General features: G+C 39.5%; 2 protein-coding genes across 4 annotated transcripts; one reads left to right on the forward strand and one right to left on the reverse strand.

The window, feature by feature from the left end:
* Positions 1-1,726: 1,726 nt before the first annotated feature.
* On the reverse strand, positions 1,727-19,672 carry LOC125380055 (antiviral innate immune response receptor RIG-I-like). Its single transcript, XM_048396193.1, has 16 exons — positions 19,407-19,672; positions 17,358-17,501; positions 15,511-15,669; positions 14,546-14,731; positions 13,526-13,603; positions 12,984-13,151; positions 12,166-12,425; positions 11,454-11,641; positions 10,517-10,712; positions 9,636-9,810; positions 9,130-9,234; positions 8,541-8,713; positions 8,200-8,341; positions 7,573-7,812; positions 7,301-7,468; positions 1,727-3,063 (listed from the first exon to the last, which is right to left on the reverse strand). Exons 1-16 carry the CDS (start codon positions 19,543-19,545, stop codon positions 2,453-2,455), a joined length of 3,132 nt encoding a protein of 1,043 aa, XP_048252150.1. The 5' UTR covers positions 19,546-19,672; the 3' UTR covers positions 1,727-2,452.
* Positions 19,673-20,087: 415 nt separating this feature from the next.
* Positions 20,088-31,308, forward strand: LOC125380056. Of its 3 annotated transcripts, none has more exons than XM_048396196.1 (5): positions 20,088-20,144; positions 23,949-24,114; positions 25,614-25,757; positions 26,683-26,841; positions 29,782-31,308. In XM_048396196.1, exons 2-5 carry the CDS (start codon positions 23,973-23,975, stop codon positions 29,976-29,978), a joined length of 642 nt encoding a protein of 213 aa, XP_048252153.1. In that variant the 5' UTR covers positions 20,088-20,144; positions 23,949-23,972; the 3' UTR covers positions 29,979-31,308. The 3 variants fall into 3 exon arrangements, with proteins under 3 accessions (XP_048252153.1, XP_048252151.1, XP_048252152.1); XM_048396194.1 differs by lacking the exon at positions 20,088-20,144 and adding an exon at positions 23,632-23,739 and having other exon boundaries at positions 29,782-31,307; XM_048396195.1 differs by lacking the exon at positions 20,088-20,144 and adding an exon at positions 23,634-23,739 and having other exon boundaries at positions 23,936-24,114.
* The last annotated feature ends 22,243 nt before the right edge of the window (positions 31,309-53,551 follow it).

Consider the following 53,551-nt stretch of genomic DNA (forward strand, 5'->3'; position numbering starts at 1 on the left):
AATCTAGACACTCCATATCTTAACTAAGCTTTCATAGAATTACAAGTGATGTGACGTTCGTTATAGTTAATGCTTACTTGGTAATGATATCAGGAACAGTGCAACTCTTGTTACACTCATCAGCGGAAACGATTTATGTTTGAGGCAAACACATGGATCTCTTTGTAGACATTATGCGATAGTTGATGGGTGAGAGGGTGAATGGGAACAGTATTTCAGCTATATCGTGGTGTGTCGACGGCATATCGGAGGAGAGTCCAAAGGGACGAAGATCTACCACTTTCTTGAAAAGCACAGGCACGGCCATGAAGCTGACAGAATTAAGACGATAAGACAGACTTTTACACAGAGACAAATAGTTTGGAGTTTTTTGCACACTTGTTGATGTTATTTGGACATGGAAGAAACGTCCATATTTCATACCTTATGGCGCGACTGTCCAACTCAGTGTACACTTTTCAACCATCTGCTTCTCTAAATCCTCATACTTCACAATCACACATCAATAACGTTATAATTGTATAAATAAATATTTTAAAAGCATCTTTTGTGGTATCGTGTTAGGAAAGTGTGTTCAGTTTAGCACCTCCTTAAACAGTATTTCAGTTAAATCACGGCTTACGTGGCAGCTTGATGCAGGAGGAAATCCAAAAGTGTTGTATATCTTTGATGTGTACCACTCTGGTGAAACCCACGAACACAGACATAGGTCCTACTGAACCAAAGAAAGATCAGTGAAAATCTGGGTTTCGAACCAACGGTGAGTGTCAAGGTAGCGCGACTCTGCACAGCGAATTGCGGCGCCTAAGACCACTGGACCATAAGTTAAGGTATTTCTAAAGGTACGGAAATTGTATAACAGTGGGCGGTGGGGGAAGCCTACTTGTTAAAGCGTTCGATGGTCACATCAAAGACCCGGGTTCGATTCCCCTGATTGGTACAATGTGGGAAGCCCGTTTCTAGTGTCCCCCGTCGTGATATTGCTGGACTACTGCTAAAAGCAGCGAAAAACTATATTCACTCACTCTCGTACACAGTATCGCAGTAACACATTGATAACAAAATGTTGGTTTAAAAGATAGATCTACTCGAATATCTGATATACCGTTCCCGGTGACTGAAAAAACATATAATTCACTCCCTTATGACATTAACTTTCTGATAACAGAGAAGTCGTATGAATAGATATATAATAGATCAACTCGGTATGTGAAATATGTGACATTAGTTTTTAATCGCGTGGTCTGTTTTGTGTTGCAAAACAGCATATTTCAAGTCCGCTTGCTGCAGTTGATAATGTAATTTCCTCCAGTAAACCTGACTACAGGCGAATTTAGCAAGTATTGGAACAATTCGAGTTCATATCTTTTTAAACTTCAGAAATACTGAATATCTAGATCTATATCAAGTCTTATACTGAATTACCGTTACAAGAGATGTAAAATTACCCCCATAAACTGCTGGGCAAAACAAAGTATATACTCATGTTTGATTGTTGTCGTTTTATACGGAAATAATAGTTGTGTTTTGAACTTTAGGTTGCAGAGTTTCAGCTACTGTTTTCAGCCTAGTAACGTTTTGATAACGGTTTTAAAGTTTTGGACAAATCAAATTTTAAGTGTACACTTTTAATGCCGGAAGTTTAACAGAACCTCACTCATAGCATTAACATACATATACCTCAATGGCCTGACTAATATATCTCATATAAAAAAAAAAGAGAATATATTTTCAAAGAAGATTTATATTTGAAACCCATCTATAAAAAACGTTCAAGCAAGGGCGAACCCTATAAAAGACAATGTATATCTAGTCCACGAAATCATCACTTAAAAGCACTCCTTCCAACCGAATAGCACTTACATTACATAAAGTGCAAACAAAATGTAAATAACCACTCATTAAGACATTGTAATGAAGTACACATGATAAAGTTTGCCTGGAAACGTCTACGTATACACTTTACAAATAGCTTAACTATTGTTTAAAATCATATGATGTAACAAAACTGTAAAAAAACATAGAACAGTGGTTAGATGTAATTAACCCATAATAAAAAATACCACTGACACAACTAATAGTCAATTGTCATCACATACTCTATTGTCAATGATATACACATTTTAACTTGTCATTGTAGTGTTAAATGGAATAAAGATGAGGTCCTATGAGAGTTATTATCACTTTAGTACTATACTACTCCTGAACAACGGATATTTCTACACATGAACCCCCGGGTTCCGAGTTCATCGCATATTTGGAAATAATGTAATGCAAATTCTGCCCTTTTTAATGGAACAAAAATGTATCTGACATAGCTTTAGGCTAGTACCCAGGTCTTTTGCGACAGGAAGTTGAAAATAGAAAAGAAAGTTTCTTTCAATTATGAAACACTCTGTCATGATGAAATAACAAATTCATCCTGCATCACCCTTCCAAATTAACCTCCCATCTAGGGTTTGTATTGCGTAACATCCTCATCCGTTAAGTCGGGACACTTGAAATGGACTTTTCTCCATTTTTTAAAGCGATAGGATATTTTGCTGGAATTGTACGTCATGAAGTTGTTGATCGATATACATACAAACTTGGCCTCCTTGTACATCACACCACTGCCCCATCTAGCTTTACATCGTTTACAATAAACAGCACTAACTTTCTTCACATGATCAAATACATCCTTTCCTTCAGGTGTCTGTTCGTCAACTAACTTCCAGACATTTGGAGTTATAACAAGGCGATGGGAATTTGCAACCACTCTGATATCGCTTGACAAGAAGGCAAATACATCGCATTTATAACAATGAAGGCTATATACCTCGTCAGTGAAAGGCTGCTTTGCTTCTTTGATTCTTTCTGTTTCCCTGGACACCTTGTCCTCTTTCTGGAACATTTCAATTTGTTCACCAAATGCTACCGGATCTTCCTGAATTTGTTTCTGTAGAATATTCACTGCTTCATTCATGACCGATTCCAGACGCATGTTGCTCTGTTCCTTCTTTGCAACGTCGTCTTTGCTGGTGAGTGTGACGTATGTTCCATCTGGAACACGTGATGCTCTTCCTGTGGAGGAATAAAAGAAGTGTGTTTGGGACTTTGAATGAGCGTAGCTTTGAAAATAACTTACATATTTCCGGAAAGCAATGTTTATGTTTGTGTGCATATAAGCTTTTAATAGACGAAAGCCCAAAGTGATGAAGGCGTTCGACGTGTACCACTTTTGTGAAACCCAAAATTACTGGCATGGATCTTATCAATATTAAGGATCAACTTCATCACACCTCGCTTTGTTGTTTACACAAATATTACATAAAGTCCATGTTCAACATGCTTGGTGTAGTGTTATTATTGTACCGTTACATACGACAAAGAACAACAATGAACCTGGCTGCTACGTACACTGGGGTATTTCACTACTGAATACAATACGAAAAATATTTACTTCTATGCAAACAATGTAGAATTCTGATATTATTGAGGAAAACCAGGGTGCGCGTATTTTAGGGAACAAAAGTCTTTAACAGATACTTAATCTCATCAATTAGAAGCTATTATTCAAAAACACATCATTCGTAGGCAGTGATCGAAATAAGTGCCTGCCCATTGGCACGTGACAGGTAGATCTCTCGTGTCGAGCCCGTAGTTTTAAATTTATATGGGTACTTATGTCCTGCACTAAATTTACATGTCGATTTATTTGTCTCAATAAGCTGTATGTTTAGGAGTATGAGCATGTCCTGCAGCTTCTAAAGTATGCGGGTCTTGATGGGCGCCAAACCTTTTTATATTTCAAACACTGGTCGGAGTGAATTTTTACTGCGCTTTCTTAGATTTTAAGAGAGTATGTGACATGATTAACATGTTGTGTTGTCCCCTTTTGGATAGATATACTCTTAAAAAAACAATAACTTGACATAGTCTTTCAAAATTTAAGATAAAAACTATGTTTGAAAATAGGACACAGAAACCATAATTGAAAAACCGTTTGAGGATCAATGTACACACTGTTCAAAACATTATTCGTGTCGCACAGACAGACGTACGTACACAATAGAGTTTATGTCACAGGGGTACAGGAAATGTCAGTTTCGGTAGTGACCACCACGGGCATCAATTACCGCTTGACACCGACGACCCATAGATGCAATCAAGTTGTGAATAACATGCTGTGGAATGTGCTGTCATTCATGCTGAAGTGCCACAAGAAGCGTCGGAAGTGTTTGGGGTGGTGGACTCCTTCTGTGCACGCGTCGATCCAACTCGTCTCATAGATGCTCAATCAGAGACAAATCTGGTGACCGCGCTGGCCAAGGTAATGTCTGGATGTTGTTGTGTTGTAAAAACACGTTCAATAAGCGGTCAAGCATTTTCTTGCCCACCGTGGACGTTGAAGTGAGGCAGAACGTAAGGCTGTAGGATCAATGCTCTGTAACGCACGCCTGTCAATGTACCTGTCACATGCACGAGAGGGGTCCTACCACCGTGATGAATTCCGGATCATACCATGACACTCCCGCCGCCAAATGGGACAACCCGCTGCACACAGTTGCGGGCGTAACGTTCACCCCGACGTCTGTAGACACGTGTGCGCCCATAAGCACGTGTGAGTAGAAAACGGGACTCATCCCGCACATTTCTCCATCTTGCACGTGCCCATCTCACCCTCTGTTGACACCGATGCAGACCGTCTGCCAGATGACGTGGGGCCAATACATGACGTCGAACAGGTCTTCATGCAAAGAGTCCGGCCTCCCTCAATCTGTTGTGTACTGTTTGATCTGAAATTCTGCAAAGCCCAGGGATCTGTGTGGTTGTAGACGTTGCTGTGGTTGTGTGTTCTCATTGGTGTTCTCATTCGCAGCCGGATGTATCGATCTTGTGCTGGCATTGTCACCCTTGGTCACCGTAACCAACTATGTAGGTGTTGTTGCACCGGGTCCATAATTCGGAGATTGCCCGTCGGGATACGCCAAGGTGCCTGGCCACATCTTGCTAAGTTGCTCCAGCTTGTAATCTGGCAATGGCGTTGTGACGTTGAGCTGTTATCAGTCTTGGCATTCTGTCACCGCGTTTACTGTCGTTATGAAGTCTGTATGAATGCCCGTTGATGTGTTTTTTTATACCCCATGCATAAACGAAGGATCCTGTGCTGCACGTTTTTTTCAGCCGGTTGCGTTTGGATAAATTTGTATAATTGATCCCCAAACGCTACGTTTATGTGGTTTCTATGTGTTTCCGTGAATTATGGAACCATCATCCTTCTGTTTGACTAATTGTAATCACATTTCATTTATTGATTTAGGATATTTTGAGAAAAGATGTTTTACGTCTGTGTCAAGTTTCTGTTTTTTTAAGAGAATACCTTGGATTCAAGATACCACGTATAACTTATATGGAAAACAAAGCTTTGCAGTGATGGCTGAACAAGCCATGAACACACTCTTCCCGATATAACCACTTGTTAGAACATATGATATAGCGGATGAGATGCTTTTAAGATAGTAGTTCTTTTGAGAGATAAGACAAGTTTGCAGGAGCTATTGTCTATATCTGTGAAATCTTGAAATCTCCATATATCAGCACCGAAAGTCATAACAGGTAAAACCTTTGCATACAATATGTGAAAACAAATATCATCTGGGAGAGTAGGTAATTTACCCAAAGATTGCTGTAACATCTGAACTATATTCAATGCGTGATATGCTAAAAGTCTGTGAGTTAAAAGCCACGATCCCGATGAAGATAATTGAACACCCAAAGGTGTAAGGTTTAAGTTCTCTACTTCAAACTGTTCATAATTTCATGGTTTACCGCCATTTCGGCAAATTGTTACTTTACTTCTTTAAGTATCAATTGTTATCTTCCATTTATCACAAGATGCTTGAATGTATTTAGGCAGTTTTGGAACACAACATGAATTATATCCATGAGACAATGTCATCAGCAAATAATTGAATGAAGATTTCCCCAAATCCCAGGGTTACGCCTTGCGGGCCATCATACTCTAAAACGTCTAGGACATCAATTCTATAAATACAAAACAAAAATTATTGGCATCCCCATGTTACCCCAGAGTGACATACGTGAGAAATGTCATCTGGTAGTGAGGTCAGTCTAAATCCTCTGCCTTCACACATACACACACACACACATACACACGCACGCACGCGCACACACACACACACACACACACACACACACACACACACACACACACACACACATATATATCAATCCAAAGTTTAAATAACACCCCATTTCGATGAACAGAATCGACCGCAGCTTTTCAGCCAAAAACGCAGTAAGCATTCTACCTCTCTTCAGGGACAGGCATTCATTTAAAATAGAATCAATACTGAAAATGTTATCAACAGTCTGAAATCCCTTTCGAAAACCGCATGTTCTCAATCAATAACGTTTTCTTGATTGAACCATAAAATTAGTCTTTTGCAAATGATCGTTGCAAGTATCTTACCCACAACATCCACAAATGTAATTGGTCCGTAATTGAAGGCATATCAGTCTTACCTTTCTTAAACACGGGAAGAATTAGCACAATAGGGCCATTGGTAGGGGTAAATATATGTCGGCAGTATTGTGTTATATCATTTTAGTAACATCCCAATGCAAACAGGAGGAGCATATTTAAAGAATTCAATTGGTATTCCATCAGCCCCGGATGCCTTTGAAAATTCCATACATTCAATTGCTTAATCGATTTCATATAAAACAATGTCCTTGTCTAACACACTTTCAACGGTGTGTGCTGTTAACTGTTCACTAAGCGAGACAACAAAGTCATCAACGAAGGAAAACAATTCGGCAAATTCAATACATTCACTACTTGAAATAAGTTTTCAAAATGATTCATCCAATCTTGAACATGTATATGTGAATGTGCTTTTAAAAATTACACAATTACCAGAATAAAAACTACATCGTTTTAAGTTAAATAATACTACAATTCTGCACCAAATTTTACTTTCTGACTCCGACTCATGATCAAGTAAAGCAAATGTGACTATCAACCAGAATAATGTGGGAGGAAAGCCCGAAGTGATGCAGGTCGCAGACGTTTACCACTTCGGTGAAACCCACGAGCACGGGTATGGTGCTGACAAACCTAGAAACATAATCGGGGCGAACCGGGATTCGAACCCACAATCATAGGTTTCTGGCGTGCCCAAGGGACGCAACTCTGCACAGCGAATCGCGGCGCCTTAGACGACTGGGCCACCCGTGCCCCCTCTTGATCTAAGAAAGAAACATTGTTATGATATGTACAGAAAACGGAACTTACCTCTTGCCTGTATCATTCCTATCTCGTTTGACACATACTCGTATCTGATGACCCTGCTACACTTTGCAACATCCATCCCCTCCTCTGCCACTGATGTAGCTACTGCAATACGACTCGTGCCCCACTTGAAATTCCTCACAGCCTCCAACTGCTGATTGCGTGTCATGCCTGGGAACAAAACGATTTATATTCGTATACAATACAGATACACAAACATACACTCTTTTAATTTACAAAGCACTTCATCTGATCAACGAATTTACTTGTTATACCTCCTTGGTCCGTTGTGGCTCCACATCCAGTGACAACAACGGGAGACAACTTTCTCATTCCAGGATCTTCCAACATCCATTGCACTAGTGCTCGTGCTAGGTCACGCGTTTTCACAAGGACAAGGATTCTAGAGTCCTTCTTCTTCTTGATCTGATCCACCATGAGGGATCTAAGCACTATCAGCTTAGGGTTCACGTTACTATCAGGTGCAGATTCGGCTTTTAGCTTCTCACGGTTATCTGCACACAGATTTAATGTTATGGTAAAGTTAATGGAGCAAGGTCCGGTAAAAGTAAAGCGTACATGTATGTTTCACAAAGCGATCTTAACGCTACGACTGTAAGACCGAGTCTTCAACATGTCATTACATTAGAAGTTCAACTTTGATCGGTGTCTGATACATGGGAACGTCGCTTTGAACAATATTTCAGATACACCACGGCGTATCAGCCCGGCGTGGTGCAGGTCTTTGATGTAAAATATTTAACACATACGTATACACAAGAATGGGGCATCTGGGTTGTGGAAGTCAATCACAATTCTATTGTCTTTTAAGAATATATGTTTATTTAAACAAGCCAGAAGTGTCCATATCATTTTATTGTTCTCAACACGCATGTAGTTACCAGTATACAGCGAGAAGAGCCAATCGTCAGTGGATGTTCTAAACTGCCTCGCAGGATATATGGTGCTCATTTGAGTCACAACATAGTTAATGGCATCGTGTGCACGGCAATCCACGTTGAGGGTCAGTGCTTTGTTATAGACCTGCGAACATTTAGTCATTTATTCGAGTACCAACAAACAGCTGGTTATGCCATTTTTTTCATGTCTTTACAGGTATATTATGAAAAAAAGGTGTAAATGAACATAAACAATGTACAAAAAAAAAAAAATAGGCTTCTCATCAGTTTACGTATGGTTGCAAAAATGTCCAATAACATGCTTACATGACATTTGTACTTACACTGAGGTGTTTTACACACGTCAAGAAGAACCTTCTAAGCGTCGGATCCTTTATCCTGAGGAACTTGTCACTGTACAGCTTGCCGAGCCACTGTGTGTACCAGCATGTTCCCTTCGCCAGGCACGGGATTACCTCCTTGGCTATGTTCTTGATGTGATTCAGTTTATCAGTCGCTAATGCAACAGAAAAGTGCGTGACGTTAATGTAACAAAGATTTGATTCTACAACATGGTTTTAGACGGGGGGCACACTCGCCTTTACACATTGTAAAGTGGGAGTGTAATCCGAGCCAATGCTTTCAAAAGTACTCCACCATCCACGGCTTGGATCAAGAAGCACGGGAGACATTATTTCTTGACAATAATCCATGATACCCCCTTTGAAAAAACGATTATAATGACATTCAAAAATTGTTATTTGGAAACTTCCTTGAACTTTGTGTTATAATCGTTACCAAACACAGTAGAGCAAGTTACAAGTGGTATATGGAGTAGTTCGATCATTCAATGTCATTTGCTGCCAAGAAACACGATTGTGCCCTCATTGAGCAATGGGTGTGATAGAAATAAGAATGTTTATACAGGCTTACATTTGCCGTGTTCTTCTATAATTCTTTCCTCAATGGGTCCCATGATTTTCGCAACTATGCAGTCTTTAAATTGGTCAGATGTCCTTTCCTTTGCCATTTCAATCGCTGAAAGAGAAAGAATAATAAATCGACAATATGAAAGGTGGTATGAGAGTGAGTGAGTGAGTGGTTTTACGCCGCTTTTAGCACTATTCCAGCAATATCCCGGCGGGTGACACCAGAAATGGGCTTCACACATCGTACCCATGTTGGGAATCGAACCCGGGTCTTCGGCGTGACGAGCGAATGCTTTAACCACTAGGCAAGCCGACCGCCCCTGGGTGGTATGAGAACTTGACACATGAACATTAGGTATTCAACTTTACCATTAATATCTACCAAAATATATGAAAACCACCTTATCGGTTGGATTCCGGATTCTGAAACATCTATTTCAACTGCGTTCATCCTTGACTAACCTCATCCGTTGTTCGTAATATTCAATATGTCACTTGAAAGGGTCATACCACTCTCCACATGATTCGCATACTCTGCAAGACTGTCTTTATGTTCTCGAACAGTAACGATCCCTCCCTTGGCATCCATGTTTGCACACAGATGTATGATGTGTGCCAGAGCTCCTTTAGCTCCATCACCCTCCTTCATCTTCCCCACCCCGACCGATGCTGTGAGGCCCACGACCTGCAGGAATAAGGAGAGCTTTCTTTTGGACCAAATATCACTTATGCCTTAGGAAACGTTCATGTCGACGGAGGACAGATGCTGTCCAGGGTGCCGTTGCAAACAGTGATCTTAGCATACCTTAACATAGACAGTCTATGGTTGTTTTGTGCAACGGCACCGATCTCAGCAGCTGGGATAACTGCTTTCAGCATCATGTTTTTTCCAATTTCCAATTTGTTGAATCTAAAACGCGACTAACATTTCATCCATACATTTCCGAAAAGTGTCAGTCGACACTTTATTCTCGTTGTGTCATGATGCACAAATGATTTATTCGATAGCACGGGGATTCCCACCGGATGTCATCAACTTGATATTGTATTTTCAACAGATTGGACATAAGTGCGTTGCTTCAACACTGCCTTGAACAGCTTGATGTGGGAGGAAAGCCAAAAGTGATGCTGGTTTTACCACTAACGTAGAAACATATTGTGGGAATCAGAATTCGAATCCACGATCATAGGTTAACTGCAAGCCTAAGGGAGGCAAATTTGCACAGCCAAAATACGGCGTCTTAATTAAGTGACAAAAATTATTAATACTGCTACTTCAATATTCCAGATATGGCACTGCGGGGGCCACTAACGAAACTCACTGAACCCATGTGGGGAATCGAACCCAAACACTCATACAATCTAAAAATATTATTAATAAGATGAATTACCTGTGGTAGCTTCATATTTGTGTCAGAGGACTGTTTCATTCCCATGTAATGAATCATTATTTTGTTTGTTGGGTGTTTCTCACGGATGTGATGACACTCGTCGAAGATGATGAGGCTGAAGACACAGAGAGATTCCAGGGTCTTGTTCTCCAGGGCATCAACGATGATCTGCGGCGTCATAACAAGCAGGTCACTTCTACAAAGAAGATACAAGGTGAATAGTTTCTGGCGAGGGTATTTCGACATTATTATTATCACGTGAGACGAATAGTATATGTTACCTACATGTATATTCTGGGAAAATGTAGAAATATGAACGCTTTCCGACTATTAAGGATGACATAAGCTCAATCTATTGTGGTAACGACGTCCCAGGCAACAGTCTATGATCTAATCTTAGATTAACCAAGAGCGTTATCTCCTAAACTTGACGATCAAACCACTGTACTGATACACGTCCGTTAGAGACGGTTAAGCAGCGCAAGTTTTATATGAGCTCAATCATCCGCATCTTTGTCAATCAAACTACTAAATATAACTAAAACTTTACATTCACTTCCAATGGTTTTAGAACTCCATCGACCTTAAAAGCTTTATTTAGATAGCACATTCCGCGGCATCTATCTAAGATGTAAGTAAACCACATCTATATTAAGAGCTCGATCTATCAGTGGTATATAAACTATTTTTAGAACTCTACTTCATATATACCAAGAGATCAATCCAAAATATTTCTCAAAATCTCAATTCCAGATCTGAATAGCGTCACTAAAACTACACAATATATTAGTTGAAATCGTAGGTAACCACGTGTACTTGTGATATATTTACTTATGTCACTTATTATGAGAACTGATAAGGAGCTGACAAGGGATCATATTCAGAATGAATCTGGGCTTCGAACCCATCACATCAAAGACCAATGAGAGATACCTACTGCGCTAACAGCTCCTTGGTGGTGACCGCACTCGTGTATTTTGTTTCCCCAACAATCTTCGTAGTTTTGTACTTGGAATCAAGATGACCTTGGCATAACTCATGCTGCTGGTCTACTAAGGTCACCTCATTGGCGAAAAATGCAATTTTGCTGGGCAACCCTTTTCCTTTCATTTTAGTTAGATGTTCCTGCAATAACGCAGAGCATATGAGAGAATAAAACATGGGATACACAATACTCCGGTTCCACATAGGAAGGAACATAAAGAAAAGACAAGAAATGTCTTCAGGGATATTTGAATTTCAAATAAATTTGCACGTCCTTGTACATATGCAAAATATATGACAATGAACAACCATGAAACTGAATATGTATGTTTTAAGCCTTTCTTCAACAGAACGGTGTCTATATTATTCACAAAACGAAAGCAACCCATCAAACCTTCCGTATATTGTTTGAACCCTCATGATGTCTATCATCATAAATATGCTCTCTCGGTTTAGTACCAACCTTTAGAGATTGAGATAAATATTTCAAATGCAGCCCACCTCTAAAACAGAGGGTCTCGTGCCCCTTGGTACCTTGATACCCCACCCGGGGGATAATGGATGTCAAGTTTCATCAGTAAAACAAATAATTCATATATCAAGGTATGTAAAATGAGATATCATTATGAGGGAAATTATGTAGGCATTTTACACAGACACCCTACCTGCATTATTCTCAAGGCCACCACCGTCTTGCCGCAGCCAGTGGGTGCTACGATGATAACGCTGTCCCCGCCGGCAGCTGCCCTCACCAACTCATCCTGGTAGGGTCTGTTCTCAAGGCTCTGAATCTTGTCGCGTGCAGCCAACATTTCGGGAGTCATACTTAATTCATCTATATCGAACTCCAAAAGTGTATTGTCTTCGCAGCTTGAACCAGTCCCTGTGCTCACGTCGTCACGGATATCATGCCGATCTGGCTGAGCTACAATACACAGTGAATAGTGAATGTTGTTTTGCTTTATCGCCGCTTTGTACGGTCATGTGAATGCACGCCAGCTTAATGTGTGAGTGGATTTTGCAACAGGGGGCGAGTCTACTGCAGGTCATTGCATGGGTATGATGCTGACAAACCAAGAATCCTGAAATCTGGGATTCGAACCCACGATTATACGATACGTGCATGTCTAAAGAACTGCTGATAAAGGGTTCCTATCCTGAATAAGTACATGCATCCCATGCGACCATGGGTCTATAGTTACTGTATAATAATTTTAGAACATTGGTATATATTATTTTGAGATACTTAATAGCAGATTCAATATCAACCACTAAACTTGAGTTATATAATATCCAACAGTGTCAGTTTCTTTGAAAATATAAAATGTCACACATTCGAAATTTTATGTGAAAGATGTTCAATAAATACATTGGGAATTCTTCTTTTAAACAACCATATACTGCATGTAGTTCACATCATGACGTTGTGTACAATTTCAGTTTTCATAAGATAGTTACTTTCAATTAAAATGATATGACGCACTTTTCATTGAAGACTCCCTCCACTTGTTGACGCTCTCGGGATCACTGTAAGCACTTTTCAACCTGTCATATACGTTAATGTTCATATTCCCGCCTGATCCAGGGATGCTGAGGTTATTTTCTGGGGCCGGGTCATTAACGCCACTGTCACTATATCCATCGCCAGAAGCTGTTGTGAGGTAGGGAAATAGCACATCACATATCTATTCTGACTTTGAATGCATTGTAAACATTTTAAGTCTGCCAACTCATTATACATGATGTATAATGGTCTAACAATTAATAAGTAACCGAATTACAAAATAAGTTTCGCACATGGGCTATGTAGCCGACGTCTATGCTGGAAATGAGTGACAGATCATGGAGTATGGTCTCTCTTTAAGTGCGACCATATGAGAGGGGGTCTGTTATACATTGTAGAGTCGAAAGTGTGCTCGTACACTGATTCCTACATGGCGCCGTAGTCGGTACTGATTGGTCAAAACTGTGCACATTAATTTGATATATATGTGATATATTCAGGGGCTACATGTAACCATTTACCAGTGACTACATTCATTCTAACTGTGCCATCAACTTCGTCTACAGACATATCGCCGCTGTAGACCTCATTTTGACTTTCTGTAACAAAACATAAGAAAATGAATACCTCGAGGCATTGACATTTTGGATAAAAACATATTATATCTTTACATCTTAATAAAATACCTTTAATTTCATTTGGAGCACAAGCGTAAAATGGCCGAATTATAATTAAACTCTCATAGTTTCCACATTTTCTGTCTATAAATCGTTTAAACATGATTGTGATTTTTTTACTGATTCATTGCATATATACATAACATCTGCCAAAGTTATCTCTGATCTGTATGACCACAGGGGTCATAAAATGAATTTGTCCAGGGGAACAATGGAATGGTTCAACTTTATCCGACACAAGCTGCTTTTCTAAGTATTTTAGAACGTGTATGAAAAAAAGTAAATAAATAAAAAAATCATTTTTAAAATATGACTGAATTCGAAAAATATGAAAAGTTAATAGGATATTTACATAATTTCTTCAAATCCAAACACTCCTTAAAGTTTACGAGCTCAAAACAAAACCGTAGATTAAGGGCCTAATACGACTTGAACGTACTGAACATACTACTTTTCATGATCATGAGCTAACCGTTCCATAATACAATGAAAACCATGTGTATCTACGACACTGCGGGGTAATGTACTAGCATTCACACTGTTTATGAGTTTATCAGAGTAACGAAACTACAAATCATAAAAAACAAGACCGACTGGTGCACTGACGAGAATCATTATCAATCAACAGGAACACACTTTTCCACCAAGGTTCCTGCCTATTTCAAAAATAATAAAGTCCCTAATGAATAATAATCACAGCTCAACTATCGAATGCCAAATATGAAGTCAGGGCGTTAAGAACTGGGAATCAGAAAATGATTGTTGATATACGTGAATTAAATAGCTAATTTTGCAAACGTTGTCAGAGGTTAGCATGTAACTGTATCTGCTTTTCCATTTGAGCTGCAAACTCGGTCAGGCTACCTTCAGTTGAGTCTCCATGGATCCAGTCAAACAGCTCCTGGTACCCGTGGTCCTCTAGCAGCTGGAGGAACAGCTTGAACCAGTTCTCCTTCCGGCGAGGCAGAACCACCAGGACCAGCCACCTGGCAGCAGGGATCTTCCCAGTGTTTTTAGCCAAGCTTTGGAGCAATTGACTGTCTTCGTCGTCTACATAATAGATGATGATAATCTACAGCATCTGTGTTCTGGTTACTGGCTACAGTTATACATCAACCACTAATTGAACGTTTTCACTGATTCGCTGCTTTCACAAGCTAAAGCATCCTTTACACATGATATTACCGAAACATCATTCACACACGGCACACATATAACTGGGATATCAAAATTATGTCCGATTCTCGTTCTGATCCATTCACCAATGGGATTGAAACCAAGGCCGTTTGAGTGACAAATGGAAGCTTTATCCCATAGGAAGAAGAAGGTCGAAGGTCGTACAGAATCTTCAACATTCAGTGAAATGTGAATAAAAACGCCAATGCCTAATGTGGTCGAAATCGAATACATCTTATATGCAGTGAAACATTGACAGGTGGCTTAGAAAGATTTTTGTAGATTCCATTTGTTGATTATGGATTTCCTCTGTTTTGCCCAGCTCATATTACAGATTAAATTAAACGTAGCCATAGGGTTTTATAAAAGATGTTCACAGTTCCTCTGCTTTCGAAATATCAGTAAATATGAAAATGGTAATACGTCAAGGAACTTCCCAGTAAAACATTACATTCAACTCGGAACACATAAACCCATTCGATGTCACTTAATATAAAACGTCAACGCCAGCGAATAATTAATCTGGATTATCTGCCCGTTCCATTGGCAAAACATTTGTGAAAATTACAAATACAAGACGGCAAGCATACCCCGTCCCACAGGCAGCATTTATTACTCACACAATTTGCATGGAAAAGTCAGTGAATACCTACCCAACCAATCATCCTCCAAGAGTTTTGGAAACATTACGTTGAAATCTATCTCTTTACTGATGTCCTCGGAGAAGAACTGGATAAGTCTAAGCTGCTCCTTGTGAGTTTCTCCATCAAGAGTACTCTCTCCTCTAAGCACTTTGGCTATGGAGTCATACTCTAAACACATATACATTTCTTATTTAATTACTTATCAAATACTACCACATCTTGACGGGGAACTTCGCCAAAGGGATTCTAACCTAGGGTGATCGAGTGACAAGCAGACGCTCCCATAGGTATCATGTGTTTTAAAGCGTCTGCTAGTCACTCGATCGCCCTGGGCGTTCATCTTTAACATTCAGTGTGAAATGATAAACAACAACAGTGACTGACGTGTACCTGTTCATATACCTCGTAGGGCCCGACCAGAATGGTCGGTCCCTCACATGCGATTGAACCATTACTGAAAATAAAAATTACTCAGCCCTTAAATTTGTATTTTTTAAATAAATGGATCTTAGGATGGAACAGAGTAAATAAATGAACTTTACAAAATCTACAACCTTTACTCACGAAACGAATAGATTTAAAGGAATGTTACATCATGTACCATAAGGAATTCAAATGATTAGAATATCTAGAGGTTACCTATCGTATCGCGATATACCTATTCTGGAATGGATTTACGACGGATATCATGAATATTGCCCACCAGATGCGATACGAAACGCGTCATGATTGGTCCGATATAACACAGCGTACACATGTATACCAATATTCATGGTCGTCGATTCGATACGCAACACGATATATCCAGATAAGTTGAGATACGATACTTATCGCAGTACACGGCGATACGTTACACGGTGGAATTGATCGTTTCTAAAAACAACGTAGTCCAGGTGTCTGACGCCCCCGTAACTTGTTTCGGAAAGTTGAACAGCTTAACCTCGGTCATTTCTTCAGCAATGCCCATTGATATTATAGTGAGTGAATTGTGTTTACAGTATTTCATTTACATCACAGCAAGTTGTAATGGTGTCTGAGAAACGCCTGAGGCGGTGCAGTCCAAGTAATCACCACGTTTCACACAGGTGGACCGGGCCCCTAAACAAACTGAGGGGCATAATCAGAGCGATACGATACGAAGCTGAGATTGGAACCGACGAAAATAACATCCATGGGAGGGAAACTGCACAGCAATTTGCCGTGATGACTGAACCACAGGTGCCCACTAATATTATTTAAGTAATAAACGACGAGTGGGAGTTGTTTATCGTATGATAAAAACAACGACCATTAGCCGTTTACTAGTATTTCTTATATGATAAATCAACATTATGTACGTCCTCTTTAAGTTGGATGATAAAATGTAAAGCTTTAAGAATGTTTACCTCTTTTATAATTATGATAACTCCTCCATAGAATTCGACCTCGGCAATGTCGGACAAGTCCATTTTATGGACAGGTGGATATTTCCCGCATATTCTCACAATCCTCACGTCGATTACCTGTAACGTGTCTCCAAATACCAATTGTCATATCTCTCCCGCTTTTGGATGCGATCGTTCGACCTTCGCGTTTATCTGCGTTGCCCAGCTACATCTATGCAGAACAACTCACCAGACACTCCTCTCTCAACAATAACGTAGTCCAATATACGACGTCATTAAGTTGCAAGCGCATGTTCGAATCTCCAGAAACACGTCATGATAGAACAGTGTTGTTTCGTGAAATAAACCACAATTCGTTCTTCATTGTCCTTTGCGATTCATCGCAAAGCTATCTTATATTAGGTGGTGTTTCCTTGCTAATGCAATAAAACGTTGGATTTGAAACATGGAAACATACAACTTTAAGCTTACCATTTTCCTCCAGCAGCTGGACGAAGAGAAGATAGTCCTTTGGTTCTTTGCCATCTTTGAGGTAGTCCAGAAAGAGTTCTGTGGCTTTCATTTGTTGATGGTGGTTTTCTTTGGATAAAATCGCTCTGATGTTCTCTGTCTTGTCTGGCGCATATAACAGATTAAATTAAAAGTAGCCATGGGGTTTTATACATGTTCTTCGTCGTTTAAATCCAAAAATGTTGAAAATTATAATATGTCGAGGAATTCGAACTTTCAAGAAAAACATCAGATTCAACCAGAAACAGACACTTCTTCGGTCGTAACAGAAAAAACAGCGAAGACACCAGGTGTTCGCGAAAAGGTGTCAGTATGCCCGGGGGGACTTGCAGCAACCACTACATTTACATAAACACGTAAGTGTTTTTTGTTGTCAAACGCAGCACAGCAGTACGTACTCCTGCCATACGACGGGGGCACGTAAACGGATTCGCGTTTATCTTGCCATTGACGACCGCTATACGTCCTATTTCAAAGTTTTGAGCCTAGAATCAAATTATGTTTGTTAAAAATATTACACATCACTGTCACGTGCTTGAATATATACATGTACAGATTTTGAATTAACATTAGAAACTTCTAAATTGAATATTATAGATATTCTGTTGGTATTTTATACCATATGCTATTATGTGTTGGCGTTGTTTTGTTCCGTGGACGATCGTTTTCAATAAGGGTATTTGTAATATATTGGCATCATTTAATTGTTTCAACTTGCTGTTTACATTTGTGAGTCTAGCTGCTTCATGACTAAATTAGGAGATGATTTGGAACCGAACGCGTAGCGCTTTTTTCAAATGTAGAATATTGTCCCGTTCAATAAACAGGTAACACAGCTCTACATTTCAAAACGCAGTACATTTCTTTCCGTCCTACTGATAAGACAAAATTACACGCAAACTCTTTAGTGTTATGGAAGATATTGAGTGAAGCGGCATGGGTCTTTGGTTGTCTATTTCAATGCAGGAAACACCGTTAGTAGCACAGTATAAGTGCATGATATGCTTTTTTCAAATCAATGTGCTTCAGTCGCCCATAAACTTCGTAAGCCAGCATGAAGTGGGCATCCCTAAAGAAGAGCAAGCAAAACTTGTAATATTTTGTTCGACACTGCACGTATATTTTAAATTGTCAATGTGACGCATAAGATATGACGTCATCTGTAGAAAAGCGCCAAATTTAAAACTTGATGTCCTCAAAACTTTATATTTATCGTGTTTTCTTCACAAAATGTATCGCCATACATACTTTGTATATTGTAGCTACTCCAGATGTGCACAGTATTGCCTATAATTGTAAATATAATTGTTTACAAACGCCTACCGACAATGACTGAGCAAGGAGAACTGCGGTGATGTTGTCATCAAATCGGCTGTTTCAATCAGATCGTTATTGTCATTTAATACCTCTGATTGACCACTAAGAATCGAGTATTTCCCAAATTCGTGGTAGAATCAGAAATGAGATCTTCATTATCTTTTAGTGGGAAGTTCCTTATTTGTTTCAATCTGAAAATGACGAGCTTGTATCTATGGATTCAAGGTGAACGTTTCAAATTCTGATGCATGCTATTCTGCAAGTAGATGTGTCGTTCTGCCTTCATATGAAAAGTGGAAAGGCAACATTGCACTTGGTAACAGAATAGTACTATCTACAGTTATTTTTAATGTGCTATTGCCACTAACACAACGACGTCGTGTTAACAGGAAGGGCACGTTCACAATAATCACGTTGATGGTTTGACACGAACCGAAAGACACTCACTCACTCACTCACTCACTCACTCACTCACTCACACACACACACACACAAACAAACAAACAAACACTAAGACTGATAAATAGTTCAACACTTCTATGTACGTCGGCAGTCTTTAAATACTTAATTTCAGTGAAACGAAACCGAAAGTAGGATTGTATTTCGCCGCGGCGTTAACATAACTCAATGTCCTCATGTCAGTTTCAAATTACATTATTAAGATAAAAACAACAAGAAAAAAGAAACACTTACTCTGAGGGAAACACATGTGTGCAATGAAAGATCCACATCGAACCTGCCGAATGATGGCATCACGATAAACATTCTCTACCATGAACTTGATGTCGACAGCACTGTTGCCATGCAACGGATCCACGCTTCCTTCCGCCATTCCACAACAGAATCACCCCCTAATCTTCTGACAACATGATCAGTATAGGACCCTCCATTACGGATACAAGCACTCCTGTAGCTGTCATGGGTATCTGTGGCCGTCTTCTCTCAATATAGGTCCACGTCAACTGCCTGCCCAGGTTGAGGTCTAATTATAGCATTGTGGGAATTCCGTTATACTGTCGCGTGATTGGACAATTACACTGTGGGCCCGCTCGGCTGACACGCCCCAGGCAAGAGTGATATCTACAATGAACTACTGTGAAATTTAGCATCATTTGAAGAATGCTGAAGATAGCAGTTACTCGAACAAAATCGGTATCGCCTAAACGCCTGGTAGATTTCCAAGAATCTTAAAATACACCATGGTCATTAAATAGGGTTACGATGAAGGTACATTGTTCGGTAGCGGTTTGATATTGTCGGGACCGTGGCGGTCATTAATTTCTCCATGTTTTGTTCATAGCCCATCACTGCACAGAAGATTTTTTAAAAATAAAGTTCAACCCCATCAGTGTTATATCAGGGTTCCCTGTTCAGAGATTACCACATGATTGTCCGGATCCTCATCCGTAACTATGGCAACAGTGGCGGAAGGTATGTGGTTGCAATCCGTCGAGTGTATGGTACAACATGTATACATGCACAGACTTGATAGTAACTGAAAAATTCTGCGTTGCGGTTCTATCATTAGGGTATGGGAGTACCAAATGATAGGTAAACAATATTCCAAGTAACATTATGCATTATGTAATGACAATATTTCTATTAAGACAATATTTTCACGAGTGCAACGTATTTTCAAATTGTGTTTGACTATCATTGATATAACACATGACAGATATTGATTTTCACTTTCGCTTTCAAGATGTTCAAGATGGCTGCGTTTATGCGACACGCTCATGTTTCTAAAACGTTTTCTGTGAAAAACCCAACTGTTAGTGTTGGAAAACGGAAAAAAATCGTTACTTACGGAAATTAGCCCGGTTATACTGAAATGGGTTTAGGTGTCACGATATTGGGTGGAAAGTTTGGTATTTGCTGCATGTATCTTCGTTTGTTTTTATGTATCTATATTTTATTAGCTATAACAAATTAAGTAGTTTTAGTGATTACACAATTTTGTTTCATAATTTATTCACCACTCCAAAAACCGATTCCCCCTTCACAAGATATTGCTCCACAATGTGTACTATTTACCAAAGTTAACTGTCTCATGGCCTAATTTTTGTGAAACCTAAGGATACAGTATGACTGTATTGTAAAGGTATAGACTTTATACAGACAAGGGCAGATTTAGGAGAGAGGGCCAAGTTGCCTTACATACATCTGGGAAGGAGCGGTGTGTCGGTCCCACTTTGGTAATCGGCGTGCTTGGATTTAGAAGACATTGCACCAAAGAAAATATGTTATTCACTGGATATCCAGTATTGATTGTTTATTTTTAACGCGGCACTCATCGATATTCCAGCTGTATGACGGCGGTCTATAAATAATCGAATCACGACCCGACGATCCAGTGATTGACATCATGAGCATCGATCTACGCAATTGGGATAAGATGACATGCATTAACCAAGTCAGCGAGCTTTACCACCCGATCCCGTTAGTCGCCTCTTACGACAATTAGTGACCCCTCTTACGGCAAGCATGTTTTCTGAAGACCTATTCTACCTCGGACCTTCACGGGTCGGATGTCCAGTATTGTGGGTTCATACTTCATGAACATACTGTAGAAATGTATGTGTGCAAACAAATGAAACAGTAACATTAATACAAATATCCTGTGTCTCACAAAACTCCAATCTCCTATCCCTCTTCACATGTCATAAGTGTAAATGTCATATACGTGATACGGACAAAACATACATGTGTTTCCGCTAACTCGTCTGTCCCATCGATCAATTTATTACTCTGTTAAATCATTCATATCTATAACTACACGTAGGTGTTAATGAAATTTGAAATTTTTCGCGTATTATTTTTTCAGTCCACTTTATTTGAAACGGATAAGCTACCCGAAACACGCCACAGCCCACGGCCACACTACGAGTGAGTGAGTCAGTTGGGTTTAACGCCGCTTTTAACAATATTCCAGTTATATCGCGGTGTGTCAGCTTAATGTGGGAGGAAAGCCCGAAGTGATGCAGGTCTCAGACGTTTACCACTTCGGTGAAACCCACAAGCACGGGTATGGAGCTGACAAACCTAGAAACATAGTCGGGGCGAACCGGGATTCGAACCCACAATCATAGGTTTCTGGCGTGCCCAAGGGACGCAACTCTGCACAGCGAATCGCGGCGCCTTAGACGACTGGGCCACCCGTGCCCCCGTCACACTACGAAGTGATACTAGATGAATGCTGACGTGCTTAACACCTTGTGTTTCAAATCAATAAAAAAAATCCAGGACTGCGATTAGGACCCACAAACATTAGAAGCTGCACACTAAACTCTTCAGGCCCTTATTTAATAAATTACAGCTTATTGTGATAAATAAATCGACATGTAAATTTACAGCAGGCCATAATATAATGACCAACGGGCTTACGGGCAGGCGCTTATTTCAAACACTGTTCACACCTATTGTTGACATCAGTGTACAGCGAGTTGAGCGTTGCCAAGTATCATGCAATGAGACACAGTTCAACTTAGACGCTAGATACTGTAGATGATATGTTACTAGAACACCGGCATGTCGGGACCGACCATTTGATAATGTCGGGATGGCCTGGGACTTTGTATCGAGCTCAGGTATATTTTTAGCTACAGCTACAAAACCAGATCCTTTTTAACTTCAAGGCATGGGCCTGTTTTTTAAAGAGAATAACACCTTACAGAAATGTAATTTTTGTGGCAAGCAGTTTCCTTTTTTTCAACAGAATGAAACATGATTACTTAATGTACAGGTAGGCGTAGTAGAATACTTTCCAAGTACGTATGTAATTGTCATATACACTACGTATAGTATTCCTTGTGATACAAAACCGCCTCCGTGGTCTAGAGGTAGAGCGTCCGCCCGGAGAGCGGAAGGTCCAGGGTTCTATCCCTGGCCGCGTCATACCAAAAGACGTTAAAAGATGGTATTAAGGGGCTAAAACAAGGACTGGTCAGCTCGGAGTCAGTATACTGTGTCTGAGTGGGGTATTCATGTTAAACTGCGGCATGGTATCTCAGTGTGCTAGCACTATAAATTGGCATCAGTCCGGACTAGTACAAGCAGCCACACACACACATACACGTGCATGCACGTCGCTATGTAAGTGCAATAATCTTGGACGCGACGTTAAACCCCATTTCACCTCACCTCACCTTGTGATACAAGCCATACGGATTGGGCAATATTTGTGCATGTCGTCGTTATATGCTGTGCTATATCTTGGCATACCACAAAACAGTTTTATGCGAAATTTAAAGCAATTTTCCCTTGGAAAAAATATAGGAATCGCGTGACACGAGTAGGTATTATATTTATGCATAAAGATTCCGAAAAAAACCACGAAACTATTTTTTTTAACTATTTATAAATTAACTAAATATGAATGCTATACCTAAATGCAGTTACACACGACATAGGACATCTTCAGAATCCTTGTCATAGGTTATAGGATGTTTAGAACATTAACATATTTTCGAGACCGATTCCTACTCTTCAGATGCACTAAATGCTGATGAGTGAAATGATGTACAGCAACTATTAACTACGCTGAAATGAGTGACCAATGGCCTAGAAATACCACGGCGGGGGGCACCGGCCATAACATATTGTACCCGTGTGGGAAATCGAACAGGCCACAGTGTACTCATGGATCTCATTCTAGTTGGCATTGTATCCTTCTGTCTTGTATCTGTATTTTCTACAGCTACATTTCGCTGACTAATTTCGTGCGTTGGTTTATGCTAACCATTAGGTTTCATCTTCCCGCGGCAAGGGAGTTAACTGACGGTAAAAGTCCAGCTTCCACCTGGAAACTGGACTTTTTACAGTCAGTTAGCTCCATTGTCTCGGGAACATGTTATTTGGTACGGTATCGCTCAAACGCACCCGAATGCAGAAACTAGGTTTTCCCCGAGACTAAGATTAGCTTGACGTCACCCGAGCGATATTCTGTGTATTCGTGCACATATTCCTCAGTTCGACGGGGTTAAAAAGACTACACCAGATCAGGTGTGTTGTTCTTCTACAACCAAAGGTACTGTGAAAAAACATCAAGTTGGACTGGTGAAAATATTTGAAATAGATACCGCGTATGCATACACGACGAACGGTACACACATCTGTGTGTGGCCCTGTTATGAATTTGTATGTAAACTATTTGAATTATAATTGAGTACTTATATTTTTCAAAGCCGTATTTTTACGGTACAAACAACATACAGATGTACTAGGTATTGATTTCAGACTTTGCCGCACAAGTGGCGGAACATGGCGACTGCCAGCGGAGGGTTGCAATGTCCTAGTGCCAACGCTGAATCTATTGAGGACAGAGTTCAGCATGATTACAGAGCCCTCATAATAAAACACGTGCGTTGTGGGTCAATCATTGGACGCATGTGCGTGCCCGAAGGTATGTGGGACGTTAAGTTAAAATTTATGTGGCGTCTTTTCTAAAGGCACGCGTGTAGTGGTCTAGGGGAGGTAACTCCCTTTTCTTCACGTGCGCCGTTCACACTGCACGCTGATCAGGCATGGTGAATGTCACGTTCATATTACCATTCCTGAATAAATATCTTAAAGAACCTACTGAATGATTTGTTAATGCGACGGATTTAACAGTATGCATATTTTGTATTCAGATTTTAGTAGATAATACGTTAATATAAGGGTAACGCTATTTTTCAGGGCATTATCATTCGCAGAAGCCCGAGGTTTTCCATTAAGTGTCTATTTAATGTTCACAAGTAATCTCGACGCAGACCTACATTGTGCCGAAAATGCACCTAGTGGTTGGAAAGTCTGTTCCCTCTGGTTATATATGGTTCTAGATTTGTCAGCACCTTATCTATTCATGGGTTTCATCAAAGTAGTGACCCGTGAAGCTCCGGGTTAGTTTTGGTCTTTAGCAACACAGGCTTGTCGGGTGGTCAGGCTTGCTGACTTGGTTGATGCATGTCATCCATCCCAATTGCGTGGATCGATGCTCATGATGTCAATCACTGGATTGTCTGGTCCAGACTCGATTATTTACTGACCGTCGTCATATAGCTGGAATATTGCATCACTTCGGACTTTCCTCCCACATCAAGCTACTGTCAAAGCGGCGTTGAACCCTCACAGCCACGAAATCACGACCAGCTGCCCTGTGTTCCTGCAGTCAAATCACTGCAGTGTGAGGCTATTGAAGAGACAATGATTTGTTTTTCAAAAGACAATTTATGGTAAATGATACTTTGATATTATTCATTTGGGTTGTTAACTCGAGATTTCATATTTCCCTTGAAAAAAATAATTATCTTTCATATATTGACATTAAAGATATTGTCTGCCACAAAAAAATTCATTATTGCAATGTGTTCTTTAAATCTTTTTTGTTCACATGGTTCATAAGGTAACACAATGGGATAATAAAATACTTACTTCACCGGTCATATGGTGAGGGGTTTCAGTGTTCATGGACAGTATTATGAAACACATAGTACGCTAACAAAATTAGGATCAAGAAAAACATGTACAATGTCATAGATGGAGTATGAAGGCTTATTTTAGGTAACAAACTCATTTTAACGGTAACAGAGAATCATTGTTCTAAATGTGACAATAATTGTATAATGATCTCTGCACACACATCCTGGTTTGGTGGCTTGATTGGGCACCAACCATGTGGCAATTCCGGAACAGAATGGTTAATTACTGATAATTAAACGAAAAGACGGGAATAAGGATTTGGTGGGTTACGATGAGTGACCTGATCGTTTGCTTGGATCTGAACGGCATGGATAACTGATGCTATCAATCGCTGGTCTGCCTGCTCTGTCTCGAGTATCTATGTGTATGTAGCAGGAACATTGCTGACTGCGTTGTCAGACATTACTCACTCACTCACTCACTCACTCATTTTACCTTCAGAGCACCAAGAAACAGTTAATAACATCATGGCTTTGGAAAACTTTCACCAACAGTCCCAAGCAACAAAGGCATTCCTTGACTATTTGAATACAAACGGGGAACCAAGAGACTATAACCTGTTTGCACAGATACTGGAGCTCGATGGTAGGTTCCAACAGATGATACTTTTTACTACCAATGAGCTTGTGGTACATGATGTGTTCTAGCCATCTAGTCGTTCTATTTCAACAGAAATGGTTGACAGGGTAAAACTGATTAGAAAATGTTAAATAAAAGAATCGCATTTGTGGATGACACTTGGACTTGTAAATTGACTGACCCCAACAAATATAACACGAAATCATAAACTTGATTATTGTAATTGTGAATACATAATTACCATCCGCGTATTATCTTAAACCTTTCATAAATATCCTTCATCATATGCTTAAGTTTCAACGACTCAGGCTCAAATAGATGCACCGACCATTTGATATTCGGGGGGGGGGGGGGGGCTGGGATTTTGTATTTAGACCAGATATTTATTCAGCTACAGCTGCAAAACCAGATATTTATTAATTTAAAACTATGAGCCAAAATATGTATTTCTTATCATCGCAATTTTTGTGGCAGACAATTTTTGTTTCTGCAATATGAAGCATAATTATTTTTTCAACAAATGTGGGGGACGTTTTTCTTTTTCGATAAAATCCCAGGCCCTCCCCAGAATATATCAAATTGTCAGCCCCTCAGTGGGTATCTGTAGAGTAAGTGAGTGAGACGGATTTAATGCCACTTTTAACTGTCATTTATATCACGGCGTACTAACTATGTAGGACAAAGACGGGCACGGTGCAGAAGGATCATAATCGGGGACACTTCAGGACTGGAACACACGACGCAGCTGATCACAAATAAGACTGCATGTTTAATATAAATTAAGCCATCTTCACTATAACGAATAGGTAATACTACAGCATGCTTAGCTTCATAAGCTCATACAGATAAATCACTTCTTCGTGTTGGTCAGTGTGAAGTTTCAATGTTCATGTGAATGCTCTGCTTGTATATTATATGCCTTTCACCCAAGGTTATGTCTATGTGTCTAAACTACTGCGTGGGGACGACACCCTTGATCCCAACACACACAAGGAACAGTGCAGACTGATTCGGTTCTTCTGTAGAGACATCAGTGAGACGATCGACGTCAGTGTCCTGTATCCGAGGCTTGTGGAGGACGACTGGATGGGTGGGTGTTGAAATACATTAGGTCGATTGAAGTGTAATACCTATTTTGTAGCGGTCAGCAGTTGCCCAATAGTGTAAGGCGCCGCAATTCGCATTGCAAATGTGTGAGGTATGCCAAGTATTGAGAATGGAGTTCTTTAATCATATGTAATACTACATTGATAGTTCGTGATTCGGGTAAGCGGTACATTCCTTTGCGATATTTCGTAGACACAACGTATGCGCGTGCATGCACGTCACTATTTAAGTGCAATAATCTTGGACGCGACGTTAAACCTAGCCCATGTGATGTGGATAAAATGATAACATTAGTGAAAACAGGGGGAACCTGTGGAAACGTTGAGATATTGTGTGTTTATGATATTGCAAACGGTGTAGGTTGATGGTACATGCGAGCAACATGTGTTTGTGTCAAAGATGTAGCAGTCTGGGATTGTTTATCCAAGAAATTGTCACACTTAAATCACTGAATTTTGGCAAACATTGATATGCACCTCGAATTTATTTCAACTGAATTGTATTGATGTTACCAGTACAGTACAGTTTCGCGCCGTATTGTTTCACTCAATCAGTATGTTTAATGCATTAGTATTGTTATTTTGATACTTTGTGGGGTATCAGGGTCAGAATATAGATGTCCTCAATTAATTTAGGAGATAAACTTACTGTGTTTTGAAATTTGATGTAGTCCCACTGTAGAACAGATACCTCTTTATTATAATTCGGAACCTCGCGCTAAAGCGCTCGGTTCAAAATTATGATAAAGAGGTATCTGTTCTGCAGTGGGACTACATCAAATTTCAAAACACAGTAGGTTTATCTCCATTCTACCATGACGGCAACGACGCTTTGAAAACGGCGCTCTCTTGCAACGCGTTATAACACAGGTGCACAGGCCCACAATCTTAGAACATTCCGAAAAGTGGTCACAGGTAGTTATATATGTAACAATTATTACTAAAGTTCAAAATTAAAAACACCATAGTCGTGAGTAGTTCATAATAAGTGTTCAAAACACATAGTTTCTCAAAAGAAGTTGACAAATAGAATCTATATTCTTTCATGCCATTTATGAATGCTTGATTCTGATTGGTTAAAAAGAGGTTTCCTTTTTGCTACGGAAACCCCTTTCAAATAGATTAAGCCTTTTCACTAAAAAACGTGCACATGAATATATAGAAAGCCTACATATCGATTCATAAAAAGTGGCTGCCGATCGATCAACCCCATATAAACTGTTTAAACGAATGTTTATTTCCTCTAATACACAGCCAGGTCTCTAATACACGCCGAGTCAAGGGCTCTCGCGAAATTGATAAACGGCGTAGCGTCAAATAGAGGAAATATGGTAGTTCGATATCGGATGTTTGTGGCGTTCTAGGCCGCAACCCTAACTGCTTCAATGATGACATTAAAAGATTTAAAGAAGGCATATCTTTTGCATACAAATGAAATGTTTATGACAGTGTTAGAGCATGCGCAATGTTCTATGATGACCAGAATCGGAACAATTTAAGCTACATCCTCATTGAAACAACCGACACTGAAAGTAAAATATAACATTATAAAAATTGTTTGAATTTTTTTTATTCATGACAACATGTTGTTTACAAACCTTTTTGTGGTCGATATTCGTTACTGTCTCCGTCAACCACCACCGTTAGAATTTGGCAGGAGGGGATTTGAAAGTCCATCAGAAAACACTCCCCTTCGAAGGTCCACGAAACAAAATGCCCCAACTGAAGTGACAGCTTATCAAACCTGATGAAATTCATTTCAGAACACGCAAAATTAAGAAAATCATACAATCCACTCTTTCTGGGCCACAAATGTCTAATATAAGTTCTGTCACTGTCTGTCTTTGGATCCGTGGAATGTTGAAATTGACCGGTCATAACATGCAAGTTTGTTGTAGCAATTTATTCGGTTAGCATTTTAAAACCTTTTTCTATAACCCATCACCTCTTCAAAAGAAATGATGGCTTGTTCGATTTCCAAGAAATGACGTCTCTCTCTCTCAAAATTCCGAGAAATGACAGTCTGTCCACAGTGTACAACAGTGAACAACAGTTTGGTAGAAAGTAAAACATCTCTATTTGGACTAAGTTTGGAGTGTTATTTGTCAACTTATTTTGAAAACCTATGTGTTTTGAACACTTATTATGAACTACTCACAACTATGGTGTTTTTAATCTTGAACTTTTGTAATAATTGTTACATATATAACTACCTGTGACCACTTTTCGGAATATTCTAAGATTGCGGACTTGTGTGCCTGTGTTGTAACGCGTTGCAAGAGAGCGCCGTTTTCAAAGCGTTGTTGCCGTCATGGTAGAATGGAGATAAACCTACTGTGTTTTGAAATACCTATTTATTAAAATTTGAGGTATCTACTCTACTGTGGGACTACATCAAATTTCAAAACACAGTAGGTTTATCTCCTAGTTCTTGTCGGCAGGACCCGTGAAGATCCGGGGTAGAATAGATCTTCTGCAACCCATGCTTGCTGTAAAAGTCGACTCTGCTTGTCGTAAGAGGCGACTAACGGTATCGGGTGGTCAGGCTCGCTGACTTGATTTGAAGCATGTCATCAATCCCAATTGCGTGGATCGATGCTCATGATGTCAGTCACTCGATTGTCTGGTCCAGACTCGATTATTTACAGACCGCCGTCATATAGCTGGAATATTGCTGAGTGCGGCGTAAAACAACCAACCAATCAATCTTGTTGGCAGAGTGAACTTAAATAGGAATTGGTAGTCATGCGCTGGCGAGACTGGGTGTGTGGCATGATTATGGTACCCTGACGGCGTGGGACGTTGCTCGTGATATCATCCACTTGTTTGTTTATTTTGATTATGTATAGACCGCCTTCATGAAGCTGAGATAGGGTTTACTGCTGCATTAAAACAAGACAATATTTTTTTACTTCTATTTTAAGACGACGAGGACGGACAACTGCTGCAAAGACTGGCTGACAACAACGGCCGAATCTCCGCTGCTAAATGGCTTATATCAGTTGTACTGCCTCGACGTAAGGAAAACTGGTTCAAACAGTTTCTTCAGCTTTTATGGGATTGTGGCTATAACAGTCTGGTTGAACTGATTGATGAAGATTTCCATGCCATTAACAGTTAGCGACTGCGAGTCTTAATCAAGACATTGTCAGCCCTGCCGTGCATTACGATATGAACTTTACATTGCAGTTGAGCCGATGTCTCATAAGGCGCACGTCTTAAGGCCCCTTTACACAAGGCTGCGACCTTTGTACCACCTTTGAGCGATCAAAAACTGGCTAGGTCGTTCAATGTCGCCTAAACCCAGAAAATCATGTTTCTATGTACCTGCCCAGCAGATGTTCACCAGTAAGTGCTCGAGTCTGCAACCAAAATGAAACACTTCAGGTACACGCCCTCTATTTATAGGCAGGCTGAGGAGGCACTACAGGTAGCTCAAAGGAAGCAGTAAAGAGGTAGAAGCATTGCCATGGTGTCTCAAGGGTTGCCGTGGTCGCCGAATGGAGGCACGGCGGTCGCCAAAGTCATCGTTCAATGCACGATGTTGGTCGCCCAAAGGAAGCACAAGGGAGGCAGAAGCATCGCCCAGATGTACGGGACAGTATTTCAGCAGAACGCATCTGTTACCTGGCGACCATTGGGCGACCACTGCGCCTTCATTCTGCATCAGCGGCAATACTTGTGCCTCCCTGCTGCCTCCTTTAAGCCACCTTTGAACAACCAACCTCCTCGGCAACCTTTGTGCGACTGTTTTGAACATGTTCAAAAGTTGACGGCGACAATGGCGTCCATGGCGATGTCTGAACCTCCTGTGTACTACATTGGAACGACCTAGGCAACCATTCTGCCTCCTTTGAGCCTCCAACGACAACCTGGCAAATTTTATGGTCGCACACGGGAGGCACAAAGGTCGCCATCCTTTGTAATTAAGGCCCCATTAGATCTGCACCACCTCAGGCTTCTTTCCTATATTAAGCCTTATGTAACAGTAATTATTTCTGGGGGATTTTGTGACGAAGAACTTGAAATCATACGCGCATTCTGATTGGTTTGTCATGTATTCTAAAATTACCCATTTTAACTAAGTAAGTATATTTGTCTTTGTATTTGTATTTAGATGCAGGCATCATAGTCCTCTCAGTTTGTGTTGGTGAACGCAGTTCGCGCCCCAGTTTCAACTACAGGGTATGCTTGTAATTTCTAGTGTATTAATGTAATCATTAATTGCATTTATCATATTATTACACATGTAAAGGGATACAATGTATATATAGTTATTGTGAATTATAACACATCCTTCAATGTATTTGTTAAAAGCATGAGTTCTTTCTATTTTTATGATGTCATCAATACGACGCTGTGAATGAAGATAATATTATATGACTGCATGTGAATGTGATGTGCCCTTACATATTTATGTTTATATATATATATAATCTAAAAAGTGATTTGTCATCAACTTCGGCCACCTCACAGTTGTGTGACCGATCATATATATGGCACTATTTGTTACACTTCCCTATGTTCCAGTTTTGGATTATTTATGAAGTTTATACTCATAATATGGTCGTTCAGAGTTTGTTTTGGTTTTGAAAACAAACTATATTTTAACCCGGGTGCAGGACATTTCCCCAAAATGCACTTTTCCCCACATAAAATTTATAAATGATATGATTTATATCACAGTCTGTTTTCTTTACAATTTGACAAACTATAATGATATGAAAATAAAAATTCATCATCACTTGTAAACTTCACTAACGTTTCACCAGCTTGAATCCGTTACAGATTGTCTTTGAGATCGCTACTCGATACTATTTGGTTTTAAGTGTTAAAGAGGACGCCTTCTGCTTTACCACTCTTTGAGGCTCATGTGCGTGAGTAGAGTACACATATTTATTGTGAGTTTGGATATTTTTCTCTTTTTGTCTTCATAAGATTTCTATTTTCGGATATTGATATGATTTCATATGTGATCTTTGGCTGCTCTATTTATATACGTTCGGGTACTGTTCATCTCTCAGAAATAGAGTTAGTTTGGCCTTCGTTCTTGCATCTCTTGGCTTCAGAAGATATATGATAGATAGCGGATCTAATTGCAGTTCTTGTTTTAACCGAGCCCAGGCTGGGGCCTATACTTGACATTCCAGTAACAATTCAGGTTGATTGCAAGATGGACATACCTTGTCATCGTGTTTTTTTGTGACCGAGTCTTGGGCGTGAGATGGCTACTTCAACTTTCCTTTCATTTGAATATGGGTACGGCTTTTGGTGGATCTTGGGTTGAATTTTGTATAGCCATCTGCCGATCTTACTTGCGTCTCTCTGGGCTTGCCGTCTTTCGGGTATGGAGGCTTTGATTTTGCTTTTTTATCTCTAGATAACTGAAGGGAATAGGCTGTATCTCCGCTTGGCTTGTCGAGAGCCAGCTTCCCCAGGGTGTGTCTGCTTTTTCATCTCCGTGAATATCTATGTGAGACGGGATCCAACACGGTTCCACCTGTTGCCCTTGGTCCGATAGTTTTGTATATATTGGTACAGAATATTATTGATTCTCTGTTTGTTTGGTCTCGAGTTTGAGTTTCTGCTGCTGAAGGCTTGAAGTGCTCAGTGGAAGGTCTCACAGCCATAGTCAATTTTTTATCTGGTAAATGATTTGTAGAGTGTCCATCGATGTACCACAAGATGAGCATGACATTGCCCGCAATACGTTCAGGTCTTTATGACATCTGTTTTCCACATATTCTATAAGTTTGCTTCAAGTGAGGGTTGATCTAGGATCGCCCCTAGACATTTTGCGGATTTTTAGACTTTGATTGGTTTGCCAATCACGGGACATCATAGCATATTTTCCTCTGCGTTTGAATAGAACTCACACAGTTTTTTTCACTTGAAAGAGTGAACCCCCATTTATTAAACAACGGCAAAGCGACGTAACTCTACCGGATCAAACTTCCTCTGTTTTCGCTGGTTCCCGGTGGTATCTCGATTGTGTTGGGTAATTCCGAGTCACGCGAGAACCAGCGAACGGAGATTTTTCCATTTATCACTGTCCCACACTGAATCGGCCATGAGCGCCTTGGAGCGTGACCACCCACAGGTGAGGCACACACTAATTAGCGGTTCTACTATATATTGTATATGAACTTCTTCTTAGTGCCCACTCCCTCTTTGTATAGTCTCCCTGAGAATACATGTGTGAGTGAGTAAACATTGCTTTACGCCTCATCACCATTAAAGCCAGGGGCATCTTTATTCAGTTAAGATGCCTTTCCCGGTTTCTAGTCTGTTTGTGTACTAGCGATGACAGTATTGTGTCTGTCATACACAGATTAGGCCAATTCGAAGAGGAACTTCGAGATAACAAGGTTGATATGCTCCGTCTAGAACAAAAGGTACTAAATATTATAGATATCGCAAAGACATCACTGGGAGCTGAGTTAAAGACAATCATGCGAGATCAAGTAAGAGAAGCCATGGCCAAGATTTTTCAAGAAGAGTCGCTCCAAGAGATGGTGAAAAGTCAGGTTGTCTCTGAATTGTAGCATCTGAAACAGGGCTACAGCCAGATGGAGTGGCAGTTGCATCATGTCTCAAGATCACTCAAAGATTTTCAGGATTAGATGGGGCAATTTCTCGACTGTATCCCGAAGGGGACAAAGGTCTGGCATCGCGAGAACTCAGGAGGTGTCTTTGATAGAGATATAAATAAACTGGTAACAGAACTACATCAGTGTGGCGTTTATGCTGCTTATCTCAAAGCTGATAATGAGCGATTCGTGGAGTCACATCAGACGTGTCAGTCCCCAATATCTAAACTGAAATTAGCTCTTGATTCTGCCCCAGCCAAATTACATCCAGCCTCTAATCCTAGGTCACCTGTGTAGACAACGTCATTGACGACATTCAGACCAGAGGAGAAGAAAGGTAGGATTCTGATTGCTCCACTCTGGTCAAGCGCCAAGCATCAGTTCCGTCAACTCAACATTAGCAGCAACTCTGTTAGTGTCTCTCGACATCTCAACATGACGCAGATTGCATCTGTTGCCCGTGTAACAAGGACAAGGAAACTTCTAAATAGGTTTTCAAAACCTCGAAGAATATTTTCATCTACCCTGGATACAAGTCACGGAACAGAGCTAGGGGAAGGTGTATGCACATATGGCATGGCAGTCGATGAAGGAGAGGAAATTGTGTTTATGACAACAGAATTCCCACGATATACACACTGCAAACACGAAAACGTCGTTTTTTTCCGTATATGGTCATTGGACGGAAAAACGACGTTATTTGGACGTTTTCAAACCATCGTTTTTCCGTCCAAATAACGTCGTTATTTGACATCGGAATTTACTGGGAGAGAACGATAGCGTTAAGCTCCTCCCTTTCTTGATTGACATTGTCAATCAAGCAACAGCGTCTACCGGTATTTCTACTTCTCAGATTTCATTGGTCAGTCCCCGCGTGTTAGATTACAGGCCCGCGTTTGACGCTGCACTCGAAGCGCTTAGCGGAAGTACTGAAATCAATCGTTCTGCGCATGCGGATTACTTAATGCCTTGACCCAATTTTCCGTTCTGTGCATGCGCGATTTCGCGTATTGTTTCCTAGATTTAATGTCACCACTATTTGACAATGGTTCATAAACACAGTCACGTGAAGGTTCGGAATCGTAACGAGTAACTCCATTTAAATTGAAGAGGATCCCCAGTGATATGGGAGATTCCAAGATGAAACTATTCTATGGCTATCTAGGCTGCCACCCAAACCGATCTAAACGGGACCCGATAGCTTATTGTATGCTATATAGTCATATGGAAGTGGACACGAACTATACATTGTATTCCGGCCGATTGTTCTTGCATTTACTTATAAGTCAGGAAAATGGACTTAAAAGGGGAGTTGTTGAATGTAATTATTTTAATTATTAAATGTTGCCTATACACTAATCTGGACGAACTTCACATTGTTCTGTTTATGTCATCCTATATACTATTAGTATGTTACCGTTCTAAAGTCAACCTCTCACATAACATTATATTGTTCATAGTATCAAAGTTTAATCAACAATATCAAGAGCAGCAATTTAAACCACTGAAACACCCAAACACAAGGCTGTTATCAAGCGCTAATGCAGACGTGATGCATCGTAAAAACTGTATCGTGATGTCTTCAGAAATACAATTATACTACGAGATAGTACGGCTAACGCTGACTCACCGGTGGAACAAAGACAATATCGCTAATACAGATATAAGGTATTTGAATGTTAATACTAAAGACAAACAATCATTATTTTTGCAGTGACGATATAACACGTATACACGTTTATTGTTAACTTTCATCAGTTTTGCTCTTCATTTTAATAACTTTGTTTTCACATATACATGTTGCAATACCCGACAAGCATGTTATACATAATTATGGGGCAGTTTTCAATCTTGTACTGACTTACTGTGGTGTTAATGAGCGAAGTTTATTGGCTTCTGTGTAAAACCCCGTTTTTCTGGTAATCCTATTATTACTTAGTTTATTTCTATCTAATGACACCCTGTTCTCTGGATCATGGCTCCGTGACTATCCATAACAATTAAGATGAACATTCAGTTCAAGTAAATGAATGAGTTTGTTTTGACGCTACAGTCAGTCATAAAACCAATGCTGTGAGGTTTGATAACACACTTCTTCCAGGTCGAACACCGTGGATCCTCATTTTCTGCCTAAAGAGAATCATAGTTCATATGCTAATCCATCTGCGAATACCCTTCCACTCAAGATGACCTTACTTGTTGCTAAATCTATCATCTATCCCCCCAATCTCACCCCCCCCCCGCACGCACGCACGCACGCACGCACGCACGCAAACACGCACACACACACACACACACACACACACACACACACACACACACACACACACACACAAACAACAGACCTAAATAACCTGGACAGGAAATACTGCTGATAGCCTCTGGTCAACTCAGCCGCGCCACCGCAGAATGTTCGTCCAACTCTGCAGGGGGCATTCTCAGTGGCTTCAAACGCGCTGAAATGTTTTCGCCTTGCATCCAAGATGGTGGACAAGTGAAATCGTATGAAATTTGGCTATTTTAGGTCCTATCTCTTTTTTGATTACCCAATAAAGTCAATTCATAGTTACACGGTTGTGAAGAAGCTTACAACTTTATAAGACTTATTCATCTCATTCCAAAAAAGCTACTCGCGCTCACATAAAGTTGTAGTTATTATGTCACTGTTTTATTTCTTTAGAAATATATTACATGTTCAACAATAACAATTAAGATGAACATTCAATTTCCGATATATGTAAATGAATAAGTGTGTTTTACGCCACAATCAGTCAAAGACCAACGTTGTCCGGTCTGATGACACACAATCTACCAGGTAGCACATTGTGTACACCCATCCCCATTGAAGTCTCCACTGTGGGTATTCCTGGGGACGAAAAGGCCCCATGTACCTAGGAATTTCATCAATACATTCATGCGCGGCATTCTCTGCCTAAAGAAGATCATATAGTTAACATGCTAATCCAACTCGAACTACCATCCCGCTCAAGATGAATGTTTTATGTAACATCCAACAGGCCCACATTTACGCACGCACGCACGCACGCGCACACACATATTTGGATTTACCAATCCCTGAATTGAGAAGACGTGCGTTACGAAGCTCCTCCAAGTCATCATCAATATCCGTATATGTCTGGGATATCATTACCCATCCAAAGCCGAATATACATTTATTGTGTTTTCTTGACAACAAATGTTATAATTGGGATAACACTTTCTGAGTAAAGTACAGATTCTCGTACTTTCTTGGGTTGAGTCCCGTCCGGGATTTGAACCCACACTGTGAGTGAGGCACCCAATCGCCAGAACACAAAGTTGGCGATCTAACCCAGCCACTTCAACCAAAAATGTTAGTCCAGATGACGTATACTTTGTGTACTCCTCTGACAAGAGAAAAATGGCACGGCTTCTATGACCGAAAGCTTTTAACCAACAATGCCTTTAAGAAAGTGGTCAACAGTAACACACATTATATTTGGATACCACTTTCTCAGTAAACTACATATTTTTAGGGTGGAGATAATAGACGTTGATGGTTGATTATCAATGGACAAATTCAAGCCAAAACTTAACTTATGAATTATTGGTAATGGGAAATGGACAATGGGCAAACGGGAGGCAGGGTAATCAGCGCCATGCCAGTAATCTGTTGGCTTCCCTTGTTGCGTTGCCTTCTTTGCTATCTTTTTACTTTTGTTGTTCTTACAGGTACAAATATATGTTCTCTGCCTCATAGCATTTAATAATATGCACCTGATGAAGGAGAAAGTATATATTCCGAAACGCAGTGTTCCTCCGTTGACATCCATAAATATTTTTCCTTGTGTGTATCAGTTTCTTAATGCCCTTCAAAGACTCAATCTAGCTTTGTTTTTAAATGTGGTGATATTTGCGTAGAATATAATATGGTCATGCCTATATACATTTGGGTCTTTGTCTACATAAGCATTTAGACATACAATTTAGAGCTAAGGACATTGCTAATTCTGCAGGCATGAAGTACACGTCATAGCAAGCTCTGATCTTTATTCATACTTTAGATATTCGTAATGGAGATCTGTAACTGAAGTTTACCGTAATCTTCCGCAACTCTCACCTCCTGACCAGTTGAACGTCTTAGTGCATTCAGATGCCATTGTAAAATTCCAGGCTGCCCCTCTTTCTTGATGTTTTGACGGATGAAATCTATTGCGTTATAATAATCTCTGTTTGCTGATATATAATATGTACATGTTGTAAAATATTTACGATATTTTAAACGTGTAATTCGATACATATGCAATGCATTGTGAACATAAGTGCGGATGCACGAAGGCGGTTATAGTCATAGTTATACTGCGATGGATGTAGGGGAATGGTAGGGGGGTGTATGTATGTATGAAAGCACGAATACCGATACATGAGGGCGGATATAGTTATAGTTCGATGGATGTTGGGGAATGGTGGGAGGATGGATTATGTATGAAAGCATGCGCATGGATCCATGATGGCTGACGTAGACATAATGGTGGGGAAAGAAGAATGTGATTTCTTTTACTCAAATTCTGTTTTACGCATTTTAATGACTGAAACTGTAGTGACTCAAAGGTCATACTGGCCGGGCATTCAACATATCTACCCCAACTACATACGTAGCCATTTTCTTCTTCTACCTCTCTCTCTCACACACACACACACACACACACACACACACACACACACACATTAATTGTTATATTAAATGTATCTTCGAGAGTCAGTAAGAAACTAGAAATAACTGCCTTTGTTCTGTAAACCTCACCAAGTTTCAGCTTTCGCCTCTTCCTTTGTGGACTGAGGTTTCACATTTGTAAAATGATCTCTCTTATCTGTCTGTACCATCAACTTAACTGCCCTCACCCCTGCAGTTTTCCCGTCCCATATTGCCAAGCAGGTGACCCACAAGGAGGAATACCGCCCTCCCTCAGTCCAGTGATACTGTGCCTAGCACAATATGTTGGGGATACGTAGCCTTGCTGTGGGCAAACATTTTGTAACAATTTGGCAAACTTTGATATGTAAACAGCAAATATTATTCAGTTTTATTTCAACAAAAACGGAAAAAAATCGGATCCTACTTATTTTGTGGATACCATAACAATAAATCAAGCCAATAGATCGTTTGAGCTGGCATGAATATAAAAAGTAATTAGCAAGTCGATAGTCATAATTCCCTCTGTTGGTCCCACGTGAAATGTTCTTCATGAATAGAATAGATGGCTGATAGACGTTCGACCGAATAATATCATTTGCTAACTTCAACTGTTCATCTAATTTCCATGAATGTATGTTACATAGTTCATATGTTCATGGGCTTCTTCACTGAATGTATAGTGTGGAGGACTACTTCACTTGAGGATAAGTAACATAAATAATGATGATAATTATGATAGTATTGTCATTATTATTCCTTCAGATTATTAAAAAAAAGTTATTATGTTTTCATAGAGAGAAAGAGGTATGGAGATTGTGAGATTATTTTTAGCATCGGAATTGTTAACATAATTCTTAAAGATATTATGTTTTGTTTGTTTGTTGTTAAATGCTGCACTCAGTAACTTAAGGATATTAAAACATTACATTTAGGTTCAGTTGTATTTTTATATTTGTATCATTTTGCAAATGTTACAGAGACCTGATAAGGGATATATAATAATGTATAGTCGCTATTCTTAAAGTAAGAATATGTTAGATTTATCAACCAGAAATATTGCACACAAGAGGATAATCATATTTCATGACACTATTCAACGTCGAAGTCAACGATATTTGTGCATGTTATTGCTACATGACACGGGTACGTCATGATAAAGCAATTAGAAATTGGCATTTGATGATATAAGATAGCTACGCGATAAATCACAAAGAACAAAGAAGGAAGCGATATTTATTTCACGATAAAACATTGTTCTATCATGACGTCATTTATTGAGATTCGAACATGCACTCGCAACTTGAAAAGTAAAATTTGTAAATTTGACCTTATTTTTGAGAGGTATGTGTCTAGTGAGTTGTTCCCAATAAATGTTGCTGGAGAATCCGAAAGTGAGAGTGATATGACAATCGGTATTGGGAGAAAAGGTACAGATGATTGACGAGAAAATTGTGAGAATATGCGGGACCAAACTCAAATCCTAAAATGGATTTATCTAGCATGGCCGCTGTCGGATTCTATTCAAGGAATCATCATTATTTAAGTACGGGTAAATATTGTAAAGCGTGTATTTTTTCCTAATTTAACACCCTAAAAGAGGCTGTACGTAATGTTGATATCTCATATAGAAATAAACGAGTCTCGGTCGTTGTTTATCGTACAATAAACAACTCCCACTCGTCGTTTGTTTCTTAATTACATGACCATGTACACTAACATTATATCTTTTCATGTTTATCGGTCAACAAAAGCGACATAAGCATTTCCATTATCATGAGAAACCCTTGCCAAAAGTAGCGCCAACTGCACCATTGCGACAACATCAGGAGCATGTTTCATGATTCATCATAATAAATGATGACATTGGATGCTCGCAAAAACGCGAGCTCATTCCGATCCACTAGTGGCACCCGCCACAAACACATCCAAAGGCAAGCCAATTGTTAACCCGAAAAGGCAGAGAATTGCATCTGACATCATTTTTGTCATTGATACGTCAAACCTGGAAACTCTCGATAAACATGCTGCTCTTACTTAAAAAAGAATATTGGGTTAACAAGATACGTTTATTAAAGTACCATGCTTTCCTGATGTGCTCTCATTCTAATTTGAAATAATGGCATAAATAGTTACCACTCATCTTTCAATATTTTTCAAGGTTGGGTTAATCACGAACATATATGAATATGTACAACATCTATACTTACTTATCTTTATACTTAAAGGCATCAGGTTTGTCTGTCATAAGACCCCGAAACAAATATGTCCAACACAGCCCAATATTTTGCTCTTGGCTCCTTGTTCTTATATTTTATAAGTATTGTTTAAACAAATGTTTTTTTCTGTAAAATATGTTCATTTCAGAAATTAGATGCTTAACATTTATCTTTTAAGGAAGAGTGCAGGACGACTTGCTTTATACATATAAATGTGGACCTATATGTATGGACATTTGGATGATACAGATATACCTCCTCAAAGATAGTTTTCGTAGATGACTGTAGAAAATGGAATAATTATGTGAGTAATCGGGTTAATACCACGTTCAGCAATATTTAGCCATATTGCGATATTGGTTTCCAACATACAAGACGGACCATGAAGTTATGACTTGAATTTGGACCTGGCTTTCTGGTGTGATGTAACACCCCAGAATCTCCGGTAGAAAAAGGGCTCAAAGCACGAATTAAGATCACGAGATGATACTGATGTATGCATCTGGACATATATTTGCGTAGGATTACTACCTTAATTCATCAGTATATATGTATTTTGCATAAAAGGATATTATAGGATCGACGCTGACATGCGCATATAACCTATTCACCAGTGCTGTAATATTTCATTTCTTCTGACACATATCGACACGAGAAATTATATTTAAAATTAAAAGGAGCCCAAGTGGGATAGAAATTTGAGTCTGAACCTGTTGAACAAGGCTTGTTTGATTTTGGGCTATAGCATTGCCCGCAAGGCCTGGGCGGAAGGGAACACCTGTTTGCACCCATCAGATACCAATCACAACTTCTCTCTCCGAAAAATGTCGGAAGTGTATCCTTCTAATTTTCTATTTAGATACATGTTTTAACTTTAAAGTAATTATATGTATCTCATGTATAATTGGTATCTGTGATGCTGGTACCGTTTTGTTGCTATTGTGTAGCTTTTGTGGAGTTATTATGAATATCAAATACATGCCTTGAAATATGGACTTGTGAAAGAACTCATCATGGAATCTTTTGCATTTAAATTAATGCATATACAATTTACTTGGCGTGTATGGACATATTATCCATCTACTTATACACACTTATTATGGACATATACAGAATTTCATTGTACCTTATTATTTTAAAAAATCCCGTGAACAACCCATGCTTGTACGAAGGCGACTTGGCTCGCTTACTTGGTTGATGCATGTGATCGTATCCCAAATGCGTAGATCGGTGCTCTTGATGATAATGACTAAATTGTTTGGTCCAGACTGGATTATTTACGAACCACCGTCATAGAGCTGGTATATTGCTGAGTGCGGCGTTAAACAACAAACAATCAAACAAAATCTATATAATTATTAAGCACCTTCCAACAATGAGAAATTAAACTTATATTTTCTAAATATTCTGTTATATTTATGACATAATTTGATTCATAATTTAATTATTGCGTTGCTTTCTTCCCTGTCATCCAATGTGCATGTTCAAACCCCTAAACTTTTAATATTTCATTTTTCATAAATGGCTACGTTAGTGCGTTGCCTAGATCTCTCGTGACCTACTCACAAGAATAGATTAAAATAATTTGTTTTACTATCATATTTCTGTTTATCTAATTCATAATACGAAATTGATAATTCTTTTATAATAGTTTAGATCATATTCGTGTATATCACTATCTGATGCTAAGGTTTTATTTCAGAAAATATAATTAATTCAAAATGTAGAAAGATACACAATTTGCCATTATTTGACTTTTAAACTGTACAAAGTATGATATAATGATCAGAATGCCTGTAACGGGTAGTATTTAAGAAAGAAATATTTGTCGAGAAGTCCCATTTTTCAGATATGCCCTTCAGTAGTATTATTGCATATCTCCAGAGAGAGGTTTACATTGTAGTTCTCATTATTTGTGGATAATTCAAAAAGCAACATAGAAAATATATATGCTACCATGACGATAGAATACAGAGTATACATAACTCGCAATTCTATATATTCAGCAAACAGCCCAAAACCGAAACTCCACAACATATCCGATTACACTGATTAAGGCTGTCCAAGTTCTCCATGCGATACTGACGCCCGTTCGTCTCCCAGACCATACAGAATAAATTTAAAAGGAATCCAGCTCAAGTCTAGAACGATTTGGCAAGCCTAGATTGCCTTAATTCTATCCATGAAAGTAAGCATTAATAAAAAAATATTGTTCTTGTCTTCAGATTATATTTTGTAGATACTTATTTTAACTAGGAAAATTGTACTGACACCGGCGCTGTCCCTATTGAAGCTATCCATAAGAATTTCGAATTGCCGTCCATTGTTCGATGTCAATACATCGATGACAAGTGAGGATATCATAAAGTAATCGTTGATGCCGCGCTACACTTTGATACAAATTATAACCAAGTTGACTGGTGTGTACATTACTACAGTGGACATGTACATGATCATGCCCTAATAATCAAATGCCGTAATGTCAAATACTAATTTATTATTTATTATTGTGAATTTAACTGGATCAGTGGTAACATGTGATATTAATATTCCATCAATTTCTTTCCTGGTTCGTCCATCCATGTCTACAAAATGAAAATAATACAATTAAAATGGAGCATAGAACAATTCTTAATTTCAGGCTAGAGCTGTGGAAATCTAGACTTTCCCAATCATTATAGACTTGAGTTGGTCTCATGTTTTACATTATTCTCTTGGGTCAACGTCACAGCTCATACCATACACTAACAAGACCAGCTTGCCCCCCGCCGGAGCTCCCGGATTTTGGTTATATCATCTAACATGGCCAACTCTGCTCTTAAGTAAACAAGAACCTAATCAGCGAGGGGTCCTTTATCATCCCTATGAGGCTGCTTATAAAAATCTGATATCTTTTCCCAAAGACCTGGTTAATAATATATTTTCTGCTGAATATTCGAAACAAATAGAGTGAGTTGGTACTACATGTACATATGTATACGGTTCTATTTAAAATGACTGCAGCTCTCCATTATGAAAACAATTTGTTTTAACGCCGCTCTCAGCAGTATTCCTGTGATATATGACGGCGGTCTGTTGTACATGAATTATATGCAAATTGAATCTTGAATCTTGAAAGTTGTAACATTTCCGCAAATAGGTATCACATGCAGTATACAGTATATCAACTGCAATATACTGTATACATCAGTATACAGTGTGTCGCGAGCTCTGCGCTGGGCTGGAGCACACATTTCCTACACCTCTCCCTTCGGCAAACACATCACGAGGGTTGCAACGAGGTCACAGGTCAGGCGTGCACTCGTCAGTTGTCTAATACGGTCAAGAGTAAGATCTTCCGGAATACCACTTCACTGGAGGTATGTGGATTATTGAGGAGGTACTACGTGTTTGGAACTGGGAGTTGAACACTAAGCACTTTTAGAGAAGAGCTCACAATAAAACGTTATGGACTCGCGGACGGACTTGTGTTTTCATTTCAAGACGTACATTTATCAGGTTGAACTTCCTAACTGTAACAATAACTGAACTTTACGCCTTTTATACACATTTGTGATGGGGCGACAATGCGACAACGAGACATATTTTGACCTTGAAAATGTCGCGTTACGGCATCGTCGCCCTTTTGTAAAATAAAGAAAAGGATTATCAAAGAGCGACAATGCGAACACGCGACAATGCGACAAATGGCCAATTGTCGCGCTTTTGTTAATTTTGACACGTTTTGCTTGTTTTTGTAAAGGCGTCAATGTGACAATGCGACAACGAGACGATGTCCCTTCCATAGTAATCCGTGCAAATAAAACTGAGTAATGAAATAGAAGTCTGACATGCCAGTTAAAAGATAGAGAGTTGCAGCTTCTGATTTCATAGATCTTCAAGAAGGGTTATCAATAATGGGATGGGTGATGAGTTCAACTGCATACGCTGTGATTAACAATAATGCTCCGAGTCAATACATTTTGTCAAATGTATTACATGTATTACGTGAATGAACATATTGTTTATACTCGTCGATGTTTTTGACGGACAAAATAATTTACATGCTCGGTAAAACTGAGGACGGGCATCATTGTGTGTTTCCGTGCTTTGTTCAGGTGAACAATTGACTTGTCCTTGCATGTGTTTGTGACGGGTGCCACTTGTGTGGCAGGATACGCTCACCTTTTCCCGAACCGCCATTGGATAACCTGAACCACTTCGGATTTTTATCCCACATCAGTCTGATACACCATGATAAAACTGAAATACTGAAATACTGTACAGTTGAAAATGATGTTCAATGCGATTACCGTAGTGTGTTACTGCAACTGTTCATATTTTGTGCAGGCATGTTATGTAATTTGTAAAAGAAAGCATATTCAATTGTCCAATTGATTTGAATAGAATATACTTGCGTCAGTGCATTTTATTAACGCCCCAAATCGTAATTTAAACACATAAAATAACAGATCACGCATGGTGCCTTGACTTACTACTAGATTTAATGGGCCACCCCGGAATAAAATAGTTCCCCCCAAAGCGAGGAACATATGTTTTAGTATGTTTACAAGAAATATATTCCAAACAATATCCTCATTAGATGAGAAGATCTTTTACAGAATTACCTCAGTAAGTCAATTACAATGACAGAGCGTCGTAATACATTTACATCAAGTACAATACGTCAAAATGGCCGACACGATAAACGTGATGGGAGATATTTTCGAAGTTGTTAATTAACCTGTGGCTATTTCAAGCCTTTGGCATCACTGATCAATTGGCCGATCATTGAAAGGTGATTGTGAAGATGTGTCAAATAGATACTAAGGTAAATTCATAGATTTCTGTAAATTGTCACTGCGACAGTTTGGATTTTTTTCCGTGTTTTTTCTCTCTGGGATGGGTTGTAGCGAGGGTATCCTTAAATGGGCTTGCAACCACGCTTCTGTATGAATTCGTACCAGGGAATCCCAAGGGTTTTCCCCAGGAATGTGGAAGTAGTCAGTGTTTACGCCTTTTCAAGAATACAGTCACGTGAAGAACGTCATGTGACCGACCTCGCGTCCAAGTCGTATATCTTGTAAACTTCACATTAAAAAATTAGTTATTGTTATAACCAAATGAAACACAACCCATTATCCGATAGGGCTAACTGTACATAGCCGTTACCACAATAAACTTAGTAACATTGTTTGGTTTGACTTCTTGGCGCATGTCTGAATTCCATTTACATGTAACATATCCTAAAACTAGCTTATCAGCAAATCTCGCTGCACTGCGCGCGACAGATACTAGAGCAAGGCATGCCAGAAATACGAAACCTAAAGCTTCCGAAAGGAAGCCTTGGACATCACGTGCGTCGGGGGACCAGCGCCATCTGATTGGCCGTTAACAGTTGTACAAGGCGGAGCAAAAAGCATCGTTTTTCCGTCCATTTTACGCTTGAAAAACTCGACCCTTTTCTGGACACTTTCTAGACGCTGACCAATTAATCAATTTTAATGAATTTTTAGTCGTTTTTCCGTCCAATGACCATATACGGAAAAAAACGACGTTTTCGTGTTTGCAGTGACAGTCAGCCGCATGACGACAGAGGGGAGAGATTTTGACTCTGTAATGGACTTAACTAAGTATGGAAGTTGGCCAAATGGAATTACTCTCGACACAAGGAGAAAGAGGGTATATGTTTGTAATGACGGGAACATGTTCACAGTAACATATATCGGTCAAGGTCTGGCAACATTAGCCACAGGAAAACACATGTATGCTATAACTCCAGATGAGGTGAGGTGAAATTGGGTTTAACGTCGCGTCCAAGATTATTGCACTTATATAGCGACGTGCATGCACGTGTGTGTGTGTGTGTGGCTGCTTGTACTAGTCCGGAATGATGCCGATTTTTTGTGCTAGCTCACTGAGATACCATGCTTCAGTTTAACATGAATACCCCATTCAGACACAGTATACTGACTCCGAGCCGACCAGTCCTTGTTTTAGCCCCTTGATGCCGATCGCCAGACAGGGTAACAACAAGTACCATCTTTTAACGTCTTTTCGTATGACATAACTCGAGATGAACCGGCTGGTGTGTTGTATTATAACAGTGAGAAGAAACTGATGAAGATGTCCAATAATGTGAGTGCAGAGGTGACCACACTGAACCTTATCACCTGGAACATGATACTGCTGTAGGCACCATCTTTTACAGTAGCTAGGGTGATCATTAGGTTAACTCTGGTTCTGTTGGCGTTGTTAATGCGACACATAACATTGCAGCACATCGTATGCGGTCAATGAGCATGAAGGGGGCTAGTTCTTTACTCATATGTTTGATTCCCTGAATTCTTGGATTCTTCTTCCAACAAAAGAATGTTTAGTACGTTTCGTTTCATGTGTTAATGCAGCTCTATCCTATCAGGTAAAACCGGTTAAATATGAAATACACTTATGATCCACCAATTGATCCATTTAATCACTTCAAGGAAACTGAAGTTTAGATTTTAGATTTGATAACCAGACACTGCTGATCATGCTTGATAATTCACCACCAAGGTATTTTTGTGTAAATAGTTTTTGTAAACACTTTGACCATCTTCGTTACCTGATTTCTATGTAGGGATAGGTATTTAAATAAGCGCTGTTTTGTTTGCCAATCCCAATTTTCAGTTGAAATATAAGAAATATGTTTAAACCACATGTCTTACTCTTACGTATTAAAGAGTGTTAATTGGAAGAGAACCAGTACGATATCAGAGCAGAACTCTTCGAAAAGGTTTCGATTTTGTAGCAATTGTTTTCATATTACTGACAATATAGCATTGATGGTAAACCTTATATACAAATATAGTGGAAATATAGCGACTCAACATTGACTCACGGGGTTCTGCCTGTTTTGGGAGTAATTGGAGTACTTGTTCTTGAAACGCTGTAGACAGAGGAGAGTGAGTGAATGAAATGGACATCCAGCGTTATTTTGGTAGAATCCGGTGTCCGATCACTTCGGTCAGTATTAAATTTTGTATAGAATCTGAAAGTAACCCAGGCTCTAGATGTTTGAGCCCTTGTTTTAGCTCATTAATGCCGAGCGCAAGACAGGGTAACAACAAGTACCATCTTTAAACGTCTTTAACCGCTCAACCACTAGACCACATGGCGACACGGAAGGACACTTTTAATAGTTATTATTTGTCAAGAGTCTCTCAAAAGAGACTTGTTAATCATTATTTTCCTATTTCATGAATTCAATATTTCACAAAATGAATTATCGAAGTTATATCATAACTCATTTTTTATATCATGACATATTTATTGATACAATGAATTCACTTTATCGATACCAATAAACACATATCGAGTTTGTGATGTCTAAAACTTGACTTTATGATAATTCATTCTTTGATATCACATATTGATATGTTGGGGGCACGGGTGGCCCAGTCGTCTAAGGCGCCGCGATTCGCTGTTTCTCAGCACCATACCTGTGCTCGTGGGTTTCATCGAAGTGGTAAACGTCTGAGACCTGCATCACTTCGGAGTTTCCTCCAACATTAAGCTGACATGCCGTGATATAACTAGAATACTGTTAAAAGCGGCGCGAAACCCAACTGACTCATTCACATATTGATATGTAAAATACATGGGTTTTATAGACATCTAAAACATTGTGACATCAATGTATGAAGTATTGATATAATTAAATAGGGAAAAATAGTAACATGGTGCTTCATAAATCCCAGGGTCGAGGACTGATGTTTATTGAGGTGCATCATAAGACTAGATAACGATTTAACACTACTTCGCCCTGTTTAATGTTTATTGCGGTGGTTCTGTTGCCATTCCATTGATGTTCATGGTGCAAACATGATAATCACAAACAACCACCAAGGGAGATTGCTCTGAATGACCGTCGGAAACAGCTGAAGGGTATTCCATCCCTGTCGACGAATGGCCTCTATTGCCTATACAGGTCGGTTCATATAATCAAATAGAATATGAAAAAGATCCTACGGGGCTGTCGGAAATAGAAATTATCTGAGTTTTGACCCTTAAATCTTTGCGTTGAAGGTTGTACAATCACGCAAATAAACTATAAAGAAAGTTAATACTGCTTCTGATTTGAACAGGGTAGACAGAAATTGTAAGAAAAAGACCATACACGGATCCAGAGAGGAGTATACACCCAACTATTTACTAAGCATACCAATGTAATATCTAAAGTAATCCAATACTAATAATACTAGTGTTGCTTACTACAAAAATACATGTAATTACATTATTTGGTGATAAGTTTTCTACAAAAGTAAGAAATGTTGGCTTGTTTTGTGCTAATAACGCAAATTATTTCCGAAAAATGTGCTTGAATCTTGTGAATTTTTAATGCACTCCTCTTATTAAAAACATGCTGTGTACCCTCACTTTCCAAACACTGTAGCCGCTTGAAGGACACTTCACTTTAAAAAACAGGGAAAATGGGCCAAAGTTGAATGTCTGAACCACGTAATATCAACATGAAAAGTAGATGACAGAAACATGAAACCAAATCAGACATTTATTTGACGTATTGATTAATGACTGATCAACTACAGGGACGAAGGCAGATAAGATAAGTGTGAGTGAGTCTGGTTTTAGGCCGCTTTAAGCAATATTCCAGCAATATCACGGCGGGGGACGCCAGAAATGGGCTTCACACACTGTACCCATGTCAGGAATCGAACCCGGGTCTTCAGCTTGACGAGCGAACCCTTTAACCACTAGGCTACCCGACCTCCCACAGATAAGATAAGATGCATCCTAACATGATTGATACATATATAGGCATGGATGTTTTCAACCACATTTGAATCGCCCATGCACTTCAGGCAGGATACTGAATAAATTCTTTATCTTGATCTTGAAATGATTGTTTATTGTGTAGTACTGCTTCTTTATGAGTTCTTGGTTGACATCTGAACATTATCGCGAGTGACAATCTGTAATTTTTTCTTGTCATGATATACAAAGCGACTACAACTGCGGAATGTATATCGACACACGTCTTGGACACAACATGGTTGTATTTCAGTAGTACTTTATGAAAATAAGATAGGGCAAGGTAACTTGAATACTACATATGTTTATAATAGGGTCATAGCGACCGATTCTGGACAATCTTTGTCTGAGTGAACACTAAACTCTAAAGGCCAACTACCTTGTAGCCATGATATGACACATTTTAATTGCCATTAAATGAAATATGCTTATACCATTTGGCAGTCCCCATTATATAGTACATTCAGACATCTTAAGCGAACAGTGCAACAATGTCACTCCACATTAATTACTGTTAACATTCATGTCTTGTGTCAGAGGACCTTGGCTAAATTAACCTTGGGTCAGTGTGAATGAATGAGTATGGTTTTACGCCGCTTTTAGCAATATTCCAGCAATATCACGGCGGGGTACACCAGAAATGGGCTTCACACATTGTACCCATGCCGGGTCTTCGGCGTGACGAGAGAACGCTTTAACCACTAGGGTACCCGGCCGCCCCCCTCGGTACAGAGACGAAGGAGAAGGAAGCGTTTACCCCAGCCTGGGCTAGGCTCGGTGCTCTGGGGCACCAACTCCACCACTACTACCGTTATGTGTTGACTTGGCTCATTGCGATTCTTGTAAATATCTACCTGTATATAAAGTAAATAGTGGATTCATCACGAGTGTTTTTTAATATGGGAAAAATCAACCGAGTCTTAGTTAATCGGTATTTGCAGAGCCTTTAACCGATTATCCTTTTCTCATTTTTGCTTCCCTTTCAAGGAATAAATGCATTAACATCAACATCAGCAACTTGTCGAAATCTTACCTATTAATCGTGTGTAGTGATACATGTTTTCCAAAGCCGTGTGAAGTTACTGTGAACCTAAACAAACAACCTCTTAACTCATTTATGGCATATTCCTTCGCTGAGAAAAAAAGTTCCTAGGATTATTTTAAACAAAATGCTTGAACAGACTTTTGCAGAATAATTGAAACTTTAATAACGATAAAAACAACGATTCTGTGTGATCTGATGATATCTCTCTCTCACTTGAAGAATGTCCCGCGGAGGAGAGGTAGAGTAGAGTAGAGAGTAGATAAATTAGTCGGTGTCACTATTGGCCACAGGGAAGTTCATCACAGTCAAATTCAAATTCGGTACCATCAACCTGTAACCTGTAATATCCATTTGTCAACACAGATATCACTGTAGCACTTCCCCTTTGATCTATTAAAACATTGTCTCCAACATCAAAGGTATCCATGTTGTTTGTCCCACTTCCGGTTATCTAATTTGCATATCTAATTTGCATACTTATGTCATTGGGGTATGACATACACGTTTTTATTTCATATGCTTATGTCATGGATAAATGCTTTAGTTAAATGATAAATACTTGTATGTAACGCAAGTTAACGACGGTGTTGCCACTTCCAACCGAGAACCGTGAGTGAGTGAGTGAGTATGGTTTGACGCTGCTTTTAGCAATATTCCAGCAATATCATCTCGGGGGACACCAGAACTGGACTTCACCCAGTCTCTCCATGTGGGGAATCGAACCCGCATCTTTGACCGCAAAGCGAACGCTTTAACCATTAGGCTATTCAACTGCTCCTCTGGCATATAGGAATATGCGACTACTCATGCGTCACAGTGCGTTGTTAATAGCTTATATTATACAATGTATATATGTGTATGCCTTCTCTTCTCATTGAATCTGGCCAGTTGTTTAATGTTGTTATCTGCAACTGTTTGAAACTGCAGGTCCATCTGCCTAATTAAGTGCCTCTAACGTAATTACCACCTTGTTGTAGAAGCAGTCAGCGGGATCAGTCTTCCAGAAACCTCGACCCGTGAAGATCCGGGGTAGAATAGGTCTTCAGCAAACCATGCTTGCTGTATAAGGCGACTAGCTTGTCGTAAGAGGCGACTAACGGGATCGGGTTGTCAGGCTCGCTGATATCAGCTGATAGTTTACGAACGCCTGGATCGCTTTGTTATTTCACCTTGACGCAACATCACCTGCTTAATGATAACCGAGTATTCTTTACACCCATAGATGGTGACCATGTGCACAGTGGCAACACAGATTACATACACCTGTACTTAAAGCCAAACAATCAGTACTATAAAACGCTATCTTTTACCGAGGGGTAGACATACTTGCTAAACTAAAGATGGCACAGTACCATGCTCGCTCGCTCGCTCACTCACTCACTCGCGATATCCATATATGGGAATTACTAGATTTCCTAACTGGCAATATCTTTGTCGAATTTATTTTCGAGAATAGAACATTTAGGAAAGTAGTAGGTATCCCCAGGGGAACTAACTGTAACCCTCACGTAGCTGCTATGTGTCTCGTTTCATACGAGTCGGACTGTTCAACTACTGCATTTAACTTCTTTGAGTGGCATTTAGAAGTTGGCACTAATTGTAATAAAGAAGTTGTTCATCCACAGAACTCGTTTTACTACTGCATTTAAGTACGACAAATAAAACACTGAATATGGCTTCTCAGTTCAAAGATCTGTTTACACTTTTCGTGAACACCTGGTGCCATCACTGTGTTTCGGTGATCCATTCATATGATTTTAATCATAGTGTGCCCTTTACGCCCCATGGAATCTTCAAAACGAATTATTGTCTTAGGGGTTTATGGTTTGAATATCACTGTTCCGAAACAGCTCAGACTGCATGTTAGTTGGGACAATATATTTGACGATGCCTTTTTCTAATGAATAAACTTTCAGTTTTAGCACATATACATTAAACCTCTTAAGATATAATATCAACGGTGGTAATATTCAAAATCAAAGGAAATCATGCTGATCAAGTGAGAGAAGCTATGGCTGAGATTCTAGACATGGTGGAAAGTCAGGTTGTCTCTCACTTGCGGCATCTGAAACATTTGCTACAGTCAGATGAAGAGGCAATTGCATCATGTCACAAGGTCATTCAAAGACGTCCAGGACGAGACGAGCGTATTTCACTGTCCTGGAGAAGGCAGATGTCAGGAAACTCAAGTGACGTGTGTGACGTCACAGATAAACATAGACTGGAAATAGAACTATATATTAAGTGTGATCTCAATGCTGATAAAGTTGGCTACACTTGTGAAAGGCATCAGCTACACAGTTTTAGATAGCAATTATTTGTTATTTTGATGGTGATAACAATTATCCTTGTCATTTGTCCAAGTCCTCAATCACCGATAGACAAGAGCGACGCCATATTTTGTTTTTAACACTGAAAGTAGTACCTTCTAGACCTTTCATATCTGCATCTTTACCAGTATATGACCCCTACGGATACAATTTATCATTTGGATTTATTGTGCCAAGAAACCTACCCATTATATGATAAAGTCTAATATATATTGTAATGTAATAACAATTTCTTCACTTTTACAAGACAAAGGTAGCTGCACCATGTCTCAAGAACACTCAAGGGAAGACATTGACATATTTCTCCAATTCTATCCTTAAGAAAACGAAATTAGGACTCGGGATATCGGTGATATCTGTGTTAGAAAAACACATAGACTGGAAATAAAACTACAGCAGGGTATATGCTTACGCTGCTGAACTCAAGACTAACATCGACCGGTTTGTAATACTGAATGAGACATATCAGTCCCAAATGTCACAACTGCAAACTTGTCTTGCTGTGCCTGCATTTACCCCAGTAATTCTACATCTGACCTCTACCCCAACGTCACATGTGTCGACAACGTCAGTGACCAAACCCAGGACAAAGTTAGATGCTGATAGCGTCAGCAAAGCACCAGTTGCGTCAAGTTAACATTCACAATACAGCCTATTAATAACTCAACATGATACCCGAAAGAAGCTGACAAGTAAATGAATTTAACTTCTAACCAGTTTATCCGTTTCACAACAATTTCAGTATATAATAATTTCTATATTCGCCACATGTACATAAGTTCGGCAATCTGAAAGCTGTGAATCTTCGGCTCTCGTCCATACGATTGTTAAATGTTTATCTCTGTATATGTGCATATACGTAAATATTGCTTCGATATTGCACTATATGATGCAGTGATTATACCATAGGCCTGAGGTCCTTAAGCATTATGAATGAACAAACCTATGCGTAAACCCTCTGAGTTGTGATGGGGGAAGGAATTCACATTTTGCATTCATTGTTTTACATACATCCTCTATGTCTTGTTATCAATCATATCTGCAACAG

Source organism: Haliotis rufescens, unplaced genomic scaffold, assembly GCF_023055435.1.
Source record: "Haliotis rufescens isolate VD_foot unplaced genomic scaffold, xgHalRufe1.0.p SCAF_15, whole genome shotgun sequence".
Classification (NCBI taxonomy): Eukaryota; Metazoa; Mollusca; class Gastropoda; order Lepetellida; family Haliotidae; genus Haliotis; species Haliotis rufescens.

Excerpts from the sequence above, each read along its gene's own strand:
- LOC125380055 (XM_048396193.1), bottom strand. The coding sequence starts at position 19,545 with ATGGCGGAAGGAAGCGTGGATCCGTTGCATGGCAACAGTGCTGTCGAC. Across the intron at positions 17,502-19,406 it reads ACACATGTGTTTCCCTCAGA|ACAAGACAGAGAACATCAGA; the intron begins GTAAGTGTTTCT and ends TATATGCGCCAG. Across the intron at positions 10,713-11,453 it reads ACCAAGGAGCTGTTAGCGCA|AAGTGACCTGCTTGTTATGA; the intron begins GTAGGTATCTCT and ends TCTTCTTTGTAG.
- LOC125380056 (XM_048396196.1), top strand. The coding sequence starts at position 23,973 with ATGGCGACTGCCAGCGGAGGGTTGCAATGTCCTAGTGCCAACGCTGAA. Across the intron at positions 24,115-25,613 it reads ACGCATGTGCGTGCCCGAAG|AGCACCAAGAAACAGTTAAT; the intron begins GTATGTGGGACG and ends TTTTACCTTCAG. Across the intron at positions 26,842-29,781 it reads TGTGGAGGACGACTGGATGG|ACGACGAGGACGGACAACTG; the intron begins GTGGGTGTTGAA and ends TTCTATTTTAAG.